Source organism: Pinus tabuliformis, chromosome 1_2 (genome assembly GCF_031772625.1).
Source record: "Pinus tabuliformis cultivar Carrire ecotype Pingquan chromosome 1_2, CPIR1, whole genome shotgun sequence".
Taxonomy (NCBI): domain Eukaryota; kingdom Viridiplantae; phylum Streptophyta; class Pinopsida; order Pinales; family Pinaceae; genus Pinus; species Pinus tabuliformis.
In genome coordinates, this window is record NC_142298.1 from 785145462 (window position 1) to 785217550 (window position 72089).

The window sequence follows — 72089 nt, forward strand, 5'->3', positions numbered from 1 at the left end:
TTTTTTATATGCCATGGCACTTATTGCACCCAAATTTAGGAGTTAAAAAACTTCATATCGTTGAAAAAATTCTACTTCAAAATCAAATGCATTGTCTGTGATTATGCATCCAATTTCTAATTTCAATGAATACGACCATATGACGTCAACCTTATTGTTAACAAAATAAAGTACTACTATTTTTTTCTATTTTTTTAAAGAGGTCGGCTATGTTGAAAAAGCGTAGTCTAAACCATCAACATTTAAATTAGGCAAATTTTGGAAAAAAAGGGTTAGAATTGTCCAGTTGTGAATTTATTTGTAATGTTATTTGGTTAATTGTAATAATAAAAAATTAAAATTTCATAATCCAGAAAATTGAAATTTTCACGAGATTTTAAAAAAATCTAACAACTTTTTTTAAATTTATTAAACTCTAAACTTTTGAGTGTATCTAAGTGAAATCTATTTCCACTCTAAAAACAATTCAAGAAAATTTATTAAACTTTAAGACTTTGAATGTATCTAAGTGAAATCTATTTCCACTCTAAAAATAATTCAAATTTTCTAGAAATTAGTTTTTTTAAATAATTTCTATCTCAAAATTAGATTTCTTAAATATATTTTCATTAAATTTCTTTATCCAAACACAAAACAATTCAAACTCTCCCGAGACAAAACAATTCAAACTCTCCTAAGATTACATTTCTTAAATATATTTTTTACGAGATTTCCCTAGCCAAACTCGTGGACATGGAGGCCAAAAATGACAAAATTCCCAAAAAAAAATTATATTACTGAGAAAATTATGGCCTCGATGCCGCAGAGTGCATAGCACGTCCGTAATTAAAGGAGAAATATTCAATGCTTCTGCACTGTGCATAATGTTTGGACATTTGTACAGCTTTTTGGGACCCCATGTGTTTGCCATATGATGTATATCCAGAACTTTTATGAATATAATACAGCTTTTTTTCTTCTGGAAAAAAAAGTTTGGACATTTGTAAGTATAATATCAAATGCCACCGACAGTGCATACACCTGTAAGCAAAATATTAAATCTGAAATACTAGAGACTAAAGGGTCTCTATCCACAATGCGGCGGCATTTTTAAATCAGCCACATAACATACCGTGCCTCCACGTTATGTTTTTCAAAATGTCGGTAATCGATGTCGGTTCGACAAAATTCCGCTCCTTGATATATTTTGATTGGTGGATGCTTTTTTTTTCCAAAATGTCGGTGTCGGTAATCGAGGGCAATTCGACAATCGCGGCCTCTCGCGTGTCTTCTTTTTAAAGAAAAGTAAACTGTGTAGTTTTTCTTAAATGTCGGCAGTTTCGGCGGTCGACAACTTTTTGAGGAATGGTCGGTGGAGAAACACACACTCACATTACCTTTTTTAAGTTAAAAAAACAAATATACTTTAATCGATTTTTTTTTTTTAATAAGAATTTTGGTTCAATTAATAAGAAGGGATTGGCCAAAGTAATTCGCAGATTATTGTTGAAAGTTAAAGGAGACTCTTTATTGGTATCATAAGATGTTGATTCATGAGCATGCTTCCAAAAACACAAAGATATATCTTTGTTTACCAATTGTCTATTTGTAGGGGTTACTATTTCCCTGTTGAGTCCTCATGAGTATGATGAATAATAGTCTTATCCTTATTCCCCCAAATCATAACATCATCAACACCCTCATCTTCTTAGTGAGAGATAAAAGAAGTTTTGCCCTCCATATGGGGCGGGAGACAAACTTTCCAACTTTTAAATTTGGAAGATCTATCATGACGATCCTTGTTGGGATTTTACTAAGGGAAAGAATTCTATAAATGGCCAGTTTGTAGATAGACTCAACACCGAAATGCAAAATTTTCATAATGCAAAGATTCAATGAGACCAATGATAATCTTTGATTTTTAAACTCATTTGATTTTGCATCCCTTTTTTGATATCAATTTCCATACATATTATATCATAGGTGTACAAGCCAAGCTGTCCTTGAGAAGGATATGTGGCAAGAAAATGACCCAAGGAGATTCCAATACCTCAAAAAATTGAATAGTGCCGTAAGTGGGCAGGAAGATTAGGAAATCGAACACAGATTGGAAGCTTGGTAAAACTATTGTAGAGGGTTGAAATTCGAAAACCAATGGGTTATAAACAGATTGGATCTACCCAGAACCAAGACGCACGAGTTAGGGCCTTTCGGTAATCTTCTGATTCAACAAAACATAATATAAAAATCCTTTTGAGCAGAAGATAACATTGCACTTCTTGGTCTAGGGTGAATGAATCCACTTATAAATATCCTATGAATGAGGCCATAAGTCATTGAAGCAACAGATGAGCCGTGAGACAGTGTAGATCTCAAAGAAATCCTCCAGATCTGAGTACGAAACTTCCACAGAGGGTATAACCTCTAATTTGTCCACCTAGAATGACTTAGGAGCTACCTGAGGCTAATGAGAGTTGGGACCTATCCTGAGGGCATCCTTGAAAAACATGGGCTTTGATGTAGAAGATGCCCCTACACCCCTGGATCCACAATTCAGGCAAGTAACAAGAGAAATAGAGGCATCCTTCTTAATTTCATAATCTTTGAGTACTAGTTCCATCTTAAGTTTTCTTCCGTTGTAGTGGAGCCCCAATGAACCCGCTGAAATTCCCATCAATTCTTGTATCTTGGCTGCGAGTGTGAGTACAACATCAACCTCATTGACCCTTATGCAGAGGGACTCTCCAGAGAGATACATGACAAATATTGGTAATATTTGGAGATCAATATCCCCAATTCCTTCCTCGTTTGACTGGTGCGTCTTTTCAAACACATCACGTACTTTTTCTCCTTTATCACTCTATAGGTGAGCTTCTCGTTCTAGCTTTTTGACAAACATTTTACAGGAAATCATCCCTTCAAAGGCCACTCTAGGCCATCACTCTGCTCCCATATGGACATCACCACTAGGGTTGTACCCATTAACATTCGAACCATAGCCCACAAAGACATCACCACTGGGATGAAAACCCCCCATGCCCTTGGGCTCTCGGCCACTCACATCGGTATTGTTTTTGAAATTAGGATACCCAGGCGATGCCCTATTAATCTTCATTATAGACCTGTTATTGGACGAAGGCCTCAAGAGTGAGGAAGGCGAACACTCTATTCTCAACCATGTTGTGACACCTCCACTCAAACCTTATTTGACTTTGTTTCTAAGACACAAATAATTAATTTACATTTCATAAATTATATAAATTATTAAAAATGATCATCTTTTTTTTTTGTATTTAGAGAAATTTGCAATTGGATTGGTTTCGTATTTTCGAATCCAACCACTTCTACTAAGTCTACTGCAATCACTACCACTATAACCTCTAAGTGGGTGCCTATCAATTCCAAGTGCTACCACTATAAACTCTAGGCAGGTGCCTCTTGATTACAACCGATGCCACTATAACCTTAGGTGCTTAAGTATACCCCTTCTGCATGTTAGAAAATTAGAAAGGCAAAAATATTTTCTTATACTTGATAATTACTTGTGATGTTCTTGATTTCTTATTAGGTTTCTTTATATCTTCTTTCTTTAGTTCATAAAGCAATTACCAAAGCAATAGCACATAAATCAATGGACACCATATATAGGCACATAGCCAGGGAAAAACCACTCTTTAGGGGAAAACCCAGTCCATATTTTTTCCTTCAATAGTTTTCTTGAGATATTTGAAGACTCTAGACCTTAGCACAAACTTTCCTCTACACCAATTCAACCTTCTTCATCCTTTACAGATGATCCTACTTGACCTAGCATCAAGAGCAGCAATAACAACACTTTCTTGGACCCAACAAACTCAATATTTATTTAGAGAGTTCGATCTTCACTAAAAGAGTTCGATCTTCACTTAGAAACTTCGATCTTGGCACAATACAACTTCCTGATGCAGGATTACCCAATAATAACAACTTCAACCTATGCTTGATATAGCAGTAGCCACATGTAGCAATTGGCAGTGGCATCAACAAGAGAACTTCAATATTCAAAACTAGGGCACGAGGGAGAGAGAGAGAGAGAGAGATGCACCAAAACTTCTATTTTCCTTCCTTTCTTCTCTTAGACAAAGCTCACGCTTATTTTTCCTTCTTCCTTCACTTCACACTTTTTCCCAGCTTCAAAGAGATATTGAACTTGTTTTATTTGATATCCTCCAAATGGAATTCAATCTTCTTCATTTATAGTCTTTAGGTGAGGTCGAATAGCCTTCCTTGAGGTTGATTTGGTGTGGAGACAACATAATTCATTTTTGACTCAATACTAAGCCTTTTTACATGATTCAAAATCCCAAGAAGGGTCTCTTTACAAGTACAATGACTCTATTAACTCAGAATAAATCCTAGAAGTCCTCAATAGGGTTTTTGACCTAAAACATGATGACCTAAGCATGAAACCCATGCTTTAATAAGTCATAATAATAATAATAATAATAATTTTCTTTATTCTTTTGACAAGTAAATTACATGATGACTCAAATACATTAATGAAGGTTGAACCTAGTTACATTTTCCAACACTCCCTCTTAACTAGGGAGGTATTCATCATATACAAGTACAATGAATATCTCAACTATATGAACCATGAAGAATTTTAGGCACCGCAATGTCATGGACTAGATTCTTGACCAAAGAATCTATCCAAGTGGGACTAAGATGGCCTCAAGCTTTCAACGTCTCTAGGTACCATTAGGCCTACTTGCTAACCATCAACCTAGAGATCCAGGTGCGTGTCAAAGCTTTATGATCAATGCCACCTTTCCTACTTTAGGAACTAGACATCAACACAAAGTGTCGGTCTGATGGCTTCCTAGGAAATGCTTCACTCACATAGCCTGAACACCCCTTGATCTATCAAATCAATGACAATGAATCTCTCCTGATCAAACTGATTGGTAACCAGCTTGTTGGATAAGTTGCAACGCTCGCGCATTCTTCTTTTTGTATTTCTTCCATTGTTCCCTCTCTGCATCACTAATGGCTCATTTAACTGCTTCATCTTTAAGTTCTGGAAATCCATCCATAACATATTCCCAAACATCATGAGCTTTCAATATAGTCTCCATCTAAATAACTACACATCATAATTCTTCCATATTAATAATGAAAACTAAGACCAGAAACTAGATAAAATCATCTTCAAAAATTTCTCTTCAAATAATATTAAAACCCTCTTTATAAAAAACTTTATAAACTTTTCAAGCTCTTTTTCCAAAAAACATTTTTTTATAAAGCTTTCCAAATGCTTTATAAAATAAAATAAAGCCTTTATTATTTTATTTTTATAACTTTATAAAAAGCTCTTTATCTATAAGTGCATGAATCAACACGTTATAACATAACCTTTTAAAAAAATCACTTCCCAAAAAACAAAACGTATATGGAGCTTTTGATAAATTCAAAACATAACCACTTTCACCTTTTATATGACCAAGGCACTTGGAATTTGAAGGTTTGACTTGGCGCGGTGAAAAATGTCGTTGAACGCTTTTCGCACTGCTTGCACACCTCCGACGCAGCCAAATTGCGCAGTTTTTGCACACCACTTTCACCTTTTATATGACCAAGGCACTTGGAATTTGAAGGTTTGACTTGGCGCGGTGAAAAATGTCGTTGAACGCTTTTCGCACTGATTGCACACCTCCGACGCAGCCAAATTGCGCAGTTTTTGCACTAACAAGTGAATTCCGTACCTATTTTGCATGTTTTTAATTTTTTTAACAGTGCCACAACTTTACAACACAATTTAAAAAGAGAATTGTTCTTCACTTGGCCCACTCTGTTGGCTCCATGAATCTGTATTTTCTTATGTTACACAAGTTTCTGATATGGAGGTACTTTTGATATGCGGTGATCAATGTCTGATAAGGCTAGAAGTTTTGCTCAAATTGGAAGCGGAAATAATATAATATATTAAAATTTAATATATATTAAAAATAAAAATAAAATAATTTATTTATTTCTATCTAAAACTTGCTAATGAAATTCTATCTTGCAAAGAAATATGTAAAAGATTGAACTTTAAAATACTACAAAAAAAAATCAAAATATCAGTCTATCAACAATTTGCCAATCAAATTCCTTCATAGCAAAGAAGCATGCATAACTCCCAAACTAGAAAAAAAATGTTATTACTCAATTATTAGGCGATTTAATGCAACCTTATATGTTAAGTCACTACTGGTTCAATTCCTTATTTTATTTTTTCTCATCTCTATTATAGTTAGATTATATATATATATATATAAAATAGAGATAAGAAAAAATAAAATATATATTAATAATAATTAAAAAATAGTGTTTAAAACCAATATTATTTTAAAGAGAGTGTGTATAATAAAATTATAAATTTCCAAATTAATATATATTTTATACTTAAATAAATATGAAAATTAAATTAAAAAATGTTTTTTAATAATATTTATGTTTCATAATTTCAACTTTTTTTTCTTTAGTATTCCATCTTTTGTCATGGTCATTCTAGTGGCCAACAATCTGTTTAAATGCTTTTATATCCATCCACCATCCGTGTATATGAGGAGAATGAATAGTTTTCCAATGACAAAGATCATGATAGGTCAGATGCCTTATCTTCATTTGGATAGAATGGCATTCCATAAATGGGTTGTTTCTCTTGGTTCCAGAGCCATATCCAGATCTAAACCAACAACATACCCTTCCCTTTGTACAGTTCCATGAGTTGCAGGGTCAAATACACCTAAGTTTGCATTATTCATTGCAGTGAAGCGCCAAAAACGTCAAAAATTTGTTACATTGAAGCCCCTAAAAAGCTCCAAAGTACCGGTTAAAGCTCGCCATTGTTTTGGCGCGTTCCCGATCAGCACAGCGCCCAAGGTCCCGAGAACGGGAGAGCTCTGGGTACGTGCTCTCCAATGGTCGGGAACAGTACCTGTGTAACTATGGTATTTTCTCATTGTCTCCAGTGTTATTGCCACCAATTTTGAGAATTGACAAGGGCCGTAAGCAGCCTAGAGAGTCACTGCTATGATTGGCAGAAGTCACTACCAGCGAGTTGCACAGGTTTTTGAGCAGAGTATTTTTTAAATAAGAAGAGAGCCGTAGCCCTAGTCATAGAGTCAAGTGGTGACAAGTAGCATCTACAGCGGCTGCCACGTCACTGTCAGTAGTGAGAAAGAGTAAACTAGCAATTGTCCCAAAAGGTACAAAGAGAGGCCGATAGGATTATTAAATTGGAATTGTTGAATTTCTCTAGAAGAGATGTTGGTTCAAGCCTTGTGGAAAACCTTGTTTTCTTGGACTGGGTCATTGCGCAATTACTTTTCTTTAGATGTTTTGTTTATATCTATATTACACAAAACACATTGAATGTCTTCTTTGATTTTAGAGTAAGTTAAAATAATAAAAGCAAAGCAAATCAAGAGCAACAGGAAAACACAAGTAGGAATAACACTTCCAGCAACCATAGCGCAAAAAGAGGCCGAAATCCACATTTGATGGACATAAGTTTTCCCCTTTTATATATTTATATTGGGAAGAAGATATCTACACATTTTGCAAAACCTACCATGTATGCCTTAAAAGTGTGTATTTTGCTTGATACTTTGCTCTAAAATTATATATCTATAAATTCACAAACATTCTTGCACTGAAAATTTATTGATTATGACCCTGTTCACCTTCTTCACAAACCAAACAACCCCCTGCAAGTTATGGACAGCCATGTTCACAGTTTTTTATCGACTTACCAGAAATGTAAACCAACACAAATTTTTGTTTGTGAAAATAATTGTATATTGTATATATAGCTATCTCGAACATGTAGTAATTAAATAACTAATGTAGCCAGTGTCATGGGTTTCTTGCTATTGTGCTTTCTATCTCTTCACATTCCATATAACTGTTTGTCTTTCTGTTCAGGGAAGTCACAGGCCACAAGTACTGAATAGTTGATCACAGCCACAACATTTTTCCTTACATTGATAAACCACTTCCAAGCAAACTTCAAATTCAATTTGGGTAATGCAAAATAGAACTGGAAAACACGTTGTTTTCTTTCAAACGTACAACTACTGAAAAAACAATTTAAAAAAGGTAGAGACAAAATCTTAAAATTATCAGAATTAAAACTATAATTATAAACAATGATTTTTAGATCTTTAGCCTTCAATCAAAATCATCACCTCTGGATGAGTAAAAAGAGAATATACTTGATGTGAATCACATTGAATAAAAGAATAACACAGTAGATATCACTGAATGTAACGCTATCATGAAATGGGTGGTACAATAGGCATACAAAGTTTCTGAAACGAGAACTATCACATATACATAATGCCAGCTCCATGTTACATAATAGGAATCCAGCTACTGTTTTCTGATAGTAGACAGGTATAATGCACCAGATAGCTCACAATATAGGTTGATAGAACCTCTGCTGGCCCACCTTTTGAGCTGCTATTGATATTGTACAGCTTATTAAATCTGAAATAGAGTAAAAGATATAGGAGACAAAACAGACTGGGAATGTGAGTCCTTTATACTGGAAGAGAAAAAAAGAAAAGAGCAGCATGTAAATGCAGAAGAACATAAAGAAAACCACAAGAATTTCTGATTCAACATGTATTTCTTGGGGTCCAGATTCATTCACATGTTTTTAAAAATGCTGACATGCTTAAACCAAAAAAGGAAGAGAACTTGAGAATTTCAAATGCTGTCCTAGCTGTTTTAGATATATTTTCTACAATAAAAAGGAAAAATCATGAATACATTGGCCTGGAAGGCTTACATTGCAAGTGTGATAATACATGAATGGAGCCCCATCTTGATTTACAATGTTCTCTATCCTCAACACTTCACAAGAATCTGTTATAAATGTCCATTAACTAAGATTCCATTGCTCTGGATGGTTGTTTAATAAAAGACTAACCTCACAAGAATCTGTTATAATTTATAAATGTCCATTAACTAAGATTCCATTGCTCTGGATGGTTGTTTAATAAAAGACTAACCAACTGCCTTGCCTCTAACAAAGACTTTTTTGGATCTGTTGCACCTTGAAGCTCATCCAAGCCACTGTCATGAAATTGAGTATCTGCAAAAGATTCTAGCAGTTTCAAATCAACCTCAATTCCCATAACAACATTTGTATTGAACCGCTTAACGTTATCACTGAGAAATGTGGCTACAATGCAATCTGATATGTGCTTCAGAACACCCCTAATCACATTATCCAAAACCTGCGAAGGTAAGTCTTCAAAAAGATTTCAGTAAAGAGACTTCACAAGGTCCTTTGAGGCTTTCTCTTGACTCATGAAACTTCGCAAGAACCCGGACTATCAAAGATCCACAACAGGTATGGGGTTGAACTTACTAAATTTTAAGTTTGTTTTTGGTCAAGCATGTATCTCTTGAATGAAATCTTCATGGCATGCGCTTTGAAACAAATCAAGTTATTCATGACGAAGAAGAACTGATATAATTCCCCTGTGTAAGAGAATGAGGACTACATTGCAAAGATCAACTTAAAGAGAAACCACAATGGAATTTGGTAAACAATATTTATAGCCATATGTATTTTTCACAACTTTGTTGTCTCCCAGGTCCCAAATCCAAGAAAATCTCAGCTCCTTTTATCATTCTTCCCACCCAGAGCATTTGCAAGGCACTGTATCATTCTTCCACTTTGATCCGCATTTATAACAAAACTCGCAACCACATCTGAAACAACACCAACCACCATATGTTTCAGTTCTCCTTGTGGTTTAAATAACCAAGCAATGCCTCTTAGTTTTCCAGTATTGAACAACAAATTTCAATGACAGATTCACCAGAGGCGAGGGAAAGATATTAGATAAGTAGTTTTCAAATACCAGGTTTGCCTAAGCTAGATACATTTGAAGAAACATCTTTGTTAAGCCATTGACAATTAGTATGTAGCTTTGCTTTTCAATTGGAAATACTTAGGCATCCATGTGCACACAGTAAAGATATCATAACCTACAGCTAGGATTAGAAAATCTAATTTTCAGATTGGAACCAATTATCTTTATCAAAGACAAATAGGGTATTATAAAAAAAAAAAAAAATAGTCAACAAAAATGCATTTTACCGGTTCACTGACCTGCAAATCATGTTACAGCATTCAGACGTTTTTTCAACAATTTGTCCACATTTTCCACACAGTCGCCAAGCTTTTTTTTTGGCGAGCTATAAGAGCAACAAATCATCTTTGTCCCTCTCGGAAAAAGACAGTTTCTCCAGGTCAGAGCAATCCAAACCCACATGCCATGGCACACCACATTGAGCACAAAACGACCTTCTGCATTCAGGGCATTCCAACTCTTTAATAATAACAACAGCTGGCTCAGTTGAGCTTCCTACTTCAGGCACATCCTTCAACAAGAGTGCCAAGCAATCCTTGACTTACGGATCATGTCAAACAAAGCATTTTCAGAAAGAATAGTTATCCTGCAACAGATCAGCCCAATGAGAAACCAAATACCTAAATGGAAATGCATCACAAGTGGTATCCACAGAAGAATAGTAAAAAATCTAATTGATTACAAACCCCAGTTCTTTTGCTTTCTGAGATTTGCGACCCCCAATATCTTCATCAACCAACAAATAGCTCTGGATAGGGCATATATGAAAACAGAAAGGTTTCAAAACATTGTTGCTCAAAAAAATATCCAATTATGATAGGGAACTATAAAGAAATTAATTGTTAATTACTTATGACATAAATCGGGGAAAATACAAAAATGAAAAAAAAAAAGTGCAATGTTAGGAAATCTATAACAACCGTTTTCTTGCTGACAGATCCAGTGACGCGCCCTCCGTGACTCTTAATCAGATCTTCTGCCTCCTCCCTCTCTAAGCTGTGCATTAACATGAAAATTCATAATCTCAAGATAGATATTAAAAAGCTTTCTAAACTTTGGGAATTTGAAAATGAGGATTTAAAAACAATAGAACAGTAAATTAACAGTCATAACTTGAGAAAAAAAACCTGTCAAGGATCCCAGTAATCACAAAGGTCAAACCAGGCGATAAAGGGCAATTTCAAGTGATAAAAAATCCAAACTCAAATGATGTTTTAGGCAATAATTTATTTTCTATTTTGGATATGCTTTGATTTTGAGGGGTGCAAATTGACGTAGGAAAAGTTGAAGTCATGTTGGAGTGACCTAATCCCATTAATGTTTTGGATTTAAAGGGTTATTTAGGGGTATAAACATTTTGAGGAAGCTAAGTTATTGTCCTTTTAATCAGCTTAGTGCACACTGTAAAGGAAGGGTAGCCAAGTGGTTGACAGAAAACCAGGCCTTTTCTAATCAAGAAATTAAGAGACTAATCATAACAAGCACCTCTCTAGTCTGTACACATTCCATCTTAAAGATAAAATCAAGAGTTCCATGGAGCACATCTCTCATGAAAATTTAAGCAAGCATCTGCTTCGATTGCATTTTAGCAACTCCATGTATGCATTGTTAATCGACTCGGCTTGAGGTCATGGAATTCTCAAATCATTTTATGAAAACATTACTATGACAAATACTGTTTTAAATATTTGTTGGAGTGGCATACTGCTACTAATGCTTTGGATCTTAAGAGTTGTCGAGGGGTATAAACATTTTTGAGAGAGCTGGGTCATTGTCCTCTTTATCAGCTTTCTGCATTCTGTAGAGGAGGGGTAGTCAAGTGGTTGACACAAGACCACAGAAGGTCTTGGATCAACTATTGTTATTGTCATGGATAATTCAACTGATGTAGTAGATGCAATAGTTCATCTTTCCTTTGTTATGGGATGGATTTGCAAGAATATGGAAAAACTGAAGGTATACAATACTAAACTTAGATCAAACCTGTGCCTAAAATTTCATAATTGTGCCTAAATTTTCAGACATGTAACATTTGTTGTGCTCGAACTTGTGGAAGAGGATTTGTGACCTGTAAACTCTTGGACATGAGGCATATGTCTTGTGTGCAAAAATGCCTAGTAGCTCGAACTTCTAACAGTATCTCAGACCTATGTACAATGAAGACTTGTAACTGAAGCAAAAGTTTTTGAACTGTCACATATCTTTGTGACATTAAGTACTTTTGCATAGATTTTTGACATATGGCAAAGGATCTACAACAATCTCGGGCCTGTGAGAAGACAAGTTTAAAACAGTATGTGCACAACAGTTCAGACCTACTTATTTTTTAGAAGACATAGTTCATATCTGTGCAGAGATTCTCAGAACTGTGACTTAAATCAAACCTGTGCCTAAAATTTCAGAATTGTGCCTAAATTTTCAGACATGTAACATTTGTTGTGCTCCGACTTGTGGAAGAGAATTTGTGACCTGTAAACTCTTGGACATGAGGCATATGTCTTGTGTGCAAAAATGCCTAGTAGCTCGAACTTCTGACAGTATCTCAGACCTATGTACAATGAAGACTTGTAACTGAAGCAAGAGTTTTTGAATTGTCACATATCTTTGTGACATTAAGTACTTTTGCATAGATTTTTGACCTATGGCAAAGGATCTACAACAATCTCGGGCCTGTGAGAAGACAAGTTTAAAACAGTATGTGGACAACAGTTTAGACCTACTTATTTTTTAGAAGACATAGTTCATATCTGTGCAAAGATTCTCAGACCTGTGACTTAGATCAAACCTGTGCCTAAAATTTCAGAATTGTCCCTAAATTTTCAGACATGTAAAAATGCCAACAGTCCTGAAGATATACAGAGCCATGTCAAAGAATTCAGAGAAACATTGCAGTTGTTTGAGGGGATGCATCCTTTTCAAAATTACACTATCCATGCTCAGTACCGAAAGCATTCACCTAGAGTCTTATTAAAATATCCAAACCAAATTCTTTGGTTGAGAAAGGATCCAACCGGAAATCAAAGGAAGTTCAAATAAAGGGTGGATCTATGGAAAATGACAGCAGGAAGGATTCAGATTATACTGTCACGAATTGTTATTGTCTCCTTGTTGAACCGGTTGAGTTAAGAAATATGGAAATTGAATCAACGACTCTTGTATTTGCCACAAGGTGGAACGAATTGCCATAGGATATATTCTATTGGCTTCCTGTGCAATTTGTGTATATCGAATTGTGTGCCAGCAATGGAACAACCTACTTCCCGCAAACTATTTCATAACTTGGTTTTGTGAGGCGTCTATCACGAGGCAGCCATATTTGGCAGTATAAGTCAGAGATCTCCTCTTATCAAAATGGATTTTGTTTTGAAGGATAATCATGCTGAATGAAGGAAAAGGAGAAAGCAGAGGACAACCATGTAAAAAAAATTCATAAGCCTATCATTAATGAAGTCCAGCAAATCCCTAGGAAGCAAAACAGGACTGAGAGAGATGATATGGCAAGGAAAGGGAAACAAAGTAGTTGAAGAAGGACCTGACCTGGAAGAAATGATGTTGTGCAGATGTATTCTAAACACAGCTCCGGCTCATGATTTCCAGCTCCGTTCGTGAGATTGTCAAACCAGGCTCCTCTGTCAGTTTGAACACTGCTATACTTTGTGAGATTGTCAAACAGGGTTGTCTGTTTGTTGATGAAGTTTGATCCAAGAAGGCTACCGGTAAGGTCATGGAAGCACGGAATAAGCACATCTTAATTGGTCGTCAACCGCAGAACAGGGTTTCCAAAGCACAAATTTGTTGATCGTGCATCGCAGAACAGGGGTTTCAAGCCACGAATGTGTGTGCACCGCAAAACAGGGTTTTCAAAGCACGAATTTGTTGATCGTGCACCACATAACTGGGTTTTGGAGAGAGTTGAGCAATAATGCCACCCAACAATAATGCTACCAAATGGACGGATATGGTGGAAGAAATCAGGAAGTTCTCGGAAATCGCTGAGAATAAACAGAAATTGCACGACACATATGAACAATTTCCCTGTTGTATGCCCGCCGAATGTGGATGCTAGGTGTCAACCTTAGAAAGAAAAGGACGACGAAAGTCTCACTCAAAGGAAGGCCTATCGGCCTAATTACAGAGCCCTAAAATTTAGTTTGAAAAATTCACTTGTAAAGGTTACCCAGCCACACGATTTAATTTGAAAAGTTCGCATATAAAAAGTAAAGCTTATAAAAGTTTCTCTTAAAGGTTTGAAAAATATGGGAAAGTATTTTTAATTAAAGGAGTGCGTAAGTTGTTAAAGTTCTAAAACAATTTATTCGAAAGGGTCTTTGTTTTAAAAGTTAAGTGGCATTTAAAAGGGATCGAAAGGAGATTTTAAAACAGCTTTAGTATAGGTGCATAAAAGTACATGAAAGTATATCAAAAGTTTATTAAAGTTTTTTTATATTAAAAAAACTACATGTTGTGAAAAAGATTTGAAAAGGTAAATAAGGTTTTTATGGAATAAGATTTTATGATTGGTTTTTATTTTATATTAAAAAAAATTATATATTGTGAAAAGATTTGAAAAGCTAAATAAGGTTTTTTTGTTGAATAAGAGTTTATGGTTTTGTAAAATATGTTGGTATCTAAAAAAAATAATTATGATTTTGTTAAGTATGACAATTTGTTTTGGGTGAAGATTGTGTCTTATGGGGTGTATATTAAAAACATATTTTTCCGAGGGTGATATGGAAGATAGTCTTATACAATCAGGAAAGTGACTATAAGATATAATGAAGAGAATAGTCATGGGTCGCAAAGCACGACTGAAGCAGAGTAAGAAAAAGAATAGAAAAGAACATGAAGGGATCGTTGCCATGTTTAGAGAGGTTCAGGTCGTAGCCGTGGAACTAAGAAGTCTAGTAGAAGACAAAGAAGAAATCGAGGTTGATTGGTGTAGCCCGGATCTGCGACCAGCTCGTTTATTTACTGGTAAATATTTTGATCATTGGGTTATCAAAATGCTAACTTTTCTTTGAGGTAAAGAGTTAATTGAGTATTAATCTAGTAACCGATATGTTGAAGTATGTTATGCTTTAGCATTGGCTTTTATAAAACAAGGATTGAATGAGAATTTTTATGCAAGGTAGCAAAAGCTACAACTTCCAAGGAAGCATGGAAGATCTTGGAAGTAGAGTTTGGCACAAAGAAAAGTGGCATGCAACAGTAAGATGTGTCACAATTTGTTGAGTCAACGACATATCTGAGAGTAGATGAGCAAGACTTTGAGAAGACAACAGAGCTTAGAGAATCCCACTCAAAGGTGGATGATGGTCATGAAGACCATAAAATTGAAAGAATAAGATGCAATAAAGATTGCAGAAAGAGAAGTTGAAGCCTCTGTGTGTGAAGCAGAGCAAGAGCATATAAATGCTCAAGGACTCCATTGCAACATGGATGGTGAAGATGATGGTGAATCTCACTATGACGAGACACATGTGGATGATGATTGCAAAGTAAGATGTGAATTGGTGAATCTAACCTCAACTAGTGGGTTTGGAATTGTCAATGAGTAGATGCATGCTTGGATATCCCACCACAAGGTGGATGAACATTATGGTAATGAAGTTTGTGAAACAAAGATTGATCGTGGTAATATAATAAGCACCATATTTGATGAAGAATTGAAGGTTGAAGCTACCATTTTAGTAGAAACTTATGAAGCAATTGGAATTGCTCATGAAGTTGTGTGTGAACAAGTAACAACTGAGTTTGGCATAGGTAAAGCTATCAATAGAGTAGCAAGTAGTTTGGTGGATCCAACAACTGGAAGTTGTTGATGTTAAATTTGATGAAGAGCCATTAACTAGTGATGAGTGTTTGCACATGATGCAACAGAAAGGACATATTGATATGTTGTTATTTGGTGAGAAAATCCCCTTTACGTTTGGAAGCCAAGTGGAAGACGACACATTTGTCCCAGCAGAGGATAGTAAAAGGGTAGAAAATGAAAATTATGATGTAATGAAAGAACAAAAGAAGGCAAAGAAGGAAGGGGTAGAGCAGGAAGCTCTCACTGAAGAGCATAATGAAGATATTTTTAACATCGATTTTGAGTGTGCAAATAAACATGATAACAATCCAGCTAAAAGAGAATATGAAGAATAAGATGCAGGAAAGGACATGGATGTCTTTGAAGACAAAGATGAATGCATTTGAAAACATTTTTGATGATGTTGATGGTGCCATCCTTAGTGAGGAAATGTGACAGAAAATATAAATGGAAAGAGGAAAGATCCCAAGAAATCACAGTTAGTCAAGAAAAGGTAGATCCAAATCTAGATCATAGATAGTGTGTTGGAAATGTGGGAAGAAATGACACCTGAAGAAAGACTGCAAATCTCACAAAGGAAAAGATGGAGATGGATAGCAAGAGAACAATCATGAAACAAATGTGATAGGTGATGTGTTGCAATAGGCTTTGATTATTTCATTAGAAAATATTATTGATGCCTGGGTGGTAGATTCAAGGGCTTCAGTCCATGTTACACCTAATATGAAACATTTTCATAACTATGTTCGAGGAGATTTTGGACATGTTCGTTTTGTTGATGATAAAACCCTTAAAATCATTGGAATGGGTAAGGTTTTTATAAAGCAACAAAATGGAAACCAATGGCTATTAAAGGAGGTAATGCATATTCTAGATCTAGAGAAAAATCTTATTTCAATAGGGCAGTTGGGAGGTGAAGGTTGTGTAACTACATTTACAGACAAAACCTGGAATGCCACTAAGGAGCCCTAGTAATAACAAAAGGAGAAAATGTTGGTACATTATATTTATGCAATGGTATTTATAATTATGTTAATGATTTGACCTCCACAAGAGTAGATACGACACTATGGAATCATATACTCAAGTACATGAGTGAGAAGGGGATGCATATCCTTCACTCAAGAAATTTATTTCCAGGTCTAAAGCATATTGATTTGGATTTCTGTGAAAATTTTGTTTATGGAAAACAAAAGAGAGTCAGATTTATCAGAGTTGGGAAGGAAAAGAAGAGCGAAAAATTAGAGCTTGTCCATACAGATATATGTGGACCTGCTCAGGTATCATCTCTCAGTGACTCTCATTATTATGTTACTTTTATTGATGATGCAACTAGGAAAACCAATATTTATTACATTCAAAATAAATTCGATGTATCTGATACTTTCAAGAAATGGAAAGCTTTGGTTGATAATGAGACATGAAATAAGTTGAAGTGTCTCAGATCAGACAATGGAGGTGAATACTGCAGCAAAGAGTTTGATAACTACTATTCATAGCATGGAATTCACATAGAGAAAACAGTTCCAGGAACGCCACGAGAAAATGATGTATAAAAAAGGATGAACGGGTAAATCATGGAGCGTGAAAGGTGCATAAGATTGCATGTAGGATTTCCCCTACAATTTTGGGCAGATGTTGTAGATACTATTGTTTATCGGATAAACATAAGGCCTTTAAGTTACTAGCATGGTGGTATTCCAGAGGAGGCATGGACAAGTAAAAAGGTAAACTAGTCATTTTTAAAGACGTTGGGTTGTGAATACTTTGTCCACATCAATAAAGAAAATAGAACAAAGCTTGAGGAAAAATCAAAGAAATGTACCTTTATTAGATATGGTGTAAATTTTTTTGGTTATCGCTTATGTGATTATGAAAATAAAAAAATCATTAGGAGCGAAGATGTCATATTCAATGAAAAGGTCTTGTATAAGGATGAGATGTAGGGAAAGAAATGAGAAAATGAAAACAAAGAATACACAATGCTTGATGAGATCACAAAAAAAGTAAAGGTGCCTGAAAGTCAAAATGATCAGTAGCCACAACAACAACATGCACCTTAATCACCTGAAACTAGTGTTAGAATATCTACCAGGATAAGTAGACCCCATGAATGATGCTCTCCTTCATTATATTACGTATTGTTGACTGATTTTGATGAACTGGAAAGATATCAAGAAGCAATGCATATAAAAACCAGGAAGAAATGGGAGCAAGCCATGGAATAAGAGATGGACTTCTTGATGCAGAGCTAGACATGGGACGTAGTCAAGTGGCATGTTGGTAAAAAAACATTGCAGAATAAATGGTTTTACAGATTGAAAGAATAAGATGGAGGTAAATTGAGGTAAAAGGCTAGACTTGTGGTGAAGGGATTTGCACAAAAGAATGGTATAGACTTTGATGCAAATTTTTCTCCTATTGTTAGAATGACTTCAATCAGAACTATTTTAATTCTAGTGGCAACAAAAGATTTGCATCTTGAGCTTTTAGATGTAAAGACATCCTTTCTCCATGGGGATTTGGAGGAAGAAGTATATATGCAACAAACACAAGGGTATGAGGTCAAAGGAAAGGAGAAATTAGTGTGCAAATTGAAGAAGAGCTTGTATGGCTTAAAATAGACTCCAAGGAAGTGGTATCTAAAATTTGACAAGTTTACGTCTGAACAAGGTTATACTACATGTCACTTTGACCATTGTGTTTACTTTGAAAGGAAAAATGATGGTGTGTTATATTATATTGATATTGTATGTAAATGACATGGTTGTTTCAGGGTCTAACATGCAGGAAATAAAAGTGCTCAAAGGAAAATTAGAAAATTCATTTGTAATGAAGGATTTGGGTGTTGCAAAACAAATCCTTGGTATGAGAATAACTAGAGACACGAAAAATCAGAAATTAACTTTGTCTCGGAATGAGTACATAGAAAAGGTGTTGGAAATATTTAATATGCAAAATGCAAAACCAGTCAGTACACCTTTGGCTAGCCATTTCAAGCTAAGTAAGGAGATGTGTCCCAAGACCCAGAAAGATATGGATTATATGTGTAAAGTTCCATATGCATTAGTTGTTGGAAGCATTAATGTATGCAATGGTCTGCATAAGACCTGATATTGCACATGTAATGGGAGTTGTAAGTGGGTATATGAACAATTTGAGAAAAGATCATTGGATGGAAGTGAAGTGGATTCTCAGGTATTTGATTGGTACCACAAATCAAACATTATGTTTTGGAGGTTCAAACATTGCTCTGCAGAGATATTTTGATGTAGATTCGGCAGGTGAAAGAGATAACAAGAGGAGCACCACAGAGTATGTGTTTACTATAGGTGGAACAACTGTCAGTTGAGTTTCAAAATTGCAAAACATTATTTCACTTTCAACAACGGAAGTAGAGTATGTTGTTGCTACAGAGGCTAATAAAGAAATGATTTGGTTACAAAGATTTATGGATGAGTTGCGCAAGAAGCAGAAGATACACATGTTATATAGTGACAACTAGAGTGTCATTCATTTTGCAAAGAATTCAGTCTTCATTCTAAGACTAAACATATATAACTTAGGTATCATTTCATACGATCATTTTTGGCTGATGGATAGTTGAAGCTGGAAAAGATATACACTAACTAGAATCCTACAGATATGTTGATAAAGGTTGTAACTAGGGAAAAATTGAGTTGTTGCCTAGTTTCGATTGACCTTCAAGAATGGTGATAAAGATGAGAAACAACCAAGTCCAAAGTTGAAGCATTGTCCAACAAGTGAAGTGGCGATGGAGTTAATATAATCAGTCTCCAAGTGGAAGATTGTTTGATGTGGAGCCTGATTCTCTTCCTGATTTAGAGGTCTTGTTTCAGCCACGTTTTGATCCTTTCCCCCCTTTATTGTTGTCTAGGGGGGGGCAACTGCATGTTTGGAGACCCCCCCAGGAGGGGTTCAAAGCTAGTGCCCCTTAAGCTAAAAATAGATGAAAATTTGCCTTAAAAAATATTATAATTTCGTAGTCAATTTGGGTTGTTCATTAGGCAAATGATATGAAGGTAGAAGTTATGTTTAATTTAAGATTTTTCTCCCTAAAAGGAAACCCCTTGGTTTATATGAGGGAATTGTATTGCATATATGTATTATTATTTAGAGCAAGAAAGAGAGAGGAGATTGTGTGAGAGCGAAGAGAAATTTACAACGGATATGTTCTAATTTGGATCTCTTCATTTTGCTAAATAATATAAAAGAAGAATTATTTGTTTCTCCATAAACGTATCCCAAATTTAGTTCACATATATATGCATTTCTCTTTTTATATGTATTTATATATTTGTATTTCCTCAATATTTTGTTTATTTCATTTCTCTGTTAATTAATTTCTAACCTATCCACATATTCGAACATTCGACTTCATCACTAATAACCAAATCATGTTTTGACTTCCATTAATAACTTTCCACAACATATCTTCGTTCTTTCGTGTTTAGGAGTAAACCAATATGGCATTTGAAATTAGGGCGTGTTATCCCATCAATACCTACATGATTTTAAAAACTTGTTTATCTACAATTACTCTTTATGGTCTGAGATATATGCATTATCCAATCTTTTGTATATGAATATGTTTTATCCAATGAGTACCTACATGCTTTTAAAGAAATTACTCTTCTAATGTCGGATTAATTCTCACAATTAAATGACGGTCTTTTAATGAAAATATTGTTTCACGTCATTACAACTATTTTAAATTAAATATTACGTTCTTGGAAATTAAATCAGTTTGATTAGGAATTTATGTAATAAAATTATTTTTAACCTATATGTTGATGTTTATGGTAATTTTTTTTAGATTTATAGAAAATGAGAAATAATTAAAAAAACTATAAAAAGATAATAAATAAAGATAATACACCTTCAATATCTTAAATTAAATACAACTATATGTATAACTAATTGATGATGATGGTTAATGTCCGTTGAGACCAAACATTGGTCTATCGGACCTAAAGAAACAAATTATTTATTTCGATTTAAGATTTTATTCCTATGCTCAAAAAGCTTGGAGAGAAGCTTCTCGAGGTCACTATAATTTTGAAATTGTAAAAGGCTAGGAAGGTCAATATTGTAACAAAGATTGTGAAACTGAGATCTAATGTGGTTGTATGCGGGGCACTCTAAGAGGAAGTGGTTTTCATCCTCGATGTTCCTATTCTCACATATATGGTAGATCATTTCCATACATGGCGTTTTAGGAACTGCCAAACGACCTGTTTCACTATGGAGCTCATGAGAATTCTTTCTAATCTTTGCTATATTAATTTTCTTCTTTGAGCTAGTTAAAATAGAGAGATAATTTTGATCTTCTAGGGTGGGATTGATGACTTTCTTATAATAACTTAATTTTCTTTTAGCCACTAAATCTTTCTCACACCACATTTTTCTTTGAACTTAGAAGTAACAATATCTTTAATGTTATTTATGTTTTGCAATGCATCATTCTCGTTGATCTCCCAATAGTTTAACCAGGCCCTTGTGTCTTTATGCCACCCTCGATTGAGCCTTAGGTGGTTTTGGCTGGAATTTAAAGCTAGCTTAGGAAGTCTACGATCGTCTATGTTATTGAGTTTGTGCTTGTACAGCAGAAACCTAATCACAGCTAGGCTCTTAATAGGGGAAAGACCTGCTTCTATAAGGAGAATAGGATAGGGTGTATTACTTTTAATTTTCAGGTTATAAGTTATAAAACGCTTCTGGAATTTTCAGGTTATAAGTTATAAAACGCTTCTAGATTTGCTCAATCTTTCTCCATGATTCTTTGGAGACGCTGCAACCCCAAACCTCACAACCATATAAGATAACATGAGTGACTAAAGTTTCAAAGAGGAACTTCTTTTTATCCCACATTATGAGGTTTGCTGTTTTACAATTATTTTCAAGACCAAAATAAGCTTTCCACCCCCGTTAATCCTTTTCTCAATGCTATGGTTCCAGTTGAGCTTGTGATGAATATCAATTCCTAGGTACTTGTAAGAATACACTTCCTCCAAGTTATTATTGTCATACATAAAATTAGCGTAAGTGTCCTTCTTGGATTTGATAATCATAACTTTTGTTTTGTTAGTGTTAACAATCATACCCATGGTAGAGCAGAAATCCTTAAGAACCCTGAGTTGCTTATAAGGATCAGATGGGAACCTTGCGAAAAGAACAATATCGTCTGCACAAAGAAGAAGGATGACGACTATCCTAGCTAAGATCGTGCCATCACATTCTACTTCCTCTAAATAGCCTTCGAGCTTATCGATGTAAATGCCAAATAGGGTAGGGGAGAGGGGGCAGCCTTGTTTAACTCCGATGTTACACTTAATGTCTTTCGACCACCCCTCATTGCTCTTTAGTTTGGCAATTACATTCTCGTATAAACTTATAGTGGTAGCTCTCAACTCGAGAGGAACCTTTAGCTCTTCTAATATATTCCAAAGGTTGTATCTAGGAACTGTATTGAAAGCTTTTCTAAAGTCCACAAAACAACAAAATAAATTGGATTTATCATTACGACATTCCTCCGCAATTATATACGACAAGAATTTTGTAAATTGGAAAATTAAAATGTGTATCGTCATTATTGTTCAAAAGGAATAACCATTTAATTTGGCATATCTAAATATAAATTTGTAACAAGAAGTTTAACAAAAAGAAAGAGGAAGTTGGATGTAATGGATAGAATATTAAAAGATATTATATGGTATTTGGAAAAATATTCATATTCATACTTGTATTTAACATTTAATAATTTTTACAAAAATAATTCTTTAAATTCATGAACCAATTATTCACTCCTAGTTATGTGTACTCACGCGCTTATGTTTGTGGCCCCGCTAACAAATGTATAAAAGAAAGAGGAGGTTAAAAAATATAATATTTATATTTGGAAAAATATTCGTATTTGTATTTTAACATTTAATATTTTTTACGAAATTAATTCTTTAAATTCATTAACCAATTCTTCACTCCTAGTTATGTGAGTTATGTGTGCTCACGCACTCATGTGTGTGCGCGCCCACTGACAACATGTGTGTTCACGCACTCGTGTCTGCGCATCCCCAAATATATATTTGGGTCTTAAACTTTATATTAAATATCTTTGATTGAATGATATTAAATTGGGAGTTGTCTTTAGTGCAAATGGAATCCGGCAGAAAAAATTGAGGTTAAATTTTGATTTATATTATTTAAAATGGTTTTTAACTACATATTTGGATTCAGCACCCTGAAAAACCCCTAGGACGTTTTGATTGTGCAAAAATTAACTATCAAACTTGTGATTTCAATAAATTGCTGCCGGACTTTGATCGGAAAAACTCACGGGAAAAGCTTCCAAAAAGTTTCTTTAAAGACAACTCCCTTAAAAAACCATTTTAAATAATATAAATCAAGATTTAACCTCAATTTTTTCCGGTGGATTCCGTCACTAGAATCTCCAAAAAATCGCACTAAAGACAACTCCAAATAAAAATAGTACTATTTTTTATTTATTTTTAACAGGTCAGTAATTGAGGTCGGTTGGTCAAACTCGTTTAAAAGTTATTTTAAACATGTAGGTAATTGAGGTCGTTTCGTCAAACTCAGCTATGTTTAAAACGCGTGGTCTAAACCGTCCACATTTATTCTAAAAAAATATTAGTTTTTTGGGGCAGATTTTAGTTAAATTTAGTAAGAAGTTTTAAAAAATGGGTTAGAATATTCTAAGTGGTGAAATTTGGAGTGTAATAAGTTTTTTTCCATGTTAAATCTATTTGTAATGTTACTATGTTAATTGCAATAATAAAAATTTAAAATTTTATAATTTAAAAAATGGAGATTCGTATCACATTTTGAAAAAATTTAATAGAATTTTTTTGATATCTGTTAGGATTTTAGATACCTCAAAGTTTTTGATGGTTTTAGTAGAAATACAGATACATGTACACATAAAGGAAAAGTTTTATTACACTCCACAAAACTGATTCACATGGATACATCACATTTTTATGGTGCTAATAACATCCAATTGATTCCAAAACAAAAAAATTAATCATTGAGAAATTATTTCAACAATTCAACAAAATCTACCTACTATGAAAAAACAAATATATTGAATTCATTTCCACCATAAAAACAATACAAACTTTAACCAAATTAAATTTAAATTATTATTTTTAACTGGATTTCACTGTCGGACCCTCGACAACGCTCCAAAAATGACCAAATGCCAAATATATATATATATATATATATATATATTTATATTTTACTGAAATTATTGCCTTAATGCCTTTTTAAAACTTAGAGGCGGAATATTATATACCGCCGCAGAGTGCATACCACGTCGGTTATGAAATGAAAAATATTAAATGTTGCCGCAGAGTGCATAACGTTTGGACATTTGTAAGCAAATTACTAAATGCCACCGACAGTGCAGACATCTGTAAGCAAAAAATGAAATCTGAAATAGTTGAGGCAACGTATATCCCGCGGTGGCATTTTCAAATCAGCCGCGGATATACGTCGCCTCCGGGTTATGTCTTTCATTTTTTTTCAAAATGTCGGTAATCAATGTCGGTTCGACAAAATTCCGCTCCGTGTTATATTTTACTTAGTGGATATTTTTCCCAAAATGTCAGTGTAGTTAATTGAGGGCAATTCGACAATCTCGGCGTCTCGCGTGTCTTCTTTCTGAAAAAATAAACTTTGTCCAGTTGTTTTTTCATAAATGTCGGCAATTTTAGGGTTTCACGTCACTTCAATTTTTTTAGGAATGGTCAGTGGAGAAACACACGCTCACATTATTTTTTTTAGTTGAAAAACCAAATATATTGTTGAATTTAGGCTTCTGTGATCCATATTAAGTGTTATGAGACAAGTATTTCGGCGTAAATCACATGATAGAGCATTTGTTGACGCGTTTCGAACCAACCAGTGTGGTTCATCGTCAGGACAAGTTGAAGAATCAGATCTAGCTTGCATATTAAATAGTCAGAGTAGAACATCCAACGACTATATTTCTTGACCAGGTAACGGCTATATTGACCAACGGCTAACTTTGACCGGGAAACGGTTAGTTGGACTGGATTAGGGGCATGACCTTTATTTAATTAAGTAAATTCAATACAGAGCAATATCTTCATGCCAATTCTCATCATTTCCCGACTCAAAAGTTGGGCGTTCTCAACACTCTCGCTACTCGTGCCATAAGGGTCTCTGATAATAAAAGTTTCAAGAAAGAGAAATCCCATCTCCTTAATGTCTTTGTCGAGAACGGTTATAGCAGATTCCTAGGTCAAAAGGCTTTTCTCAAAGCCTCCAAGAATTCGATTGTTAAAAAAGAGCCTAAAGAACGAATCCAAGGGGTCCATCTTCCCTATGTTCAAGGGACAACTCATAAGATTGCAAGGATTCTTAAGAAACATAATGTTCCCTCAACCTTTAGACCTCTTAACACCCTTCGTAAATCCCTCCATTCAGTTAAGGATCCTATCGATCCTAAGGACATGAAGGGTGTTTATATTATTCCTTGTTCCTGTGGGATCCCTTATATCGGTGACATTGGGCGTTCCATTAATCAAAGGATTAGTGAGCACGCAGCTGATATGAGGCATAGGTGAACCAAGTCTTCCGCTCTAGCAAAGCATGTAGAGAAGACCAATCATCATGTCTGTATTGAAGATGCCAATGTTATTGCTAGAATTTCGTAGTTCCATCACCGAAAATTTAGGGAAGCCATCAAAATTGAGAGGAGACCTAATAATCTCAATAGGGAGGATGGTTGGAAAATCAGTAGTTGCTAGGTCCCTACCCTCACCTCTTAGTCGTTTCCTCCCTGTCCTGCCCCTCTCTTATTAGCTTCTTCTTTATTTCCCCCTTGATTTCCTCTAACCTCTTTGACCCTCTTCTAGGTTATTTTAAGATATTTATTAGGATTTGAAGGTTATAAGTACACGACTTTATTAATTAAATATTATTATGATAACACTATTATATTGTTAATAACAATACAATAAATCCTTTCAAAACTCTAATTAATAACCCCTAAATAGATTATTAATTAATTCTTTCTAACCCCTAAAATTTCTCTAATATTTTTAATAACTTTTATAAATAACTATTAATTTAAAATTAATTTATTTTTTATTTTTATTAATTTATTTTAATATATATTTAGAATTATAAGTTTATAAAATAGTCCCTTTTAAAAAAAATAAACTATTTAATAAGAATATAACAAACTGTCTATATTTATATTTAACAACCTTTATAACTAACGATTTATTACTCTAATATTTATAACCTTTTTAACTAACTATTAATTTAAATTAATTTATTTTATTATATATTTATAATTATAAGTTTATAAAATAGTTCCTTTAACTTTTATTTTAATAAGAATATAACTAACTATCAGTTTAATAATCAATTGAATTTACTTAATTAAATAAAGGTCATGCCCCTAATACAGTCCAACTAACCGTTTCCCAGTCAAAGTTAGTCGTTGGTCAATATAGCCGTTACCTGATCAAGAAATATAGTCGTTGGATGTTCTGCTCTGACTATTTAATATGCAAGCTAGATCTGATTCTTCAACTTGTCCTAATGATGAACAACACTGGTTGGTTCGAAATGCGTCGACAAATGTTCTATCATGTGATTTAAGCCGAAATACTTGTCTCATAACAAATATATTGTAATCAACTTTAATTGCAAGTTGAATTAAGTTCAATTTAGTGTGACACTGGATTGATTGAATTTTGATTTTATTTTGGGAATTGTGTCATTTTTATTATTAGTTTATTTGCCCGCTCCTCTTTGTTGGTCTTTTATGAAATTTGTGTTTTTTGGGTTAATACTTCATATTATAAATAATATAATAATTAATTATTTGAGGATTTGTTGTATTTTATTGAAATTATCATGGATTTGATCAATCAGGAAAAAAAATTATTCTATTTGAGATGGTTTTTTTAATTTTATTTTTATTTTTAATAATTTTGGTTCAATTAGCAAGAGGTGGGTTGACTAAAGTAATTTGCATATTATTGTTGAAAGTTAAAGGAGACTTTTTATTGGTATCAGAAGATGTTGATTCATGAGCATGCTTCAAAATACACAAAGATACATCTTTGTTTACCAATTGCCTATTTGTAGCGGTTACTAGTTCCATGTTGAGTCCTCAGGATTCTGATGAATAACAACAGTCTTGTCCTTATTCCCCAAAATCATAACATCATCAACACCCTCATCTTCTTAGTCAGAGATAGAAGAAGCCTTGCCCTCCATATGGGGCAGGACAAGGTTTATCTATTATCTATTATGAGGATTCTTGTTGGGATTTTACTAAGGGAAATAATTCTATAAATGGCCAGTTTATAGACACACTCAACACTGAAATGCATTATTCTTGTAATCCAAAGATTCAATGGGACCAATGATAGTCTTTGATTTTTAAATTTATTTGATTTGGCAGCCCTTTGTTGATATCAATTTCCACACATATTATGTCATAGGTATACAAGCCAAGCTGTCCTTGAGAAAGATCCGTGGAAAGAAAACGACCCAAGGAGATTCCAATATCCTAAAAAACTGAATAGTGCCATAGGTGGGCAGGCAGATTAGGAAGTCGAACCCATATTGGAAGCTTGGTAAAACTATTGCAGAGGGTCGAAATCCAAAAACCAATGGGTTATAAACAAACTTGCTTTACCGAGAACCAAGGCCCACGAATTAGGGTCTTCTGGTAATATCTGATTCAACAAAACACACTATAAAAAATCATTTTGAGCATAAGATGACATTGCACTTCTTGGTCCAAGACGAATGAATCCACTTATAAATATCCTATGAATGAGTCCATAAGCCATTGAAGCATCAGATGAGGCCTGCCACAACGCAGATCTCAAATAAGTCCTCCAGATTTGAGTGTGAAATTTCCAAAGAGGGCACAACCTCTGCTTTATCCACCTGGAACAACCTAGGAGCTAACTAAGGTTGATGAAAGTTGGGACCTGTCCTTAGGGCATCCTTGAAAGACATGGGTTTTGATGTAGAAGATGCCCCTCCACCCCTGGATCCATCATTCAGGCAAGTAACAAGAGAGATAGAGACATCCTTCTTAATTTCAAAATCTTTGAGTACTAGTTCCATCTTAAGTTACCTTCCTTTGTAGAGGAGCCTTAATGAACCCAACGAAATTCCTGTCAATTCTTGTATCTTGGCTTCGAGTGTGAGTACAAAATCAACTTCATTGACCCTCATGTAGAGGGACTCTCCAAAGAGATACTTGAAAAATATTGGTAATTTTTGGAGATCAATATCCCCAATTCCTTCCTCATCTGGCTGGTGTGTCTTGTCAAACACATCGCATACCTTTTCTACTTTATCACTCTTGAGGTGAGCTTCTCGTTCTAGCTTTTTGACAAACATTTTGCAGGAAGTCATCCCTTCAATGGATACTCTAGGACATCACTTGACTCCCATATGGACATCACCACTAGGGTTGTACCCATTAACATTCGAGCCATAGCCCACATAGACATCACCACTGGGACAAAAAACCCCATGCCCTTGGGCTCTCAACCACTATCATCAATATTGTTTTTGAAATTAAGATCCCCAAATGATGCCTTGTTAATCTCCATCACAAACATGTTACTGGATGAAGGCCTCAAGAGTGAGGAAGGCGAACACTCCGTTCTTGACCCTATTGTGACACCTCCACTCAAACCTTATGTGACTCTGCCACTAAGACACAACCAATTAATTTACATTTCATAAATTATATTAATTATTAAAAATGAACAATTTTTTTTTGGTATTTAGAGGAATTTTCAATTGGATTGGTCTCGTATTTTTGACTCCAACCACTACTACTATGTCAACTCCAATCACTACTGCTATAACCTCTAAATAGGTGCCTATTGATTCCAATTGCTACCACTATAAACTCTAGGCAGGTACCTCTCAATTACAATCGTTTCCACTATAACCTTGTATTCTTAAGTATACCTCTTCCGCAAACACAAGGGAATTGAGGGATTTGAACCTCAAACCTTGTCACACATAAAACTTCATTTTCAAGACTATTTTAAACCATCCTCAATTCTTATAGTGAGATATTAAAAATGATCATTTTTATTTTAGTTGAATTATATAATTCTATAATATACCATACTTAAGTTTTATAATATTTTAAATTATTTTAATTTAAAATAATGTGCATATAAGATGAGTTTAATGTTTAAAAATGTTCTTTTTGTCTTTAAAACATTATAAATTCAAATTTAAAGGAATTAAATAAACAAAATAAATTCAAATTTAAGTTATATTCCAAAAACAATACTATAGCATAGCACGAAGTTCCTTTGGTTTTTAACCTAGAGTTAACCACATATTTTAGTTTTAAATAAAAATAAAATGTTCTTTAAATGAAATGCAATATCATTTTAGTTTATTTATATATATGTATTATAAAACATTTATAAATAAATGTGTATTTCTATGTTAAGTGACATAATTTTATATTGTTTATGGGTTTAGAATAGACGATAATGAGGTGTATTGTTAAGTCACTATGTGATGTGAAGGTCACCCGTTAAAAACTTCGTGGTCAAAAAATCTAGTCATGTTAAGCCAGGGGCGATCCCTAAGTGATTTTGACAGCTTAAATGCCCCTAAGTCAAAAATTTATATCAAATTGAAAAATAAAATTATCACAACTAAAAAATTCTTTTATTGTCACTTTTTAGGACTAAAAATATATATTATTCTTATGATCAATAAAAATATTTTAATACAAAACTTAAATAAAGTGTTTCAACATTCACGTTAACTAATATATTTTAATATGAATACACATAAAAAAGAATATATATATATATACACTATAATAAAATATTTTAATATTGAAAGAGAAAAAATAATTAAAAAATATAAAAGTTAATTACTTTCTAATAAGAGAGAGGTATAATGCTAATTCTTAATATAAAATTGATAATTATCATTAAAATAATAATAATGAATTAAATACAAATCATAAATCAAATATTTTAATATACAAAATTATATAATATTATGGTGTAATTATAAATATATTAATAACTAAAAAATATTTTAATATAAATAATGTGATCCATAAATAAATTATTATAATATTTATAAATAATGTTGTATATATTTATTATATATAGTTAATAACAAAATAAAAATTATGTTTATATTATATAAAATAATTAAAAAATAATTTTTATATTTAAAATAGTTTAAATTCTACCTTTTGATCTTTTAAGAGTATATAATACATTTTCAATTAATTTAAATTGGGGATTATCTTCTCGTAATTATAAAATTCAAAATTCAAATTTTTATAAATCAAAACAACAAAAAATTAAATTAGCCATCCAAATATCCAAAAATTTGAAAATATTAAATCCACCTTAAAAAATATTAATTGTATAAATACCTTAACCACAAATATTTCATATAAGATAACCGTGGATATTTATAAAGGTAGGGTTTTCATCGGGCCATGCCCACGAGTAAATGCATAAGCACATCCTGCCCTTGAATTATCATTTCTGTCACACCTATGATAATGTTATAATAATTAAACATTAATTATGAAAATGTATATATGGTTTTGCAGATTTTGTATGAAGACTGTATACAATGTCTATAAGATTTAAAAAAATATTCTTATTTCTTTTTAATATAGACCAGTAATGTGTTTAATATGAATCAGTATAATTTATCTTAATTTTAAATTTATTAAAGGTTGCAAAAATCAAATTTCAATTTTTTTTGAGGTATTTATTCTAAAAGTATTTGTACTTCAAAAAAATTCGATATTTTAATGTTTATTATATTTATTTTTAAGATAAATCTATATTGGTTATACTAATTTTATTTAGTTTTATTTTATCTTCCTTGCTTATTGAGTCAGGGATGCATTTTATAACCTAGTAAAAGGGATATATATATATATATATATATATATATTTTGCTGCCCAACCTGAAATTTATAAATATCTCTTTTAAAATAAAATTAAAATATTCACTAAATAAAAAACAATGTTGCTCAAAATAAAAAATCAAAATACATATTTGGCTAGTTTTAATTAAAAGAATTACAAAAGCTTATTAATCTTAATCTTATTTTTGGTTCATTGTGCTCCGTGGGTTTGCTTTGTTAGCTTTGCTATCTTTTTTGATATTATAACTCAATATAAAAAAGATTTGCAATTCCTTTTGTGCTCAACATAGAATTCACATATGGTGTGTGTATAGAATATAAATTTATATCATCTTTATATAAGTAAAAAGATATAAAGTAATTGGAAATGAAAAAATCTTATATTTACACTCGCCAATTATATATTTCTTCATTATTTATAAAATATTTCAATAAAAATATTAAATATAATATTTGAGTATCTATATTAACTAATATATAAAAAAAGCAAAAAAAAAACAAAAAAACTTTTTAATGTGGCTCATAATAAAATATTTCGATTTATATTTTAAATAAAACATTTTTCTCTTATTTCTCTCTTTATATGTATATGAAAGAATATATATATATATATATAGGGGTGAGTTTGTATATATTATATTAAAAAAAGAGTTGTGGTTATTTAAATATTTTATTAATATATATTTTTTAAATGAAGGTGTATTTTTTTATAGTTATTATGGAGTTGATATATGGTCTCTATAATTAATAGTTAAGGATATTACTTCAAAGATTTTAATAGTTAAATGGATATGAATACAATCATCATAAATTTATATTAATTCTAGACATGTTAAATGTTTAAATTAATTCTAGATATATTAAATGTTTAAAGAGATCAAATCTCTTATAATAAAAATTTCTTTTAAAATATAAAACTTGAAAAAATGTTTATCCTTTTGAAAAAAGTTAAAATTAATTTATACTAATATATCATAGAAAAAAAAAATATTCACAACATATATATCTTTATTGCTTCCATAAAAATGAGTAATTTAAAGCTCTTCATCTAAATGTCACACTTTCACAAATCTACAAGAATGGCACCAGGTTTCACCAATTGATGAACATGTCTTCCATTTGTCCTTATTATATCTCTATGTATCATTTAGTTAATCCATTTGCAATGCTCATTAGATGCCATGGTTCAAACTCAATGATAATGAAATAGGTTTTGCACTAAAAAAGATTACAATGTAAGTAGGATCATGTTTGGCATTGTTGACCACGGTAGATTTTTATTATTTTTTATCTATTTTATTTAACTTTATAATATCTTAATGATTGTAGAATTCCCTCCCATCTCCTTAGACTTCCCACACTGATGGAAAGTGTTAATTTAACTAATCCAACCTCCAAGATCTCTCTATGGAAGTGGCATTACAAAATTTCCTTCTCCAAAGTTTGTGAAATTAACTTTGGATAACACTATCATATTCAGTTCATCGAGAGCTTTATGATGATATCAATTTTGCTACAATCAGGTCTTTGAATTGAAAGTTGTTCCCTTTCAAATATTTACCATTTGAATCTTGGTCTCTACCATGTGGAAACTGTGGCAACCATGTATGGTGCACATGACCCTACCATATCACCCATGACACTTATGTGGAATTTTCACAACCATAGTCATTCACCCGTGACACTTTTCCACTTTATTTTAACATGAAGGTCCCACAAAGCCTGAACCCCTCAAATAATGAAAGGAATTCCTTTTTATTAAACCCTAAGTGACATTCGATTGCACACGAAGTTTGTACTTGGAAAATCTCCTAGATTCTCAAATCCCCATATCCATCTAAATCACTACATCTCCTCAACCATATTCAGACCTAGCCCACGTCAGGGGCTTTGCACATTCGCGCCTTGTCCTCATCCTCGGATACCCCAGATTCTCGGATACATATGTCTCTTGTGACGATATTCAACTTTGCGCCAAACATTTATTAAACGACCCCACTCCAGATTTTGTACAAAAACTTGCCTACATGAAAATCTAGCTCCAATCCTTCAAATCACAAATGGGTCCCACCCTAGATTTAATCTTTTCCCTTTCTTCCTTGTAATTCATCCAGGTCAATTCAAATTCGATGCACTCACAAAAGTGCACAAGTGTAAATGGTTTGGATATTCAAACTACCGCATAATTCTGCCACCCAAAAAAGTATATCTGGTTTGGATTCAAAATCTCACTGGAGATTTATTCGATTTCAGACACAAGTCTGATGCTTTACAACACTTCAAAAACAACTCTGAGGATTTCAGGGACTTCACATTGGATTTACTTAAAGCCTAATGTTACTAAAAAATCTAACATTCATAGGAATGAAACCATCATTCCATGCTAACATTATAGGTATTAATCTTGACCACAATACATCATTGCAACTATCGATGTGCTCGCTAATTGGCATAGGAACAAGTCAAATTATGGTTATGCTACTCTATGACTCAAATGCAACTACATTCCCCCCCTAAATAGGGTATTTCACATTAATATTAGAGTTAATAATAAATCATGTGTTGCAACATAATGAAAATCAACAATCTTAATAAGTTAAGCATACATGGCCATGGAAAGCAATGAAATCCATACATTATAACAAATAATTGAACATATCCAGTATTCATACAACACCATGTAAATAAATTTGTAGTTTAGGGACACATAAAAAACACATACTTTGTATGCCCTCCAAAACCATGAGAACATTCACATAAGCATCTCATTGTAAATAAATAGGAGTAATATATTCCTCCAGTAACAGTGTTGATATATTCATAGTCATAAACATAACAACATCTTGCATTATCCACCATGCACGTAAGTATAAGTAAATTCACTTATCTATATATATTTTAATGAATGAAAACTTAGGGAAGGACTTCAACTTTCCACCCAACTATAGGTCAGCTACACTACAATATTTCTTGCAACAGACCACTCTTGAGCTGAATTCAGAGTATGAGGAGTTAAGTACTGAAGGGATATTTAGACCATTCTAGTTAACCAAATCATATGGTAATCCATAGTGCATAGCGTCTCCACTTCACAACCAAAAGTCCAGAGCACACTATGTCTCCACCCACTAAACACTTCAAGGATCCATAGCACACAATGTTCCACTTGCAAGGCCTTGCAGGATTCAAAAACACATAGTGTCTCCACATATCAAACACTAAAGGAGTTTAAAGCCCCCGATGTCTCCACTTGATTCACACTATAGAAATCCAGATCTTAGAGTGCCTCCACTTGCTCACCCACAAGAATATAGAGCACACTATGTTTCCACCTATTATATTTCACAGGAATCCAAAGTCCACCCTAAGGGTATTCACTTGTGAAAAAACCAAAACAAGTCCTAGAGTACATAGTGTCTCCACCTACTAAAAAGAAGTACAGAGTCCATTGTGACTCCACCTTCTCAATACAGTGTGCTTCTCTTTACACCACGCTCCTCAGCTTGCTTTCAAGCTCTACGCATATATTTGGATTTTTTCCCCTTCTCCAACAAGTTCCTTTGCTCTAATATCACATTGTAAGTCCATGCTTCTGAGAGTGTTCATCTCTTTGAATGCTCTCTTGTGTGTCTTCCACAACCGTGCTTAAAGTGTGTGTGTCTAAGCATATTACATTTCATACCACTATTGTGTGTATGTAAGCCTCCCCCACATACTAAGCATAATTCATGTTCTCTCCATTGCATGTTGACTTCTACAACTTGTCTTGTGAGATAGGGACTATATGGGCTCATCCTTTTCTCAAGCATTCCATACTTCACTTTTATGTTGGCACTAGAAATATCCATTAATTCAATAGGGAGATAGGTGGTAAAATAAATGTTATGTCTTGGGTTTGTACACTCAACACTAACAACTCCTCCTTAGACCTTTGAATCTGTGTCCACCCCTCTAGCTAGTCATTATTTACATTTTCACATTATATACAAAAATTACATTTCATAGTGACAGTTATAAGGGGTAGAAAAGGGGTTGTCACATACCCCAATCCCTTAGAGGAACATTTTCCTTGGTGTTCTATACTCGAACACAACATTCAACAATGTTCTATTCCCAAGCAAAAATTCAACAACGAGATTTATATACACAACTCTTTTTATATACATTTACACAGTAAACAAAATTGGGTAGGATACCCTTATTTGATCACCCATTTCCCAAGTGGCTTCATTTGGTACAAAGTTCTTCCATTGTCCCTTGACTTGCTTGATTACTCAATTTTGGAGCATGATCTACCTTCGATCTAGAATGCACATTAGCTCTGGCAGGAATTTTCCCCTGGATTTTACTTGTATCACAAACCAATCAATACCATGATTAACAATATGAACATGCTTTTTATGTAAAGAAACATGGGAAATATCATGTGCTTTAATTGTGGGTGGAAAGGCTAATTTGTATTCCACTCGCCCCGCTCTTTTCTAAGATCTAAAATGGTCCAAAACACCTTAGTGCTAAATTAGCACAAGACCCAATTCTTAGTGAATTATTCCTTCATCTAATGCAGAGGTAAAAATGTTACCCCACTGTTGAAGCCCCTAAAATCGTTGCTTCAACATGTGGGAAAACCACCCGGTTCGGACCTTGGTTGGCAGATACTTTTCCATTTGGAGTAGTGGCTCCGACTGGGGATAATGATACTAGTTTCCCAATCTATTTAATGCTTGTGCTAATGGGGTGATATGTGAGGTTTTAAAGTAATGTCTAAGATAAAATTAATCTAATATTAACTAACAATCACATGCATTTTATCATAATTTAAGCACTAACTAATTAGAAATATACCCAAGATAAAAATTGATGTATATGATCTACCATAATATCTAAAAGCAATTGGTAATAAAGATCATTCAATTGCGATGAGAAGTGAATCTGTTTTAACAATAATCATTTCGTATAAAAAGTTAGCCGAAACGATTGTGAAAGATATATCGCATAAAGAATTATTCATATATTCAGCTTAAAATATAGATCATCATCACACAGAAGCGCAATAATGGAAATCAAGATTCAAACTTTCATACATAAACAATTCGAGAAGAAATCATTTCTTAATACATAAGTAAAAAGGATTATGAGATAAAAGTACCATTTATAATACGTCCTACTCATGTGTTTCAACAATATTGATCTATCTTCAATCCATTCAACACCATCTAAGAGTACAAAAGTGCAATTTCAGTAGAAGATGCTAAATCAGAGAGAAAATAAATCACGTTCCATTAATTTCACCAAAACTTCCTGAAAGGGACAAAAGTGCATGTTTTGAAGACTGTTTCTGATAAAATTCTGGACCCCTCTCTAAATGCATGAGAGGGGTTTAAATACTAAAACTATAAAACTAAAAATAGATTATTACAAAAATAGTTGAGGAGGTTTAAATGACCTGCCTCAATTTGTGCAAAAATAAAATCAAAATGGAAATAAACAAGGTGACTAACTATCCTGCATTTGATCCTTCAGATCGCAAATATCCATCATGGGCTTGAGCTGTGTTGGTTGGCCGACTTCAACTTTCAACTGTCTAGCGAATACGACATCGGTCAGTGCTGGTGCCATTTTCTCCATATAAGTAGTTAGGCATCGCAGGGTCATCCATTGGCTATGAGGCTTTACTAAGTTTTGCCATTATGCTTCCCAGCTTAACCTGGTCATTTGCCTTCTCACTTCAGCTTTTTCTGCCGCTACCTGTTTCCATTGTTGTTCAATTTGTTTCACATTAGGGAGGAAACCCATAATGGACTCTGCCACAAGGTTGGCATTATGTAAATTCTCATTGATGTTTTCTATGACACTATTCGTTGCTGTCGCCACGTCTGCTGTTGCCTTTCCTACTTCTTTAAGCCAAGAAAACCAGCTTGCAAATACGATTTCCTTATGTGATTCTTCTAGCTTGGGCAGGTCAACCTTTCTCCCATATTTTGTATCTTTCTAGGCGATAAAATCAGAGACCTTTATCATCGTATTCAAGTCTCATTTCCACGACTTGACTTGTCAGTTTATCGCTTGTTTCGTAATAAGATTTCCATTGTGAAATCTTCTGGTAGAATAATTCTTTCTGGTGTATCAACTGGGAGTTAAGACCAAGTAATTCAGTAACAAACTGATCAATTTTTGGATCGTCTTTGTGTAGATCAATTATTGCTTGCATCTGTGCTTCCTTCTCGACTAAGCTGGTTCGATGTTCTATTTGCATCTGTTCAAATACATGTTGAAGCTTAGCCAATTGTATCTCTTCCTGTTCGTTGGATTTTACTTGATGTAATTGTTGCTTAAGCGACGTTGATTTATCTTCCTTTTCTCTAAGCAACATTTGTATTTATGTTGCTTTGTCCATAGTCACTATAGCATAAGCACCTGCAAACTGCGAGAGTCTAGTAAGGTTGGCAAATGGGTAAACAGGTGAGTCTTTCCATAGAACATCCATTGGTTCATTTTCGGGGGTAGTAGCAGCTGTAGAGTCGAATTTCCTTTTCTTTATTTGTCTTTTCACCACGACCTTATCCTTTGGGTTATAGAACACATCTAGAGGGGGAATTTCTTTAATTCTCAAAATTATTTCGGAAGTGGAGGTAGCAGGGATGTGCTCTATCTCTTGTGTATTTGCAGTCTCTTCCACTGTAATTTCCAGAGTTGTTTTCTGTTGTGGAGTTTGCAACTCTGACGCCTGTTCCTCTGTGTTGAGACTTTTATTAAAATTATCCCACTCTTCCTCTAAATCGATTAACAAGGGTTTTATTGGCTGTGCAGAGGTAGTAGGGATTTCAGCCTACTTGCTAGCTGAAGTTTCTTTAGCTATCTTCTATGTAGATTGAGTTGTATCCTTTACTGAATCCATGCTTCTACTTTTTCCATTTTGCGATGACTGTTGTGATTCCCTAGTAGATTTCTCTTGAGATTCTGCTCTAGAATCGGTCTTGGAATTTTCTTTGGAGTCACCTTCTATAGTCACACTAGGAGTAGGCTCCCTTATTGGTTCAATCAATAATTGGTCCAATGGGACCTTTGCTAACCTCCTTTCTCCGTAACTGTAAAAAATTTCCACATCTTCATGGTCAAAAAGTAGTTGTGTCATATGCTTCACTTCTGTGAAGGTGTTTTTCTACAAAAAGATATCATCAAAGGCGTCTGCCTCATTGCTGAATACTTTTATTTTCACTAGAGTGGTGAAATTTTCGATAGTGTTGAATGGGTCATATTGCCTTCCAGGGAATTTAGGTAATCACAGAGATAGCATGTTCTCTGATTCTTTGAATGCATGCCCTAGGTCATGTAATGCAAATGCTCCACTCTGTACAGGGAATGTAGGCCAGATGTCTTTCTTTGAATCCTTCAATGTCTTGTTCATTCCTCCCTCACTAGTTGTTTGATAGGCTATCTCTCTAGCCATCAATTTATCTGGAACATAGTATGGGAGGACATGGGGGGAGGTGATGCTGCCAAAAACCCTAATATATGTAAATGTTTCCTCCCCAAACCATCTGGCCACTAGGAGGATGCCTATTTCAGCTTCTTGGGAAAACCTGGGGGCATCTCGATTATAAACTTTATAATCGAGATGCCCACAATGTAAACTTTGAAATGGGAACTGATACTGTTACCCGTTTCATAGAGATAGCAAAAAAGTGACCTGATTTTGAAAAGGGGTGATGCAGAACGAACATGTTTTTTTTAGAGCATAGCTTTTGGAAGGAATGTCATGGGAAGGATAGTTTTATGTACATTACGTTTTAGAATGGTGGTGATTTTCATGCTGATTTTGAAAAGTGAGTATTTTGCATCACCCCCTTTTTTTAAAAGACCTGGTTTTTGGCTTTAAAGTTTCTAATGTATAAAATGTAAATAATTATTTTGTAAATTTGATCATTTTTGAAGTGGTCGTTTTCTTCACATTTTCTTGTTTTTATTTTAATTTTAACTTTTTTTTAATGAGGTTTTTATTGTTTTGCATTTTTAAATTAGAAGATCGATATTTAAAATTTTCGATATTCTACATATTTATACATCCTTAATTAATTTTTCAATCCACATGAAATAATTGTTTCTAAAAAACAATATTTTTTAACAATGGACATAAAAATAACCATTTTTAACATAAATATAACTAAAAAACTACACGTTTTGATAATTTTTTGCTAGAATTGACATGTCAAAATCACAATTTTTATATGATAATTTTAACTAAAAATGGTTAAATAATAGCTTTTTTTATGAATTTCATGTCAAAAAAATAATAATAATCACTTTTTTTTTTTCAAAAAATAATGATTAACTTAAAAATCAATGCGAAAATCACATATTACAAATATTGAACGGATAACAACCCTAATTGAATGTTTATTCTTCTCATAAAATGTCAAAGTCAAGACATTGCAAAGCTTGATTTACAAGCATAACTTAAATTTAATCAACAATGTCACGTAATCCAAACTCTTTGTCCTCTAGAGTTTCATCATTGTCTTCTTCCACAATATTTTCTGCTTCCTTTTACTCATTTTCCTCTTCTAATGGATCTTTGATGTTTGCAAATCTCCCAATGTATGTCTTTCCAAACATTCCATGTAATGGTGGTTGGGGTTCCTTTGCCTTTTTTGCCACACGTGATTCACTAAAGTCCCATTTCTTCAACCCAATTTCTTGCATTGCATCTGGAAGAAATTGAAGAACATTAATTCTTTGTTGAATGAAATTGCACTGTAGTGGATCTTTTTCAATTGCAATGCAATTTCTTCCTTTTTGAAGGCAACATGCTAGTGTTGTACCTAATTATCAAGCACAAAAGAAATAATGAACTAAATTTGTACAATGACATATTAATTAAAAAATAACATATTGAAATTCAATTCCATATAATAAAACTTATCTGAGCCAGAAAATAAATCCAGAACCCAATCTCCTTCATTTGAACAAATGTCTATAAGATAGTTAAACAATAATTGTGGTTTTTGATAAATGTTAACTATCTCTCCTTTTGCTTCTTTGTCTTCATATGTTAGTTTTCTCACAACAACATCATAAGTCAGTATTTGGCTATGACTCTTTCTGTCTACCCGACTAAAAATCATAGACATATGGCTATCATCTTTTGCTCAACTGTCAATATGAATGAACTCAAAATCATTTATAAATTGTCGATCTTCATTGTTAAGAAGATTTGACTTTTGCCTGTAACATAAAATAGTAAAAGTTCAATTAACTTGTACATAAATGAATTTTTCAACATTAATCAAATATACATTTTAAACGTCTTACCATGTAAGCTGCATCCTTGAATTTTTTTTCCCCTTGAAGCTTGACAATATCATTGCCAATTGTGTGTCTGAATGAAATGTCACAAATCTCCATAATGGTGATGAAGTGACTTCTACAAATCCCGCAACCACTTTACTAAGAGCTTGATAAGTATAAGGGTCACTATCATAGTCAATGTTTGGAATATTGAAACCATGGGGAATATCTGCAATGACCACCTGCCATCACCCACACGCGCCCCACCCGCTCATTCGCCCCCTCACCTGCCCTCACCCACCCCCTCACCCGCCCTCGCCCCCCACTCCCCTCACTCGCCCCCTCACCCGCCCACTTGCCAACCCCCTCACACACCCACCCACCCCCTCACCTGCTCTTGCCCTTGCCCTCGCCCACCACTTCACCCGCTCACCCGCCCTCGCCCACGCCCACACCCGCCCAACCCTCTCAACCACCCTCGCCCACACCATCACCCTCCCTCGCCCACGTCCTTACCCGCACCACCCCCTCACCTTCCCTCGCCCACATCCTCGCCCATCGCACCCCCTCACATGCCCTCACCCGCCCCACCCCCTCACCTGCCCTTGCCCATGCCCATACCCACCCTATCCCCTCACCCACCCATGCCCACGGCTGCGGCGCGCCACCTCGGTGGCCCGCCCACCCGCCGGGCCGGTGGTTGGGCGATTCCGGGAATCGCCCAACGACCAGCCGGGCGGGCAGGCGGGCCATCGGCGTGGCGCCAGCCCAGACCGCGCCACCCCGACGGCCTGCCCGCCTGCCCGGCTGGTGGCTGGGTGATTCTTGGAATCACCCAGCCACTAGCTGCCCGCCCGGCTGGTGGCTAGGTGATTCCGGGAATCACCCAGCCACCAGCCACCCGCCTGGCTGGTGGCTGGGTGATTCCGTGGCTGCCCGACTGGTGGCTGGGTGATTCCCGGAATAACCAAGCCATCAGTCGGGCGGTCGGTGATTCCCGGAATAACCCAGCCACCAGCCGAGCAGCCGCCTGGTGGCTGAGTGATCCCATGAATCAACCAGCCACCAGCCGCCCACCCGGCTGGTGGCTAGGTGATTCCGGGAATCACCCAGCCACCAGGCAGCCGCCCAGCTGGTGGCTAGGTGATTCCCGAAATCACCCAACCACCGCCCGGCTGGTGGCAGGGTGATTCTGAGAATCACCCAGCCACCAAGCGGCCAACCAGCTGGTGGCTGGGTGATTCCGGGAATCACCTAGCAACCAGCCGAGTAGTCGCTTGGTGGTTGGGTGATTCCGGGAATCACCTAGCCTGCGGCTGCCTGGTGGTTGGGTGATTCCCGGAATCACCCAGCCACCAGCCGCCCAGGCCGCGCCACCCCGGCGGCCTGCCCGCCCGCTCGGCTGGTGGCGCCCGGCTGGTGGCTGGGTGACTCTCGGAATCACCCGGCCACCAGCCGGCGGCTGGTGGCTGGGTGATTCCCGGAATCATCCAGCCACTAGGCGGCCGCCCGGCTGGTGGCCGGGTGATTCCGAGAGTCACCCAGCCACCAGCCGGCCGCCCGACTGGTGGCTGGGTGATCCTGGGAATCACCCAGCCACCAGGCGACCGCCTCGCTGATGGCTGGGTGATTCCCGGAATCACCCAGCCACCAGGCGGCCACAGCTGGGTGATTCCAGGAATCACCCAGCCACCGCCCACCTGGTGGCTGGGTGATTCTCGGAATCACCTAGCCACCAGGCGACCGCCCGAGTGGTGGCTAGGTGATTCCAGGTGGCTGGGTGATTCTAGGAATCACCCAGCCACCAGCCGGCCAGGCCGCGCCACCTCGGCAGCCCGCCCGCCCGCCCGCCCGGTTGGTGGCTGGGTGATTCTCGGAATCATCCAGCCACCAGCCAACCGCTTGGCTGGTGGCTTGGTGATTCCCGGAATCACCTAGCCACCAGGGCACCAGGCGGCCGCCCATCTGGTGGCTGGGTGGCCGCCTGATGGCTGGGTGATTCCCGGAATCACCCAGCCTGCGGCTGGTGGCTGGGTGATTCTGGGAGTCACCCAGCCTGCGGCTGCCTGGTGGCTGGCTAATTCCCGGAATCACCCAGCCATCGCCCGCCTGGTGGCTGGGTGATTCCCAGAATCACCCAGCCACTGCCCGCCTGGTGGCTGGGTGATTCCGGCAATCACCCAGCCACCCCGGCGGCCCACCCGCCCACCGGCTAGTTGTTGGGTGATTCCCGGAATCACCCAGCCACCAGCCCCCTGCCCGGCGGGAATCACCCAGCAGGGCGCCCGCCCGGTGGCTGGGTGATTCCCGCCGGGTGGGTAGGCCGCAGGGGTGGCACGGCCTGGGCTGGGCCACCTCGCCCGCCCGCCCAGCTGGTGGCTTGGCGATTCCGGGAATCGCCTAGCCAACAGCCGGGCAGGCGGTTGGTGGCGGCTAGCGGGTGGGCGATTCCCGGAATTGCCCAGCCACCAGCCAGGAGGGCAGGCGGGCCACCGGGGTGGCACCAGCTTAGGCCGCGCCACCCCAGCGGTCCGCCCGCCCGCCCGGCTGTGGCTAGGTGATTCCGGGAATCACCCAGCTAGTAGCCGCCCGCTTGGCTGGTGGCTGGGTGATTCTAGGAATCACCTAACCACCAGGCGGCCGCCCAGCTGGTGGCTGGGTGATTCCTAGAATCACCCAGCCACTAGCCGGGCGCGCCACCAGCCGCCCACTCGACTGGTGGCTGGGTGATTCCCACATTCTGGGCGCCCGGCTGGTGGCTGGGTGATTTCGGGAATCACCCAGCCACTAGCCGGATGGGCGAGCGCGCGCGGCTGTTGGCTGGGTGATTCTTGAAATCGCCCAGCCACCAACCGGGTGGGTAGGCGGGCCGCCGGGGTGGCACGAATCACCCAGCCACCAGCCGGGCGGGTGGGTGGGCCGCCAGGGTGGCGCGGCCTGGGCTGGTGCCACCGTGGTGGCCCACCCGCCCGCCCGGCTGGTGGCTGGGCTATTCCGGAAATCGCCCAGCCACCAGCCGCTTGCTTGGCTGGTGGCTGAGCGATTCCTGGAATCACCCAGCCACCACCCGGTTAGGCGGGCAGGGTGGCGCGACCTGGGCTGGCGCCACCCCGGTGGCCTGCCTACCCGCTGGGGTGGCGCGGCCTAGGCTGGCGCTACCCCGACGACCCACCTACCTGCCCGCCTAGCTGGTGGCTGGGCGATTCATGGAATTGCCCAGCCACCAGCCGCGCCACCCCGGCGGCCTGCCTGCCTGCCTAGCTAGTGGCTAGGCGATTCCCGGAATTGCCCAGCCACCAGTCGGGTGGGCAGGCTGGCCGCCGGTGTGGCACGGCCTGTGCCGGTGCCACCCTGTCGGCTCACCCACCTGCCCAGCTGGTGGCTGAGCGATTCCCTGAATCATTTTTCTTTTGTATCTAGCATGTTATGGTTGAAAACATGTTGAATTTATACTTTGGAAAGAAAAATGATATCCTACCAAAAACATTAATGTGTTTTTTTCTTCATAAACAACTTTGTTTGGCACATAAAAATTTGGTTTTACTAGCATTTTTTAAAAAGTTTGAAAATTGACCCTAAAAAAAAAATCATTGTTCTAGTATCATCACTTTCATTTTGAAGCTATATTTTGCACGAAAATTTCATAGTAAATTTCGTAGTCACTGCCATTTTTAAAACATGTTCAAAATTGACCCCTAAAAAATAAAATCATCGTTCCAGTATACACACTTTTCATTTTTAGCACTGTTTTTGATGTTTTTTGGCCAGAGTTCACATTTTGAGTTTATAGTTCCCGTTTCAAAGTTTACATTGTTAAAGGCGCTTGTGAATAGGGAACATAACTCCACGACAAACCTTGAAAAAATGTGGTTGAAAATTGGATTCCCACATGTTCTTGTGGTATATGTGAATGGGAAATGGATTTTGAACAGTCCATTTCCATCCCATGATAGGGAATTCCGAACTAAAACAAATTGCGTCCATGACATAGGCGCTCATAAAAAATGGAGGGTAAACCCTCGAAGCAACACTTTTTTCTTTCTATACTCGATAATTGTTTTTGCTAAATTGTTAGACAAAATTTGTGCCCAATTCATTATAGTTGTGTTAACAGTTGCATCTATTAATGACAACCATTCTGGGAAGAACTTAGTACTATCGGGTTTGCCAAATAGTCTACATAACATAGACGTTGCAAAACTATGAGGGGGACAAATAGACGAAGTAGTGTACATACCTTTTTTTCATTCTTGAATTTTTCCTCATTATTCAACTAGGTCCAGGTGCAGTTTGCTCGGTCGTCATTCTCTTTGGAAAAATTCTCCATGAACTGCCTATTGTAGATGACTTGTGGCTCTGGAAGGTGGTACATAAGCCATAGGTTATCTGGGGTAAAAGATCTCATAACCCCTTGGCTTCTTGTCTTGAATTCTCTGTTTGAGATGTTGGCTTCATCAATAACCCATTTAACCATGTCGGTATAAGGTATTATCCTCGACCGCGCAGCCACGCGGTGCAAAAATGAGCATGCCGTCTCTAACATGGAAGTGCTTGAGGAATCACGTCCATCAACTGTAATTTTTGTTTCCATAATACTCAGTTTCTCCTCCTCCAGTATATTATACATATCCTCCCATGTAGAGGTTCCTTCTTTTCTGTTGCATGTAGTATCCGTAAACAGAGGAGTCATTTATGACTTCTCAGAGGCGACTGCCTTGCTTTTCTTCACCATTGTTCTCAACACTTTGCTCTCCATACTCTTTCTGAAAGTGAAGAACAACAACTATCGGATACACAAAGATGAACGTAAAACGAAATAATGTAGATAGCTTGTAAAGGTGATAAAAGGAGCTTTATTTGAATGCATGTAAGAATATATCATATCATGCTAAATTTCTTTTCACACATAAATGCAGTTATCTCTTACTAAATGCCCACTAATGATTCGTTATCCCTTATATTTAATGTTCATAAATGTTTGCATCGTAAAACGGGAAGAAAGATTCTAGGGTGACAAGCCTTTGAACTGCGATGATAACAATTGTGTGATTTGCGAAGCAATATAGCAAATCGCAATATCGCAATATGCCTTTTTGCCTTTCCGCCTTTCTTACCTCCCGATGTGTTTCTACGAGATGTGAGATGTGAGCCGTTCGTTAGTTGTTCCAAAACATAACTAATTGCCAGGTCTATCCTATGTAAAAGACCCTTTTTACTGAGTGGCGGACCTAAAACATTTGCTTATGATATTTAAGGAGTGGGTCTAGTTATTAATCACATTTCACAATATCGACTGGTGGTAAGTACACTGTGTTCGTTTAAACGCCAGAAATGCGATGCGAGAAGAGTTACAACACCACTGTAGTTTCATATCTTGCACGTTTCACAATGACCTTTTTAAAGCGGGCACTTTATGAATGGTGATATGCAATGCGAGAATTAAGCCTAAAAGCTTAAGGACTTAATTTATGTCGGTTCCTATGATAGTTTTGAGCATAGAGTCCTTACTTAATCAATTTTCTTGATTTTGGATGGTTAAGAAAGGTCTTTTGGTGGGTTTAAATCATGCTATATGTTATCACTGAAAATTCTGTTGTCAAAAAATTTTTAGCCTAGCTTAAAGACAGGGTGTTTTCGCAGCGCATGAATTCTTTTTTAGCAGTTTCGCAGCGCTGCCTGTTTAGGTGATTTCGTAGCATGCTACGAAATTGGGATTTGTTCAAGTTTTCAGTGGAGGCCCAAATCCTAACATGCCTATTGTACAGAGTTTTGCTTCCCTCCAGAAATGCAGATGAGAGTAGTGACAGCGTTTTCAAGGAAGAAGTGCATTAAGCTCGTTTGTAGCAATACAGATTTGCTCAGTGCTCTCCCTAAGGCTAATACCTTGAAGATCCTTTCCTGGGACAATCGCTTTTCTCAAGTCAATGAAGTCCTTCTGATCCCAATTCAGGTTAATTATGTTGGAAAAGTAGAGCAAACGATAATATCATCAGTGCAGACAACGACGCAGAGGAAATGGGGGAGCCGAGCAGCAGTAGCGGTAGTGGGAGTGGTAATGGTGGTTCTGCCACCGGCACGACAGCAGATTCATATATTGGCAGTCTCATCAGCTTGACATCAAAGAGCGAAATACGTTATGAGGGCATTCTTTACACCATCGACACCCAAAACTCCAACATTGCTCTGCAAGACGTGCGGTCCTGTGGGATAGAAGGACGAAAGAAAGATGGTCCACAAATTCCTCCTAGTGACAAAGTTTATGATTATATCATTTTTCGTGGAAGTGATATAAAGGACTTGCAAGTGAAATCCTCTCCACCAGCTCAAACAACTTCTCAGATACACAGTGACCCAGCAATAATCTCCCTTCAGTCAACGTACTCCCAGCCATCTCAAGCATCTAATGCATTTGGTGCTGCGAGTGGGTCCTTACCAGATCTTGGTTCTCATAGTGCACATTCTGGTGTACCCTCATCACCATTTCGAGGCGGTGCTCCATTGTTTCAAGCTACAAGGAGCTTAGGATCATGGGGTTCCTCACCTGTTCCCCCAGGTGCAAATGGAACAGGTTTGCAATGCCAATGTACTGGCAGGGATATTATGGGTCTGCAACTGGGCTTCCTCATGTACAGCAGCAACCAGTAAACCTCGATCTGTGACAGGATCAACTTCTTCCCTCCAGTCTATATCTCAAACTGTTTCAGTGTCTACTTCATTAAGTTTGTCAACTTCAGCACCATCTACTCTAGTGACTCCAGGTCGACAATTACTGCAACCTGGAGGGTTTGTGTCTTCATTGAAAAGCTAATCGTCAACGCAGGAACCTAAAGTCGCAGAAAATTCAAATTTGCTATCTCAACCTGTGATTCCAGCAGCACCCGATTCACAGCCTCAGAGAGTGTCAACTCAGCTATTGTTGCCACTTCCAACAACGTCAAGTCAACTAAGAACATCTCAACAGGCTCCGCATGCATCAACAAAATTTACAGAAGATTTTGATTTTACAGCCATGAATGAGAAGTTTAAAAAAGGATTAAGTATGGGGCCATCTTGGAAAAAGTGAATTAAAGGATAAGGATGAGAAAACAGAGAGAAAAACATCATCAGATCTTTGTATTGAGGAGCGAATGAAAATAGCCCTTGATGGCATTATAATTGCAAGTGTGGATCCATGCCCACGTAATGTTGAACTTGGTCAAAACATTAAAATTGCTCTCGATTTTTATGTGCAGTAGCATGGAGAATGCGCGTAAACTGTTTGACAATATCAGCTTTAGAATTTTCTCTTATGGAATGCAGTGATTAAATGCCAAGTGTCAAGTGGTTTTTATAAGGATTTGATTGCCACAAGGCCGCCATTATTAGTGACACCGGGATAGAGATGTGGCATAAGAGCTGGAATTATGTTAACTGGTGTCGTTAAAAGATGAGTGCGCATTGAATAAAAACAAAAGAAGGATGGCGCAATTCCTACGAAAAATACTATCAATTCAGGGTTTCTTGATCTGAACACTCCAAATAATCTTTGTTTGGCATTAATTTTTCAAATGATCTTCATAATCAAATGTCGATGACAGAGAGGAAAAATCGCTGCCGTAGAGACAAGGAAGTAGATGGCAGAGCTCGAAATAGACAAGTTTCCTCAGTCAAGGTGGACTGTATTAATTTGATGTTGTCTTCTACAAACGTTGTAACCGTGCCGGTTACATGCTCCAGCTGTTGGCTTAGAGAAGGAGGATTGTCATATAATTTCTGGCGCTCACTTAAAAGCCACGGTTCAAGAAAATAGAATTAGCAGAAGATGTGACATTGGGAAGCTCGAGATCCATCAGGTGTTTTGTCACCTTACCAATTTAACAGAAGAGTCCCAGGCCTCGATGATATCTCATTAAAGATAACTCATTGTTGAGAGCTACCAGATGGCTTTGTCGATCAAACCTGGTTTTTCACAGTCTCTTAATAATCTTGGTGTGGTCTACACTGTCTAGGGTAAAATGGATGCTGTTGCAAGCATGATTGAAAAGGCTATAATGGAAAATCCTACATATACAGAAGCTTATAATAATCTAGGGATTTTGCACCGGGAGTAGCAGAGATAGTTGTGAATATGTCGGGGTTTCTCATACCCGGTTTTCTGCATTTGGGAGCTTCCAGATTCAGCGAGATTGTAGGTGGGTATATGTACCTTGGCACAGCGTTCACAAGTAAGCCATTGTTTTAACGTTCTAGGATGGGTTCCTACGTTTGTAGCATTGTTTGAAAATGGGGTTTATAGCATTGATAGAAAGGGTTTCCTTGATGCGGTTTAAATTCAGTGGGATTTCAATTGATCTCTTATATGCAAGGCCTTATTTTGTATTTTTCAAATGGTGAACCGTGAAGCCTAGAAAACAACAGATATTCAATTTTGTGAGGGGTTTAGAGGAAGACTGTGTTTTTTTTAAATCACACAGCAGTTTCGTAGCGCGCTACGAAACTGCTGTAGGTGATGATTTTAAATGCAGAGCAGCTATGTTGGTGAGATGATTGAGAAACTTGAAAGAGAGACACATGTCTATCAGTATAGCCTACAGCACATCCAAGATGTGGCAGTCCGCTCTATTTTGGTCAATTAAAGATAAAAGGTAAGCTCTTTTGGATTCGAACATGGTGAGGCAAATCAAAGACCGACAAACAGGAACAGATTCCTATATTTCAGGGTGATGGAAAACATGTTATATTAAGGGCCAACAAGCAATTGCAGACACCTGTTCATGTTCACAAAGCATCCAGATCATAAAGCATATGGTGTTATGCGTGGTTATTAAAGGTATTAAAGAACTTGGAGTGTGCTCTTTAAATGGTAAAGAAAAGTGGAAGACAGGGACCATGAAAATAGGGTGTTCAGGTTTGCCAATTTATGAGTTATCTATACAGCTAGCACCCGAGGGTCAGCTCGTTCAGTGAATGTTCCTCAACATGTCTCAGCCACAACTGAAGGAGGACAACTGTCAATAATCAAGGAGGGAATCATGCATACGAGGGGATAAAGTTAGAGTTTCAATGTGATTAGAACTCTATGTAATTACAGTTCAATACCTTAGGCATTTAATAAGTCTGTTTTAAAGTAGATAAGGTTAATTAATGATAGGCCATCGAGCTCTCCCCTCATGCTTGAGGAGGAGACTCGAAGTAGTGAAGTTGGTTTTCCTATATATAGTGAAAACTCTGATGTAACAAGGGTTGGAGTTTTATAAAAAAAACAGAGTTTTCATATTGGCTTTTGTAAAAAAGACTTTGACAGTAATACAAGCAGTACTTTTTCTTCCCAAGATTCATCATGTGTTAAAATGCTCAGAATATATGTGGTCTTATCTTTTTCCTTTAGATTTTACAGCTCCATAGATGTGCAATCACTCTGAATTCACCTAGTGCTCAGACTTCCTGTGCATATTTATGAGTTGTCTTTATCCTTTCTGTTTTACAGCTCAATAGACATGCAATCACTCTGAATTCACCTAGTGCTCAGACTTCCTGTGTATGTTTATGAGTGGAGGTTCTGTTTGAGAAATGTTCTGAGTGTTTAAACATAATATGCCTTGGCTTCCATGATTGAGTAGTTAATAGTTTACTGCAGAGGTGTTTGACTCCATGAGCCCAATGGAAGAAGTGTTATTTTATTGTTCCAACCAGCTTATTTTCATGTACTGTTTGAAGAGTTAGCCATCTTTTCTTGTTATTAATGCATATCAAAATCTGTGAGAGAGCCCTCTCTGACTAAGGAGGCTAAGCCTTAGTCTAAAGCCTGGTTTGAAATAGTTACATGAGATCTTGCTAAGTAGCAGCCCTTAGTACACGATTTTGTGATAACATTTTGGTGCGTCTGCCGGGAGCCTGAAGATTATTCTTTCCCGAAATCGTGAAGCTGAACTTCTGAAGGTAGCAGGAGCTTAGAAGGTTTTCGAGGTTGCAAAACTACCTTGGCGACTCCATTGTTGAAGAATTCGAAAGTCATACATTCATGGTGATTCCACTGGAGGTATGAAGGACCCAGAAGCTGCCATTCTTTGTTCAAGGTATGCATTCATAGATTTCTCAGGAATTCGTGGTTTCCCAAATCATTTTCCCAAGGATGCATATTTTCTAAGGAATGGTCCCAAATTTAATGGAAAAGATTTGAGTTTAACTCTGAAGCATATCTCAGATTTCTGTCATTTTGCTGTGCTTCTTAGGGTTAAACATGAAGATGTTTGTATAAGATTATTCTATGATTCACTTCAAGGGAAGTGCAAACAGTGGGTTGAATGCTTTCCTGCCAAGTCCATTAAGTCATTTCAAGACCTTTGGCTCATGTTTTTGGAGGAATGGATAGATAGGTCAGAGTTGGTGGCAGACTCTCCCTCAGTTGAAGGTTTCAAACAATGGAATGATGATCATAGTAAAGAAGAAACAAATGAATCTTTTTCTTTGTCATTATCCTCATATCTAAAATCCTTTGACTGCAAGTCAGAGGATAAGATGAAATTTTTTGATGAATTTGCCAAAGACATTGAGAAAGAAATTGAAGGTTTAGAAGGACAAATTCAGGCATACAGTTTTCATGATCATGATCATTATTCTCAGAAGTTTTCTATGGCAGAACGCAAGGAGACTATGCTGGTTCCTTTCTCTTTCACGATTGAGGAACTGAACACTGTGGTTGAAGATCAGTTTGCACAGCTGGAAAGTTACAAGGAAAAACAAGCTGATCATGTATTCTGGGATCCTGTAGCTGATTACATGGAAGAGTTTTATTCTCCAGTATTTCAGTTTTTCAAAGAAGATCAGAGACAATTTCAGTGGCAGCGGTCATCACACTATCATATTGGCTCTGAACTCCGATGCAGTCAAAGAAGTCAAATATCAGATAAAACAGAGGATTGGTTACATTGGAAATTTCATATTGATTGAGCAGAAAGAAGTTGAAATGGTTAGGGTAGGTAGGTAGAGGTAAATGCAAATAAGCTCAAGGTTAACTGAGCATTTTTTTTAGTAGATGTAGCTTTCTTTCTCCTACAGTCATGCTTGTCAAGCAAATTTCTGTTTGTCATAAACGGATAAGGCACTGGACCTGCGAGTTCTTAGTGTACCACAAGGGCACACTATCCCAAGTGGAGCCACTGTTATCACTGAAAATTCTGTTGTCAAAAATTTTTTAGCCTAGCTTAAAGACAGGGTGTTTTCGCAGCGCATGAATTCTTTTTTAGCAGTTTCGCAGCGCTGCCTGTTTAGGTGATTTCGTAGCATGCTACGAAATTGGGATTTGTTCAAGTTTTCAGTGGAGGCCCAAATCCTAACATGCCTATTGTACAGAGTTTTGCTTCCCTCCAGAAATGCAGATGAGAGCAGTGACAGCGTTTTCAAGGAAGAAGTGCATTAAGCTCGTTTGTAGCAATACAGATTTGCTCAGTGCTCTCCCTAAGGCTAATACCTTGAAGATCCTTTCCTGGGACAATCGCTTTTCTCAAGTCAATGAAGTCCTTCTGATCCCAATTCAGGTTAATTATGTTGGAAAAGTAGAGCAAACGATAATATCATCAGTGCAGACAACGACGCAGAGGAAATGGGGGAGCCGAGCAGCAGTAGCGGTAGTGGGAATGGTAATGGTGGTTCTGCCACCGGCACGACAGCAGATTCATATATTGGCAGTCTCATCAGCTTGACATCAAAGAGCGAAATACGTTATGAGGGCATTCTTTACACCATCGACACCCAAAACTCCAACATTGCTCTGCAAGACGTGCGGTCCTTTGGGACAGAAGGACGAAAGAAAGATGGTCCACAAATTCCTCCTAGTGACAAAGTTTATGATTATATCATTTTTCGTGGAAGTGATATAAAGGACTTGCAAGTGAAATCCTCTCCACCAGCTCAAACAACTTCTCAGATACACAGTGACCCAGCAATAATCTCCCTTCAGTCACGATACTCCCAGCCATCTCAAGCATCTAATGCATTTGGTGCTGCGAGTGGGTCCTTACCAGATCTTGGTTCTCATAGTGCACATTCTGGTGTACCCTCATCACCATTTCGAGGTGGTGCTCCATTGTTTCAAGCTACAAGGAGCTTAGGATCATGGGGTTCCTCACCTGTTCCCCCAGGTGCAAATGGAACAAGTTTGCAATGCCAATGTACTGGCAGGGATATTATGGGTCTGCAACTAGTTTCCTCATGTACAGCAGCAACCAGTAAACCTCGATCTGTGACAGGATCAACTTCTTCCCTCCAGTCTATATCTCAAACTGTTTCAGTGTCTACTTCATTAAGTCTGTCAACTTCAGCACCACCTACTCTAGTGACTCCAGGACAACTACTGCAACCTGGAGGGTCTGTGTCTTCATTGAAAAGCCAATCGTCAACGCAGGAACCTAAAGTCACAGAAAATTCAAATTTGCTATCTCAACCTGTGATTCCAGCAGCACCCGATTCACAGCCTCAGAGAGTGTCAACTCAGCTATTGTTGCCACTTCCAACAACGTCAAGTCAACTAAGAACATCTCAACAGGCTCCGCATGCATCAACAAAATTTACAGAAGATTTTGATTTTACAGCCATGAATGAGAAGTTTAAAAAAGGATGAAGTATGGGGCCATCTTGGAAAAAGTGAATTAAAGGATAAGGATGAGAAAACAGAGAGAAAAACATCATCAGATCTTTGTATTGAGGAGCGGATGAAAATAGCCCTTGATGGCATTATAATTGCAAGTGTGGATCCATGCCCACGTAATGTTGAACTTGGTCAAAACATTAAAATTGCTCTCGATTTTTATGTGCAGTAGCATGGAGAATGCGCGTAAACTGTTTGACAATATCAGCTTTAGAATTTTCTCTTATGGAATGCAGTGATTAAATGCCAAGTGTCAAGTGGTTTTTATAAGGATTTGATTGCCACAAGGCCGCCATTATTAGTGACACCGGGATAGAGATGTGGCATAAGAGCTGGAATTATGTTAACTGGTGTCGTTAAAAGATGAGTGCGCATTGAATAAAAACAAAAGAAGGATGGCGCAATTCCTACGAAAGATACTATCAATTCAGGGTTTCTTGATCTGAACACTCCAAATAATCTTTGTTTGGCATTAATTTTTCAAATGATCTTCATAATCAAATGTCGATGACAGAGAGGAAAAATCGCTGCCGTAGAGACAAGGAAGCAAATGGCAGAGCTCGAAATAGACAAGTTTCCTCAGTCAAGGTGGACTGTATTAATTTGATGTTGTCTTCTACAAATGTTGTAACCGTGCCGGTTACATGCTCCAGCTGTTAGCTTAGAGAAGGAGGATTGTCATATAATTTCTGGCGCTCACTTAAAAGCCACGGTTCAAGAAAATAGCATTAGCAGAAGATGTGACATTGGGAAGCTCGAGATCCATCAGGTGTTTTGTCACCTTACCAATTTAACAGAAGAGTCCCAGGCCTCGATGATATCTCATTAAAGATAACTCATTGTTGAGAGCTACCAGATGGCTTTGTCGATCAAACCTGGTTTTTCACAGTCTCTTAATAATCTTGGTGTGGTCTACACTGTCTAGGGTAAAATGGATACTGTTGCAAGCATGATTGAAAAGGCTATAATGGAAAATCCTGCATATACAGAAGCTTATAATAATCTAGGGATTTTGCACCGGGAGTAGCAGAGATAGTTGTGAATATGTCGGGGTTTCTCATACCCGGTTTTCTGCATTTGGGAGCTTCCAGATTCAGCGAGATTGTAGGTGGGTATATGTACCTTGGCACAACGTTCACAAGTAAGCCATTGTTTTAACGTTCTAGGATGGGTTCCTACGTTTGTAGCATTGTTTGAAAATGGGGTTTATAGCATTGATAGAAAGGGTTTCCTTGATGCGGTTTAAATTCAGTGGGATTTCAATTGATCTCTTATATGCAAGGCCTTATTTTGTATTTTTCAAATGGTGAACCGTGAAGCCTAGAAAACAACAGATATTCAATTTTGTGAGGGGTTTAGAGGAAGACTGTGTTTTTTAAATCACACAGCAGTTTCGTAGCGCGCTACGAAACTGCTGTAGGTGATGATTTTAAACGCAGAGCAGCTATGTTGGTGAGATGATTGAGAAACTTGAAAGAGAGACACATGTCTATCAGTATAGCCTACAGCACATCCAAGATGTGGCAGTCCGCTCTATTTTGGTCGATTAAAGATAAAAGGTAAGCTCTTTTGGATTCGAACATGGTGAGGCAAATCAAAGACCGACAAATAGGAACAGTTTCCTATATTTCAGGGTGATGGAAAACATGTTATATTAAGGGCCAACAAGCAACTGCAGACACCTGTTCAGTTCACAAAGCATCCAGATCATAAAGCATATGGTGTTATGCGTGGTTATTAAAGGTATTAAAGAACTTGGAGTGTGCTCTTTAAATGGTAAAGAAAAGTGGAAGACAGGGACCATGAAAATAGGGTGTTCAGGTTTGCCAATTTATGAGTTATCTATACAGCTAGCACCCGAGGGTCAGCTCGTTCAGTGAATGTTCCTCAACATGTCTCAGCCACAACTGAAGGAGGACAGCTGTCAATAATCAAGGAGGGAATCATGCATACGAGGGGATAAAGTTAGAGTTTCAATGTGATTAGAACTCTATGTAATTACAGTTCAATACCTTAGGCATTTAATAAGTCTGTTTTAAAGTAGATAAGGTTAATTAATGATAGGCCATCGAGCTCTCCCCTCATGCTTGAGGAGGAGACTCGAAGTAGTGAAGTTGGTTTTCCTATATATAGTGAAAACTCTAATGTAACAAGGGTTGGAGTTTTATAAAAAAAACAGAGTTTTCATATTGGCTTTTGTAAAAAAGACTTTGACAGTAATACAAGCAGTACTTTTTCTTCCCAAGATTCATCATGTGTTAAAATGCTCAGAATATATGTGGTCTTATCTTTTTCCTTTAGATTTTACAGCTCCATAGATGTGCAATCACTCTGAATTCACCTAGTGCTCAGACTTCCTGTGCATATTTATGAATTGTCTTTATCCTTTCTGTTTTACAGCTCAATAGACATGCAATCACTCTGAATTCACCTAGTGCTCAGACTTCCTGTGTATGTTTATGAGTGGAGGTTCTGTTTGAGAAATGTTCTGAGTGTTTAAACATAATATGCCTTGGCTTCCATGATTGAGTAGTTAATAGTTTACTGCAGAGGTGTTTGACTCCATGAGCCCAATGGAAGAAGTGTTATTTTATTGTTCCAACCAGCTTATTTTCATGTACTGTTTGAAGAGTTAGCCATCTTTTCTTGTTATTAATGCATATCAAAATCTGTGAGAGAGCCCTCTCTGACTAAGGAGGCTAAGCCTTAGTCTAAAGCCTGGTTTGAAATAGTTACATGAGATCTTGCTAAGTAGCAGCCCTTAGTACACGATTTTGTGATAACACTATATGTGTGAAGGTAAGTTTCTAGTAGTTTTTCTAAAAAAAAAGGTTTTGATTATTATTTTTTCTTTATTCCAAAAATAAAAGAAATTCATAAATGCTAAGTTTTATTTTTTGGATAGATTTTTTTTTAAGAGTCCCCATTTATTAACCTAATATTAACTACTATCATTAATAAATGGGGGGTTGTTAAATACCACAACAATTGGCGATTCACTTGGAAGAACCAGTTATCTCTGAGAGTTTTTTGAAATTTCTAAAACTTCCAAAATAAAGATAGTTTTGAAAATAAAATAGTTACATGGAATATAAGGTAAGAAATACTGCTCTTTATTAATAAAACAACATCTACTTAACTATTGTTCTTTTTTATTATTCTTTTCTCATAAAAAGTTACTTTGTCTTCATCAATCTTTACTTGGTTTTTGCAAGATAAAAGCAAGAAGTCTCTCCTCAAATCAGTTTTTGGTATGCTCAATTGTCGTAGGTAGAGCCTCTGCTGCCAGTAGGCGTTCATAGCCTCGACAGGGTTACCTTTTAACCATCAATGATCCAGTATCCCATTTAAATCAGAATGCAATTTTAAAGATAATCTCGTAAGTGTACTTATTGCTTTCTTTCTTTTCTGAAGTAATTCATTATTGCTTCAGCTCTTCATTTTTTGTTTCTTAAAGGACAATGTCTTGGTTTGGTGACCAATATTGACAATGCAATTGACTTGATTTGTAACTTAACTGAAGAAGCTGGCTCGTGATGAGATCTCTTGTCTTTTGATTAATATAATTTTAAGCCATTACCCTATTTTCATATGCAGTGTTGGTAATGTCAGTTAGTTATAATCTTGTGATCATGGTAAGCTGGCTCTTGATGAAACCTCTTATCCTTTAAGTATATTTTATAATTACACTCTAAAAATGGAAGATGATTAAGTGGAGAGAATCATTGGTTCTTTAAGAATTTCTGGACGACAATTGTAGAGTTTTAAAGATGCCTTTCTGGAGAGGGACTTTGCTTTGTTATAGATACTTTTCTAGACTGATGTAAAGGAGAAGTTTCTTTCTTAAAGCTAAGTTTCATCAAAAATTCGATAATTGAGGCAGAAAATAGGCAGTTTAAGAGCAATAGAACTTAACTGTATATTTCATATGTGAAGATTACTTTCATAAAAATATTTACTTATACAAGCGAAAAGTCAAAATTAAAAAGAGACTATTCTTTGTAAAACCAAAAATAAATGCTTTTCAATTGGTATTATTCTTTCTAAAAGAAAATTTTAACTAAAGGCAATAATATACAGTGAACAGAAGAGACCATCTTCTATGGAAAGTATTTCTTTAGAACTTGTCCATTAACAGGTAGAGATTCTCTCTTACCTGATAAATCTTGTAGCAAAAAAGTTGATGGGCCTAATTGTTCCACAATCTGAAATGGGCCAAGCCACATTTGTTGGAACTTGGTATGCTTACCTCTCTCTTCATGGGCTTTGTTCCATTTTAGTACTAGGTCTCTGAGTTGAAAAGACTTTGAAGTTACATAATTTGAATCAAAGGAGGCTTTAACTAACTGCTGATGATGTGCATGCGTGGTCCTGGTATTTTCCCTTTCCTCTTCAAGCTTAAGAATTTGTAATTGTCTAATTTGCATAGATGAGGAAGGAGTTTCTTCAATGAATTGAACTAATGCTAAGGAGGGAATAGCTACATTTGTTGGTAAGACTGCTTCTTTCCCATAGACCAAATTAAAAGGATAAGTGCCAATGGAGGCTTTCTGAGTTATTCGATCTGCCCGCAGAGAAAACACTAAAGACTTATGCTAGTTCTTTTGGTCTTGGTCAGCAGTTCGTTTAATAATCCTGATGAGATTTTTATTTTTGGATTCAGTTAATCCATTTCCTCGCAGATAGTAATTGGCCGAATACTTAAGCTTAAAACCTCTGTTAAAAGAAATTCTATCATAGCATTTCCTGAAAAATAAGATGCCTTATGGTAAGCCAAACCTAGTAATGATAAATTGATTTATAAATTCAATAATATTTCCTGAATTGACTACCTTCAGTGGAATTACTTCTACCCATTTGGTGAAATAATCAGTGGCTGTAAGGATGTATCTATGCCGCTTAGAAGAATGAGGAATGATCTCACCTATTACATCCAATCCTCATTGTTCAAATGGTTGTCAATGTTGGCTGGCTGTAATGGTAGTGTGGATTTTTTTCTGTCTTCCAGCAGCTGTTGGACAAATCTTACACCTCCTTACATAACTGTGTGGATATTTGAACAACGTTAGCCAGTAATAGCTGGCATGTAGGATTTTATGTGCTGTAGTATCACTTCCAAAGCGACCACCAACTAGTCCATTGTGAAGTTCCTGCAACACCTTCTCTGCCTCAGATTTTTCAAGACATCTAAGTAAAACAGAATCATATTTTTTTCTAAATAGCACGTCCTTGACAATTTGATATTTCCTAGCTTTTAATCTCAAGGCTCTTTTCTTTGTATAATTTAATTGGGTTGGTGCATATCCGTTTTTCAAGTAAAATATGATATCAGCATACCTTGATTCTGTGTCGTTGAGGCTTACCTCATAAATTTGTACATCATCACCTGAATGTTGTAATTCTAGTAGATTCGATGCTCTTGCCAACATTCTGCAAAAACCTTGACCTTTAACAATTTTAGTTGGTTTAATTTCTATGTCATATTCCTGCAGGGTTGTCACCCAAATTGCTCTCTTTTCTCCTACGTCCCTTTGTATTAAAATATTCCTCATTGCTAAGAATGGTACTATGACTTTAGTGTGGGTTTTGAAGAGAAAAGATCTGAAGTGTTTTATATATTTAAAAACAACAAAAGCTTGTTTTTCAACATCTGAGTAATTTAATTCAGCTCCTTGCAAATTGGAGTTAAAGAAAGAGATTGGGGCTTTAGCTTTATCTTTATTCACTTGTGTTAATATGGCTGCATATGATTTCTCGGAAGCGAAAGTATATAGAATGAAATGATTGGAAAAATTTGGGGTTGCTAAAGATGGGGCATTTATAATTGCTTGTTTTATTAAGCTAAAAGCTTCATGTTCCGAAAGTCCCATTTTTAACAGAATTTTTCTTTATCATAGATTGAAGAGGTAAAAAAATTCTTGAGAAGTCAGGGACAAATCTTTTAACAAAATTTATTTGACCCAGGAAAGATTGCATTGATTTTTTGTTATGGGGTAAGGGTATTTCATAAATTTTTCTAATTCTGTTAGGGTTAATATGAATTCCTGCTTTGGACACAATGAATCCAAAGAACTTTCCTTCAAGTAATGTGAAAACAGACTTCTTGTTCAAAGAAATTCCATACCTTTGGCAATGTTCAAATATTTGTTTTAAATCTCTTAGATGATTACTATGTTTTTTTGGAGTACACTGTTATATCATCCAAGTAGATCACTACTGATTTGTTTACTAAACCCTTGAAGGCTATATCCATAACTCTCTGAAAAGTGGCACCGACATTGATCAGTCCAAATGGCATCTTCTGATAAGCATAAGTGCCCCACTTTGTCATGAATGTAGTTTTCAGCTGGTCATCTGGGTGTACTAAGATTTGATTATAACTTGAGAATCCATCCAAGAAAGACATTAATTCTGAGCCTGCTACTGATTGCAAAATTTGTTCCATAGGGGTAAATGGGAAGTTTTCCTTTTAGCAAGCTTTATTAAGGTTGCGGAAATCTATACATATCCAAATACTCCATTCTTTTTTTCTGACTAAGACAATATTGGAAACCCACCGGGAGTGTCTGATAGGAAAAATAATTTTAGCTTTCAGCAATTTATTCAACTCAGATTTAATTTGACTTTCTAATTATGATGGATCTTCCTCAATTTCCTAGAAAATGCCTAAGCCCTTTCAACTATCAGGGGCAGGTGGGTATAGGAATATTGTCATTACTATATGCATAAAAAAACAATTTGATCAACAACGGAAATATGGTGAAGGGAGCAGATTTCAGAGAATGAATCAGTGTTTTCATTGGCATGTTCAAGGAACATACATGGAATAGAGTGGACACTTGCAAGGATATTCCTTATTAGCTTAAATTAGCTAATTAATAATTTAGAGGGGTTACCTTTGGAATGATAAGTACAGTGATTGCAACGGATCTACTTTACTGACATAAAAAGGAAGATACCAAAATGGAGTGGAGCTGAACATTAAAAGTATGGAAATATAACAGATTGTTAGCAAGAAATTCACTGCAATGGATTTCATTATATTCAATTTACACTACAACAAAAAAGGAAATTTACGCCAGATTTAGCACCAGATTTTAGTGTATTTTTCTCTCCATTGGGATGAGCAGCTTGGCGCTAAATCTGGCTCTATTGTACAATTTTTAAAGCATCCTCTTCTGCACCAAATTTTGCATCATTATTTTATGCCAAATTTTGCATCCTATTTTGCAACATATTTTGCACTAAGATTTGTATTTGGTTTTACAACAGGTTTTACTTCTAGTTTTGTGCCATTTTTTGCATCATTTTTTGCTCCCTGTTTTGTGCCATTCTTTTCTTCTATTTTTGTGTCATAATTTGCGTCGAGTTTTACACCATCTTTTGCATCTAATTTAGTGCCTTTTTTTTGCATTGATTTTGTGCCAGTTTTTGCATCTAGTCTTATGCCATTTTTTGCTTCTAATTTTGTACTTATTTTTACATCTATTTTTGCACCAATTTTTCTGCCTTTTTTCACATCATTTTTTGCATCTAATTTTGCACCATATGTTGAATCTGATTTAGTGCAAAATTTTTCATCCATTTTTGCACCATTTTTTTCATCCACTTTTTCGTTTCATTTGTCTCCCTTTTTTGCATCCTATTTGCAGCTAATTTTGCATCATTTGTTGCATCCAATTTATCATCATTTTTAACAACATTTCTTGCATCCAATTTTGCATCCTTTTGAGCATCTAAAATTTCACCCTATGTTGGACCATGTGTTGCGTCCACCTTTGAATCCCATTTTGTGTCTAATGTTACGTTCAATTTTGAGCCATTTTTTCGTCTACTTTTGCATTTGTTTTTGCACCAAGTTTTGAATCATTTGTTGCACCTCATTTTGCATCCAATGTTGCATCCAAATTTGATCCATTTTTATGCCCATTTTCGCACCATTTTTTCTACATTTGTGTCCAATTTTTCACCATTTTTTATGTCCAATTTTGCATCCTTTTTGGTGTCTAGTTTTGCATCCTTTTTGGCATCCAAATTTGCATCATTTTTTCTGCCACATTTTGTGTCCACATTTGTATCCCATTTTGCACCTAGATTTTAGTTTGAATTTTCATCTAGTTATGCATCATTTTTGGCATCCTTAGTTTCACCCTTTTTTAGTCCCATTTTGCTTCTTGTTTTGTGTCTTTTCTTACATCCTTTGTGCACCCAATTTTGCATCCTAATTTTACACCATTCTTTGCATCCTCATTTTGGTGTCCATTTTTGCATCCTTGTTTGCGCCCAATTTGGTATCTTTTTGTATGCCCTATTTTGTTCCCTTCTTTGTGTCTAGTTTTGCACCCTTTTTAATTCTACTTTAAAACCCTTTTTGTCTCATTGTTTGCATCTTGTTTTGATGGCTAGTTTAACATCCAATTCTACTCCCAATGTTGCATCGATGGTTACATCCACTTTTGGCTTCTTTTTTAGAGTTTTACTTTTACTTCCATTTTACTAATTTTATTACATAGTGAAATATATTACAGTTTCTAAATATCATTTTGTTGTAGGATTTAATGCACAGTTAGATGAACATAAAACCCTTTCAGTTTATCCCAGAAACCTAAGATAGACTGATTAAGAGAAAGATTGTTCTAAGGCTCAGGATTCTTAGTAGATCAAGATGTAGAGTATAGATTAAGAAAAGAAGAATGAATTCATGTGAGTCCTTGCATGCAGGTCTTGTTGGAGTTTTTAGTGTAGCTGGGAAGTGGTCCTAGATAGCTCCAAATCTTGGTCCTACACACAAGATAGAGAACAAAGAAAACTTCACAACATAATATCTTGATAATTGAAACTATCATAAACCAAAATATTACTGAATAAATAAATATAAACCAAAATGCCATACATTCATTAGTTAAATAGGATAAGTAAAGAAAGAATAGTAGCATATGGAAGGAAGAACAACTAATCTATATTAATAAAGGAGTTGGAGGAAAATTACAACAATCAGATGCAGTTGCAACAACACCTCCCCCAACTCCTATCTCCAAAACCATCCCTCTCAAGATAGATCTCAGCAGTGTGACAATACACGAATTCCCATCATTTCCTCAATGGCCAAGCCTCCAATATATAGGAAAGTGAAGGCTATGAAGATTTTCCAAATTTCTCATTAGTTCAATTTTGGCAAAAGATTTTGGGTGAATAATGTTTCCTCATATAAAAATGGCATTTTCCACTTTTTAGATGCTTTTGTGCTTAGGAAAAAGCTTCCCCATGCTTTATGGCTCTTTCCCACTTTTGTATGCTTTTATAAAAATCTAAATATGAGGATAAAGAAATCACATTCCACCATATGAGTTTCTGAAAGTGAACAAGAGTGTCAAATTCTAGTTAACTTGAGCTTTTTTCCTCGCATTAGAGGAATTTTCATTTTAAAATGTTAACATTGAATTTCCATGTCATAATGTGTAAGCCAATCAAAATACTTTAAAATTTAAAAGACATACAACTGTGACTAGGCAGTGGATTTTTTTTTAATAATAAAACTTACCTAACTTAACTGTGAATGGTGCCCAAGTGACCCAAAACTATATTAAATATTAAAAATAAAATTAATATCTTAATCTATAAAAGTTAGAATATCAAGAATATTTTTAATGAAGGGTAAATCATGGCGTGTTAAATAAATTAATTTAAATGTAAAATATAAATATATGGTTATTTTGATAAAAGTGCATTTATTTGAGTAACTTAAATTTATATTTTAAATTTTCCTTTTAAATTTAAATTTTCTTAAATCTTGTGTTAATAAATTAATTTCAATATAAAATACATGTAAACGATTATTTTTTATAAAAGTGACATTTATTTGTGTAATTTAAATTTAAATTTAAATTTCCTTTAAATTTTGAATTTGTTTTTTTAATTTAAATTTACTTTTTTAATTTAAATTTTATTAAATCTTGTGCTAATATATTAATTTAAATATAAAATACATATACAATTATTTTGATAAATGTGACATTTATTTGGGTAATTTTAGTAAAAGAATAATAAAAATGATATATTAAAAAATTGTCTACATGGCATTATTTTATTAGTTTCTTAATTTTTTCATAGGTGGTTATTTTTTGAGTTGAAAATTCCTCTAATGTGAGAATTTTGGTAACAAAATTTAGATGAAGGGGACAACTTATTATAGACTAGGATACCATGGTCCTCATGGTACATAACTTGTATTATAGGCTTATATATTTTAGGAGAAATGGGTATTTCAACCAATAGCATAGTATTCTCCTCCAAGATGATCAGGTGGTATTTTCATGTATAACACATTTAAGAACATATCACAATTCAAATTCATAACTTAGTATTTCTAAACAAATTTAGGGGTAATTGACAACATTCATAAAAATATAACAGTATCCTCATATATAACAATTCTCCATCAAAAAATCATTAACAGTTTTCAATATACATATATTACTACTAAATCAACATTTATAGCAGATATCATTATTCCAAGGTAAATTCACAACATTACATCCAAAAATAGTAATATCATCATACATAATCATTCTCCATAAAAAAGCATTGACAGGTTTCAACACATATATAAAGTAACAAGATAATACTAATAATATCCTCATCATCTTTAATCAAATCAACTAAGATTCAAATGTGTGATTATCATATCAAAATATTTCATGAACACCATTATTCTAAGGTAAATTCACAACATCCATCAAAAGAGAGTAATCTCATCATACATAATAATTCTCCATCAAAATAATGTTGATAATTTTCAATATATACATAAAATAACAAGATAAAAATGATAATATCATCATCATATTTAATCAAATCAACTAAAATTCAATGTAAGATTACCAAATAAAAATGTTTCATAGATATCATTATGCTAAGGTAAATTCACAACATCCATAAAAAAATAGGAATCTCATCATACACGATACTTCTTCATAAAACAAATTGTAAACAATTTTCAACATATTCATAAGGTAACAAGATAGTACCGATAGTATCATCATCATTATTCAAATAAACTAAAATTCAAATGTATGATTACCATATTAAGACATCCAACTAAATATAAAAAATAATGCATGGCTAGCTAGCACCACGAAAATCATAGTCAATCTCATCCTCATGATCATTTCCATGATCATCATCCTGACCATCCTGATAATATCATCCACATAATCATCACCAATGCCATTTCCATCCTCATCATTATCATCTCTGATATACGATGTAATCTAAACATAGTCTATATCATCATCTTCTTGGTCATTACCTATAGCATTCTAGAAAAAAAATCAATATTACATGTTAGTACTAATTCTATAGCAAAATGCATATTTTTATTACAATGCTAACAATAAAATGAGATAGGACATAATAGCATTTAATAGTACTAAAAATAAAATGAAAATATGGCTTAAGATATATTGGAGATCCAACTAATATTACACTTGTAATTCCATTAAGTAGTAGAAGCATTTTTATTCCATATGAATTAGGTACCCAATTGTTCTTCATATTATATTGTGAATGTTTCTTATGATTTCCATGCAAAATTGGTAAATTAATATATTTAATTGAAGCTTTATTTCAAATTACAATTGTAATTTAGATTAGAAATAGAAGAAATTTTAACAAAAAATGAATTCACATGAAAAAGTAAATTGTTTTTAATGAAAAATAAGTCGCATACAATATGAATGTCACATGAAATATTGAGTTGTTTTTAATGCATGTACTTTTCTCTATAATAAGATGGATCCGTCGTTCGAGAACAAATGCTCACAAATAATTACTGCATTTTATCCATTATCACACTCAATCCATTATACCTAGTGACGACAATGATTCCATTCAAATTGCTTTGAACTCCCTAAATATAATGTAAAAGAGAAAACTCCACGACCACGACCATGAACGCAACCCCCTCCTTTGCCTCGTCCACCATCAAAGACAATGAACTTGGAGTTATGACCACGATAGCAACCCCTCCCTTGCTTTGTGTCCACCATTAGAGGCATTGAACTTGGAATTAAGAGTACTCATGTTTTCTTTGCTCTAATTAATCTCCAAGGAATCAAAACTTGATCAATATATCAAGGACTCCATCAAGGAATAGATATATCATAAGAGAAGCTCAATAGGCTTTGCCAAAAGAGTTTGAAATAACACTTATCTCTGTTTTATGAAATAACTCGAGCGACTGGAATGAATGGTGGGAAACACTTACCAAGGAAAGGAATATTTTTGGTCCGTCCTTATTTCTATTATTATTTTTGCTTCTTAGAATGGAGGGAAGTGTTTAAAAAATTCTAAAAAATATTTTAAATTATATATATATATATATTCTTAAGTTTAGTTTTTTTTTTTTTTTTTTTAATATATATTTAGTTTAGTATTTTTTTTATTTTCTAAAAAAATATATTTAGTTTCTGGTTTTTTTTATAACAAAAAATATATTTTCTTTTTATAAAAATGGATTTTAAACATCCATTCATGCTAAATTTGTGATTTTATGATATAAGTTTAAATTATATATAAAAAGTAACTTAATGCCATGCGTTGCGTCACTGAGATGGGTATTATACATCTCTTCCTTGCTAAGTTATAGAATGTGCTTGGGTTTTCTTAATGCAATAAAATTAATTCTTCTCTTCATTATATCTTGAGATGTTCAACTTGCACTAATAAAACAATAAGGTTAAAATAGTTTTGCCTTTGTCCTTTGTAGATTTCTTTCCCCATTAATCCTTGCCTTAATAGATTAATTGTCTTATGGTGGCCTTGAGTGGTCACTCCCATTAGTTGCATGCTTTTTAGTTTTATGTTAGTGACATTTCTTAGGATTGATAACATGTTATTTAATTTATGAAAATGTGTTATTTTTCATATTATTGTTAAATATTAATATTAAATACGTTGGTTTTGAACATGGTTTAGCAAAAAGTTCCCAAAAAGTTTATAGATTGTAATTTATAGTGTAATGCTTCATTGCTTGATGAAATTGTTTTGAATATTCTTTTTTGAGATTCATTGATTGATGAAATTTTTATGGATATTTTTTTTAGTATATTAACTTGTATGTGATAAAGTCAAAAGTCACATATTTTTGAGATTTTCTTTGGTTAATTTCCCTTAAGGCTTTCAAGTTCACCATTCAGTCCCAGGTTAAGGAAATATAGGAGTCATGAATTGGCATTGTCCAATAACTTAAATCTTGGAACATGTTTTTTTTAGTCACAATATACTTCCTTTCTGTGTAAATTCTCCATGAAAATAGTCTCATGGAACATGGGGGACCTCAATAGTAAAGGAAAACAAATACTCCTAAAATAAAAATGGTACGCAAAGCACCCATCAATAATGTTGATATAAGAAATAAAAATATTAAGTGAGGTTCTATCTCATATAATTAGAAAATGGGGGAGGAATTTCCAAGTAGTAGTGATTGATGATTAGATATACTTGGGTGGAATGGCTATTATTTGGAATGATCAGGACATCAAGGTTACCAATATGTTTACCTCTTTTCACATTATGACAATATAATTTTAGTTAATTGACATTTAGGACTACTACCATGTATCCAATGTCTATGACTCCAATATCACAAATGGAAAACCTCTATTTCTCAATTCTATTTCTAGCACAAGTAATTTATACTCCCCATCTATGTGGATTATCGAGAGTGACTTCAATATTATCAAGTGTCTCGAGGAAAAGAAAGGATGAATCACAATGTTTACCAAGAGATTTTGTAAGATATACCATCAAGGCCCTAAATTAGTATCCATTAAAGTTCTCAAGCAATGAGTCTCCAACCCACACATGTGGATCAATGAGATGTAATACATGTGTGTGTGGTGACTAACTTAATACATTGTTCTAATAACTCCACAAACTGAAGTATTTCATTCTGTCACATGATTGACCGTAGTGTGACATAAGTAAACCAAGAGTAGACATGAAACCCTTAGGCAAGAAAAATTCCCTAGATCCTCAATTAGGTTCTTAAATAATGAAGTGAAAATGAAATGGGAAAAGAGGACTTCATGATTTAACCATCACAAACATATGATCAAGTGTGACTAAGAGTGTATATATTCATATGTTTTCCAAAGAGGGTGTGAATACATGAGTTACCATTCATTGGGCCTTATTTTTCTTTCTTTTGATTTTTCTTATATATAGGACTTAGGGAATAAGGTTTTCATAAGTTTTGAACAACTCATAGATATAATATTTACATAAATTTTCACTTTAACCTTAGAGTTTAGACTTAGATAAATCATTATAGTGTATCTTTAATGATTTTGGCTTTCACTTTTTGATTTTCTTTCATCACAAATGACAAAAGGGGAAATATTTTGCCACAAATCTATGAATTCTCAATCATAAAGGCGCCATGCGATGAAAACAAATTAATGATGTTATTCACTATGAAAATGATGGGTATTCTTGAGAAACGCTTATGCTTGTGGATGTCTCCTCCCTGGTTGAGAGGGAGTGAGCATTGACACCATATTATCCATTTGTCATGTACTATGGCCGAGACTAACAGTCATAAGCCTACTAAAGACACCAAAAGGGAGAATGGTGGATTAGATAAACATCTGGGACCAATATTCTTTGAGAATTTGTGCTTTGACTAGGACTAACCACCATAAGTCAAGTACATTAATACAAGATAAGAATAGTCATGAGGATCGAAATTTCCTGGTGTCAAATATTATGACAGTGGATTAGGAAATGATCATGCAAGGACATGCCTGATGAACATCCTAGTGCAGTAAGTGTCTAAAGAGGTAGTGGTGTCCAAATTTATGCCTGCCAACATTGTGCTATGATCTACAGGAGAGATATAACTTGTTAGTCAAGGCCTTTCTATTTTGACAATGTTGGCTATGATGATGTAAATCATCGTTGATGCTTATCAATCCAAATCCCTTCTTATATGAATATTTCAACTTGAGAGTACATTTTTGTCTCATTATGAATATCTCCCTAGTCTAGAGGGAGTGTCATCATCTTCATTATAATCATCATCACCACCATCAATCTCATCATTGCATTATCGTCATAATCACCATTCATGTCGTCATCATCATCATCATGATTATGGACATTTTCGTCAATTTTTCATAATTATAGGCGTCGTAAGAAATATCATCAACCCAAAAAATATTACGAGTGCTCAAAAAGGGTTGTTAGGACACATGATATATGCAAGAGAAATGACAACTTTATTTTTTAGAGATGATCAATGATCATCATCATAATTACCATTATCATCATCCCCATCATCATAATTAATGTAATTTCTATCATCATTGTTGTCAAGTTCGTCATGAACATCATAATCATCATTCATGCCATTATTGTTGTTGATTATGACCAAGATGAAAATAATGATAATGATGATCAAATGATGATGACTTGGAAGATGACTCTAAAGATAATGATTATGATTATGACCATGACAACATTTAAAAATTGGGAAGATTGTCCAAGGTCATTAGCATCGCCATCATCATTTTCATTATAACCCCCATCATCTCTATCATCATTTTTATTATCATAATAATCACAATTCATGTCATCATCATTGTCATAATTATTGACATTGTCATCAGTTGTTCATAATTGTTAATGTCATAAGAAATATCATTAATGAAAAAAAAAATGTGTTGGAAAATGGATGCAAAAGTTAAAAAAAAAGGGGGGGCAACAATAGACGTAAAATTGGATGAAGAGTGGACACAACATAAGTAGATGCAAAACAAGAGAGAAAAATTGACACAAAAGTGGATGAAAAAGTATATGCAATAGTTGATGCAAACTTGGACACAAAATAGGATGCAAACATGGAAGAAAACATGGGTGTAATAGTAGGCATAAAAATTAGCATGAATTGTTGTGAAATAAATGGGGATACAACAATGAACAAAAAAAAAGAAAAAAAGACACAAACTTGGATGCAAAAAGGAGGAAAATTTGGATTAAAAAATGGATGTAAACATGGACCAAACATGGGTGCAATAGTGGACACAAAATTAGATTCAAAATTGGATGCATTAGAAGTGGATGTAGAAGTAGATGCAAAATGGGATGCAAAAAACATAAAAATTATTTGATGCAAACTTGGACACAAAAGAGGATGCAAATGTGGATGCAAAATTGGAAGAAAATGTGGGTTTCAATGATAGGCACAAGATATGGGACAACAAAAGTGGAGGAGAAAGTGGATGTAATAAAAAACACAAAAAAAAGATTCAAACTTGGATGCAAGATAAGATGCAATAAGGGATGCAAACATGGGTGAAATAGCAGAAACAAAAATTGATGAAAAATATGGATGTAATGGAAGTAGATGCAAAAGAATATACAAAATGAGATGCAAAACCCAACACAAAAGTGGATGCAAAAATAGATGCAATATTTTGATGCAAAAGTGGATGCAAAATTGGAAGCAAACGTGGGTACAACAGTAAGTACAAAACATGGTACAAATAGTGTCACAGCAAAAGTGGATGTAATGATAGATGCAAAAAAAAGAAGCAAATGAAGATGAAAAATAAGATGCAAAAAGAGATGCAAAAGTGGACGTAAACATGGGTGCAACAATGGATGAAAAATATGATGCAAAAGTTGATGCAACAAGATTCGATGCAAAAGTAGATGCAATATGAGACACAAAACATGATGCAAATCTTGATGCAAAGGGGATGCAAAAAATGATGTAAAATGGATGCAAAAAATTATTTAAAAAATGATGCAAAAGAGGATGCAAGAGATGATGAAAAATTTGATGCAAGTGTAGGCGCAAAAAGTGGATGCAATAAATGATACAAAATTTGGTGAAACAAAATTAGGTGCCAAACTTGATGCAAAACATGGTGCAAAGGATGGCACAAAACTTGGCAGAAAACCTGGTGTAAAACTTGGCGTAAAACCTATTGCAAAACCTATTACAATACCTGGTGCTAAACTTGGTGTAAGACTTAGTGAAAAACTCAGTGCAAACTTCGCATCAATTTTTGCACCATATTTGATAAATGGACACAAATAACACAAAAAATGGGCTCTAGACGCAAAAAAGGAAGAAAAAAGGGACGCTAATCACAGGGTTTTGTTTTAGTGTTACTATGAAATGCTAGAACTGTTTCCTCAAGACCGTGGAAACTGCCACAATATTGAATAATACTTCTCTCGTGCTTCCAAAGCATCATTTCATGTAATATTAGTATTTTTTCGAGTGTCGAAAGCAGGTTTCAATTCAAAATCGCAAAGTGTCATCATTATCTTCCTTTCGTTTTGAAGAGAGAATCGTTAGTACTGTCGCTTTCAAAAGATAATTCAGATTTGTACTTAGCATTCTTTTTGTCATTCACACATTAAGAAGGCTGAAAACAAATACATGCATGTGCATTTGCATTTAGACTTCTTGTTGATTTTGATTTAGGACAGTGCATCTAATGTGTTCTCTCTGCTCTAATGTTGAAAGAATCTCATTTCTCTTTCTTTAGTAGCTAGGATTTTCATTGCAAAAAGAATATTAAACAATTGTTTATCATCTTAGATTACATTTTAGGAATTGCATATCTACATCATGTGGTGAACCTGAAAGGAAAACTTCTTAAGAAAGATCAACTATAAAATAAATTCAATGAACATAAAAATGCTTTGGAATAACGCACAACATTTAGAAGTCTAGGCTAGAGACGTATTCCGGCGTCGTAAAGCCTGGTAACTATCACTTTCATTGTAGGTTGGGTGATTCCTCCTCTTTGAGGTGACAAGTGTGACTACAGACTTGTGCTCCCATGTACCGTCAAGTATATATTGGGAGACCATAATAGGCTATATCCTTTATCCTTAGGAAGTCGTGTCTGCTGCCCTATCGATCACAATGCACTGAACCCAACATTTGGGAAGATTGACTGCCGTACCGTAAAAAGTATTCTGCAGTTTTACGATTGGTTTGGTAATCCCTCTGTTTAGATTTCCAGAGTAGTCTCTTTCATTCCTTTTTAGACTCCTTAAAGGAAAAGGTCCATCTGAGCACTTGTCACTTCAGGGTCATTAAAAAACGAAAGCGACTAGAGTCGTCTTTAGCTTTTTGTCGACTCTTAAAAATTGAAAAAGCAAGTTGTGTCAAAATGTCTAAAATTTATTTTAATCAGAATAACGTCACTGTTCCCTCGTTGGTCTTAGGTTGAGAAAAATGGAGTCCACCAACCAAGGATTTCCCCTTGGGGGAAATCCTAGTCCTTTCTCCTCTTGGGGAGATGTTGGTGCACCTCATATGGCCACATTGTCCCTCCCAAGATTGACAATCGGCTTGCACATATGGCTCTTCTTGACCTTTGTCGTTCAAACCCCTACGATTCCTGAGAAATCAAGTCAGCAACTAGATGATACTAGAATCACCCCCCAACCTTCTGCTTCACTTGTTTCTCCCTCCCCTCCTTCCTCTTCGCTTGGTGAAGTTGGTAAAGCTAAAAACCAAGTAACTGAGAAGAAGAAGAAAGGGAAGGAGAAGGAGAAGAAGAAGAAGGAGCCAAAGGCGAAAAGGGGCAACCGTGCATCGTCTAGTGAAAATCCACACACTGCACCGTCCAGACCTAAATCTCCATGTGTCATTTGCAAAGGAGACCACTATCATCGAGATTGTCCTTGCATCCCTCAGATCTTAAGGGATTGGTCTCCTCGTTTGCACAATCCGGTGTCGTCAACCTCTGACGATCATGTTGAGAGTACACTGTCAACTAGTGAAAACGAAGTCTCTGGACAGAAGGGAAAATGTAAATTCCCTTGTAAATTGTGTGAAGGCAATCATGCCATCCACCGTTGTCCCTTCCTGGATGAAGCTAAAAGAGTCTTGGATGACCGTCCTGCTTTACCACTACGGCTTCTTCCTAGGTACAAGAAACTCTTGCCAAATCCATCGCTAGTTGAAAATCTAACTGACACGCCTTTGTGGTTAGTAAAAACATCTATCATTGAAGATAAACCCTTTGAGTCCACACCAGACGAAAGTCAAAAGCTCAAGGTGGCGGTCGACCCGGTCTTGTCTCCGGAAGGTCCGTCTTCAGATGATACAGTCACCGAAGAGAACGAGAACGACACCATTCAAATTATTTTCATAAACATAGACTCTAATGAACATGGGGACAATCTACCCGTTCCTTTACCGCAGGAACGAAGTTCATCAAAGTCATATCAGGCCGTCTATTCGGTCACACCTCCAAGAAACCTAGTCGTTTCCTTCGATTCAAATCTACTAGGCAGACCCCATCTACCATCTAATGTACCATTCTGAATCATTGTACAAGCTTACAGAATGGTCATGGTTGGTACTATCATAGATGAAGGGGCTTCTGTGAGTATCCTTCCTCGACTGCTTGGAAAGCGCTTGGTTCGCCATCGCTTATGCCTGAGATG

At 35.9% G+C, this 72089-nt stretch overlaps 1 protein-coding gene and 1 pseudogene across 1 annotated transcript; one reads left to right on the plus strand and one right to left on the minus strand.

Moving 5' to 3' along the window:
• Positions 1-9065: 9065 nt before the first annotated feature.
• On the minus strand, positions 9066-11013 carry LOC149208217 (replication factor C subunit 1-like). Its single transcript, XM_089395963.1, has 4 exons — positions 10814-11013; positions 10580-10641; positions 10133-10479; positions 9066-9729 (listed from the first exon to the last, which is right to left on the minus strand). Exons 1-3 carry the CDS (start codon positions 10901-10903, stop codon positions 10407-10409), a joined length of 225 nt encoding a protein of 74 aa, XP_089252089.1. The 5' UTR covers positions 10904-11013; the 3' UTR covers positions 9066-9729; positions 10133-10406.
• A 34943-nt stretch (positions 11014-45956) lies between these two features.
• Positions 45957-52782, plus strand: LOC149208218 (uncharacterized; annotated as a pseudogene).
• The last annotated feature ends 19307 nt before the right edge of the window (positions 52783-72089 follow it).

What these genes read in the sequence shown, in the direction of transcription:
- LOC149208217 (XM_089395963.1), bottom strand. Translation starts at nt 10,903, where the DNA reads ATGTTAATGCACAGCTTAGAGAGGGAGGAGGCAGAAGATCTGATTAAG. An exon ending in GATCTGTCAGCAAGAAAACG is followed by an intron (nt 10,642 to 10,813) that starts GTTGTTATAGAT and finishes TGCCCTATCCAG; the next exon opens with AGCTATTTGTTGGTTGATGA. An exon ending in CAGAAAGCAAAAGAACTGGG is followed by an intron (nt 10,480 to 10,579) that starts GTTTGTAATCAA and finishes GATCTGTTGCAG; the next exon opens with GATAACTATTCTTTCTGAAA.